Source organism: Glycine max, chromosome 2 (genome assembly GCF_000004515.6).
Source record: "Glycine max cultivar Williams 82 chromosome 2, Glycine_max_v4.0, whole genome shotgun sequence".
Taxonomy (NCBI): domain Eukaryota; kingdom Viridiplantae; phylum Streptophyta; class Magnoliopsida; order Fabales; family Fabaceae; genus Glycine; species Glycine max.
Genome location: NC_016089.4, coordinates 7,160,611 through 7,231,508, shown reverse-complemented (window position 1 = coordinate 7,231,508; position 70,898 = coordinate 7,160,611). Strand labels below are relative to the sequence as shown.

The 70,898-nt window shown below is 31.6% G+C and overlaps 8 protein-coding genes across 11 annotated transcripts; 1 reads left to right on the top strand and 7 right to left on the bottom strand.

The window, feature by feature from the left end:
- Positions 1-2,061: 2,061 nt before the first annotated feature.
- LOC102665310 (extensin) lies at positions 2,062-3,436 on the top strand. Its single transcript, XM_041011589.1, has 2 exons — positions 2,062-2,833; positions 3,172-3,436. The coding sequence occupies exon 1, from the start codon at positions 2,294-2,296 to the stop codon at positions 2,795-2,797; it is 504 nt and encodes a 167-aa protein (XP_040867523.1). The 5' UTR covers positions 2,062-2,293; the 3' UTR covers positions 2,798-2,833; positions 3,172-3,436.
- An 11,267-nt stretch (positions 3,437-14,703) lies between these two features.
- LOC100804297 (SKP1-interacting partner 15) lies at positions 14,704-18,702 on the bottom strand. Of its 3 annotated transcripts, none has more exons than XM_003518559.5 (2): positions 17,453-18,702; positions 14,704-15,275 (listed from the first exon to the last, which is right to left on the bottom strand). In XM_003518559.5, exon 1 carries the CDS (start codon positions 18,590-18,592, stop codon positions 17,489-17,491), a length of 1,104 nt encoding a protein of 367 aa, XP_003518607.1. In that variant the 5' UTR covers positions 18,593-18,702; the 3' UTR covers positions 14,704-15,275; positions 17,453-17,488. The 3 variants fall into 3 exon arrangements, with proteins under 3 accessions (XP_003518607.1, XP_040867518.1, XP_040867520.1); XM_041011584.1 differs by lacking the exon at positions 14,704-15,275 and adding an exon at positions 15,448-15,794; XM_041011586.1 differs by lacking the exon at positions 14,704-15,275 and adding an exon at positions 15,448-15,787.
- Positions 18,703-18,828: 126 nt separating this feature from the next.
- On the bottom strand, positions 18,829-21,148 carry LOC102664867 (receptor-like protein Cf-9). The gene is made up of 2 exons (XM_006574747.4): positions 20,494-21,148; positions 18,829-19,130 (listed from the first exon to the last, which is right to left on the bottom strand). The coding sequence occupies exons 1-2, from the start codon at positions 20,927-20,929 to the stop codon at positions 19,093-19,095; spliced, it is 474 nt and encodes a 157-aa protein (XP_006574810.1). The 5' UTR covers positions 20,930-21,148; the 3' UTR covers positions 18,829-19,092.
- Positions 21,149-21,569: 421 nt separating this feature from the next.
- On the bottom strand, positions 21,570-24,861 carry LOC100803766 (abscisic acid 8'-hydroxylase 3-like). Its single transcript, NM_001255689.3, has 9 exons — positions 24,520-24,861; positions 23,640-23,958; positions 23,395-23,547; positions 23,023-23,286; positions 22,848-22,934; positions 22,691-22,769; positions 22,473-22,579; positions 22,272-22,390; positions 21,570-21,922 (listed from the first exon to the last, which is right to left on the bottom strand). Exons 1-9 carry the CDS (start codon positions 24,726-24,728, stop codon positions 21,832-21,834), a joined length of 1,428 nt encoding a protein of 475 aa, NP_001242618.2. The 5' UTR covers positions 24,729-24,861; the 3' UTR covers positions 21,570-21,831.
- Positions 24,862-29,073: 4,212 nt separating this feature from the next.
- On the bottom strand, positions 29,074-33,224 carry LOC102664665 (transcription factor VIP1). Of its 2 annotated transcripts, XM_006574745.4 has the most exons (4): positions 33,129-33,224; positions 31,130-31,259; positions 29,739-29,823; positions 29,074-29,378 (listed from the first exon to the last, which is right to left on the bottom strand). In XM_006574745.4, the coding sequence occupies exons 2-4, from the start codon at positions 31,217-31,219 to the stop codon at positions 29,281-29,283; spliced, it is 273 nt and encodes a 90-aa protein (XP_006574808.1). In that variant the 5' UTR covers positions 31,220-31,259; positions 33,129-33,224; the 3' UTR covers positions 29,074-29,280. The 2 variants fall into 2 exon arrangements, with proteins under 2 accessions (XP_006574808.1, XP_040867516.1); XM_041011582.1 differs by lacking the exon at positions 33,129-33,224 and having other exon boundaries at positions 31,130-31,603.
- A 3,187-nt stretch (positions 33,225-36,411) lies between these two features.
- LOC100810187 (abscisic acid 8'-hydroxylase 3) lies at positions 36,412-38,963 on the bottom strand. The gene is made up of 8 exons (XM_014772923.2): positions 38,663-38,963; positions 38,414-38,566; positions 38,063-38,326; positions 37,887-37,973; positions 37,729-37,807; positions 37,518-37,624; positions 37,315-37,433; positions 36,412-36,955 (listed from the first exon to the last, which is right to left on the bottom strand). Exons 1-8 carry the CDS (start codon positions 38,930-38,932, stop codon positions 36,853-36,855), a joined length of 1,182 nt encoding a protein of 393 aa, XP_014628409.2. The 5' UTR covers positions 38,933-38,963; the 3' UTR covers positions 36,412-36,852.
- Positions 38,964-40,959: 1,996 nt separating this feature from the next.
- Positions 40,960-44,418, bottom strand: LOC102664538 (uncharacterized). Its single transcript, XM_006574743.4, has 4 exons — positions 44,110-44,418; positions 42,767-42,842; positions 41,568-41,652; positions 40,960-41,267 (listed from the first exon to the last, which is right to left on the bottom strand). The coding sequence occupies exons 1-4, from the start codon at positions 44,400-44,402 to the stop codon at positions 41,125-41,127; spliced, it is 597 nt and encodes a 198-aa protein (XP_006574806.1). The 5' UTR covers positions 44,403-44,418; the 3' UTR covers positions 40,960-41,124.
- An 8,651-nt stretch (positions 44,419-53,069) lies between these two features.
- LOC778142 (putative bZIP domain class transcription factor) lies at positions 53,070-58,584 on the bottom strand. Its single transcript, NM_001250265.2, has 4 exons — positions 57,856-58,584; positions 56,994-57,126; positions 53,936-54,020; positions 53,070-53,586 (listed from the first exon to the last, which is right to left on the bottom strand). The coding sequence occupies exons 1-4, from the start codon at positions 58,383-58,385 to the stop codon at positions 53,342-53,344; spliced, it is 993 nt and encodes a 330-aa protein (NP_001237194.2). The 5' UTR covers positions 58,386-58,584; the 3' UTR covers positions 53,070-53,341.
- Positions 58,585-70,898: the final 12,314 nt, after the last annotated feature.

Here is a 70,898-nt window from a genome sequence, read left to right as displayed (position 1 = left end):
ATATATATATATATATATATATATATAATTTGATATATAATATATTTTTTATTGATCCAATCATTGAGTTATATTTATGTATTATTAAGATTGTTTGTGTTAAATTTTATAAAAATTAAACAATAGGAAAAAAGTAATTAAATAATTAATATTTTAATATATTTTAAAATATTTATATTACACTAATTTTAATTTATATGAAAGAGGTTATAAATAATTTTAAATTATGTGAAAGGAACTTTTAATCCAGAGAAATATTATCCAATTGTAAGTAATAAAATAATATAATAATTGTTAAATTTTAAAGTTATATTTATGTAATTTGATTTTATATATATATATATATATATATATATATATATATATATATATATATATATATATATATATATATTCTAGTTACATTATACACTAGAAAGTAGTATCGAATTATTTACATGTTATGACAAATTAATTTTTCAGGATCTGAAGAACTTGTGCAAATAAAGGGAGAGGGAAGAAGCACCATACAGTTTATGCAGTGAAGAGTGTGTGGAACGCGTTTTGTGAAAGTAGTGTTTATTTGGTTTCACTTTATTATTTTTATTTGTACTTTGTACTTTATGTATTTAAAGTTTTAAGGCACTGTTTAGATCTGGTCCATGTGTTGTTACTCCAGTTATATTACTATATAATAAATAAATACCCTGATTTTTTTACTTTTGAAAATTCCATTTAAAATTTCTACAAATTTCGGTATACGTACCCACCAGGAGTTTGACATGCAAGAACCGCGAACGTGATGAAATGAAAATGACCTGCTCTCTCTCTCTCTCTATTAATGTATAAACTAAATGATGGTTGATTATTATCAACACATTATTCACTACTTATTTACACACTATTACAGCAGTATATAAAAAAAACTAAAGCGTATCTACATGAAAACAGCCGAGACTGTATCTAACAAAATTACTAATCCCACTGAGTGTTAAACTACAGTTTAGATCCTTACTGACTAATTCATTAACTGAAAAAAGAAATTAGTAGTAGTATATTGAGAGAAATACTGAGAAAGTGGAAAGCGAAGGATTAAAGACTTCATATATCATATATATATAAGCACATAAAAAAGTCGTCACCTCACGCCTAAGAAAGGAACACGCAATTATTGCAGTGATACAAAAAAGTGGAATGTGCAGAAGGACTTCACCAAACTGCATCAGATTGAGGAGAAATGCTGTAATTAACTTTAGCAGCCTTCAAATCGTGATGTAGATATAGCTATATTATTTTTCTGCCACAATTCGGTTTTAATTAAATTTAACCATTGTAAAAACTTTTTTGGGTCAGTTATAAACTTATAATTAAGTTGGGTGCTATTTTATCCCAAAATGGGCGGAGAGATAGGAAAATATTAATTAGGTATAAAATAAAAATGAAAAAGAAAATCAATATATCATGAATATTCATCCATGAAAACAAACTAGCATCAACTTCACTGCACTCAACTACAACATGGATTTGTAAAGATTCAACAATCATATACAAAAGATAGGAGTTTTAAACATGGAAGGACATGATGATAATTTGAGGATTAAAACTTTAATAAAAGTCGCGTGTCATGTAATCTAAAAATAAAGAGTTAACAACATGAAGGAAGTACAAGTATAATGGAATTATAAAAGTTAGGAATTTTGTATAGTATAAAAAAATTAGAAAAGATATATGTAAATAATACATACCTCATGAAAGGTTTATGGAATTTGCTCTAATTTTTAAGTATTTGATAATACAAACCTTTTTACTTTACATTAATAATGTATAAAATTTAAATTTATTTAGAGTTTTGAATAAGATAAATTTAAATATCCAATTAACATAACTCAATTGCTAACGCGTTAAATTCATAAGAAATCACTTATTTTTACTTTAAAAAAATAAGATAAATTTGAATACATCCACATTATTTTATTTAATTCTCCTTTCTGTGAGTGTCTATACCCATGATTGTCCGATGATTTTTCAATTTGATACATCCTCATTATTTTATTTAATTCTCCTTTCTGTGAGTGTCTATACCCATGATTGTCCGATGATTTTTCAATTTGAATAGATGAAAAGTGTCTATACTCTATACCCTTGACTTAGAGTGTCCGAGGCTGATTCTCCAATTTTGATTAGATCAAAATCACTGTACATCTTTAAAGATGATTAATTAATTAGTGGTGTTAACGAGGTGAAATAAACTATATAAAGGGGCACTGTCTTTCCTAACACCATAACCAAAACCCCTTCTGAAGTTTGAGAGAAAATGGGGTCCCTAATGGCCTATGCTACTCTTACTCTCGTATTGGCAATAATAGTCACTCTAAGCTTGCCATCTCAAACCTCAGCTGACAAGTACGACTATTCATCTCCTCCACCACCAGAGAAGCCCTACAAGTATAAGTCACCACCACCACCACCCTACAAGTACCCTTCTCCTCCACCACCACCTAAGAAGCCCTACAAATACCCATCTCCTCCACCTCCAATTTACAAGTACAAATCACCACCACCACCACCACCCTATAAGTACCCATCTCCCCCACCACCACCATATAAGTATCCATCTCCTCCACCCCCAGTTTACAAGTCACCTCCTCCACCGTATAAGTACCCTTCTCCTCCACCTCCACCATACAAGTATCCATCTCCACCACCCCCAGTTTACAAGTACAAGTCTCCACCACCACCATACAAGTACCCTTCCCCTCCACCACCACCTAAGAAACCATACAAGTATTCATCTCCACCTCCCCCTTACCACTACTAAGTATAGTGATTTACTATATATATATATCATCCCATGGTAAGATTCACATAAAATTAAAGAGCACGTTATTTTAGATTCGTCTCTGGACAATAAAATCGGTCTCAGTTTCCGTCTCTGTCAGAGACGGGCTATTTTCTGTCGTTATTTTAGATTTTTTGGTAGTGTTTTATAAGTAATGTCTAATGTTATGACTAGCTTGTGACAAACTATATAGTGATTTAATTAGTATAGCACGTTAAAATAAACAATCATTTCATAGGATGCATTCATGTGTAATGTGAAAACTTCCTCGTTACATTGCTAGATAGCGGGATCATTTAATTACATGTTATGACAACCTAATAAGTTTTACGTGGACACGTGTGGTTTTTCAGGATCTGAAGAATGTGTGCAAATAAAGAAGATTGATATGGAAGGAACAAGCAGTGAAGCACCATACATATATATCAGTTAATTTGGCTTGACTTTTTTTTTCTTTTTGTATTTTATAAAGTTTTAAGGCACTGTTCAGATCTGATCCATATGTACTCGTTGTCCTGCATGTGTTGTGGTATTGTAACTGCTGGGCATGCATGCAGGGGTTTGTTATGCCAAGTTATATTATATAATAAATAATAAATAAATACCCTGACTTTATCACTTTGAACTTTGCATTTAAAATTTGTATATATTTCGGTATGAGAAACAGAGAAAGGCTAGAGTTTGACATGCATGCAAGAAACGCGAACATGAAAGGAAGATGAAGTAACTTTTTTTTAACAAGTTAAAGATGTATATATATTATATTACTAACGAAATGGTTGTTATGATTGTCAACAAATTATTCACTACTCAATCAGATACTGTTCACCAATATAAAAAATTAAAAAAGAAAATAATGCAAGCATATTAATTCTACAGGAAAATTATCAACCGGAATTGGTTGTAACAAAAGGATTAGCCCCACAAAGTGTTAAAGTACAATTTAGATACTTGCTGGGAGAAGCTCAGACATATAGAGTGCATTTACTACGAGAAATAGTTAAGTTCTTATAACTTATTGGACTAGTTAATTTAAAAGTTTGATAAAAAAAAAAACCACTAACTTATAAATTATAATTCCTGTTAAAAACAACTTATAAATTATAATGTTTTATTGGAACACTCTGGTGTTTTAATATATTTACCAATTTCTAACTTATTATTCTTTTCTCACTTTTATCGTCCCTAACATTTTTATTATATGTTTAGAAACCTTAATACACTCTCTTTCACTCTCATCAAATTTCATTTCTTTGTGAAATAAAATCATCAAAATTATAATACATATATATTAATTTAATCAAAATTTTAAATAAGAATAAAATTAAAAAATATCGTAATTTTTAAGATGATGCATTATTTGAGATAAATTAAAATATGAAAACTAATTATATTTAAATTATATATAGTTACTAAATTTAGTTACGACAGGTAATAATGTCTTTCTATATTATTTAATACTTATCAGGTAGTTAAATAATTAATTTTACCAAATATTGTAAATACAAATAACTAATTTATCTACTTTCAACTAGCTATATATACTCAACTTTAGCCGTTTATTAAAAATATAAAATAAAAATACTTAACTTTCATCCAGCTACTAAATTTTCAGTTAACTTATTAGCTACTTTCCAAACACCCTCATCTCATAATGTGTCTTACCATGCCTTAGAGCAAAAGTTTCTCCTATGAAGATACCTAGGAAAAAACTTTACATGGAGATTAAAACTTTTAAAACTAAAACACCGGCCGATGTAATCAAAATATTTAACGGTTCCTTGGCGTATTTATATATTAAAATAAATAAAAGAACAAAATTTAACTTTGAGTTTAATTTGAATAGTATTGTGATATTTTAAAATTTTCAAGACTAATTTGATGGCAGGCTAAATTTGTAGTAATTAAAAGACCAATTCGATAAGAATATAAAATTTTAAAAATCTATTCTGATTACTATTTTTTAAAAATAATTAACTTGAAATAATCAAAATTTTCCTTGAATATGTAAAACTTAATATTTACAAAACATCTAGAATGATCGAATGATATAACTTATAAGCACTCGTTTTAAGTGCATGAATGGTATAAAGTATAGAGCAACACGACAGATTAATATAAACACTAGATGTAGATGAATACCCCCATTTTAGGTCATAGTCGATTTGTACTGATTTTGGTAGGCGGGAGGCGAAAATTAAGCCAAGCCGTGTTAATAATGGTTTAAATGACTCTAAATGGTAGTAGGTAATTTTGCATAAGAATAATTCGTGATTTTCAGACTTGGCTTTTTCAATGAATTAATCATATCTAGACTCAACTTCAATGAATATACAACTTTTGCGGCACTAGCTAGTCACGATATTTTCTTTGCTACGTTATTTTTAGAGAAATACTAGTCACATCTCTTCTCTTACACTTTCTTTCTATGGCTTTCTTAATAATTAGCTGAAATTTAATTATTACTTTTTTTAATATGTATAAAATCATAATTTTTTTTTTCAATTTGGAAGGACTAAAATAATTTTTTAAATTTTGGGCCACCAAAACTGAATTCACTTTAAATTTTAAGAATTAAAAAACAGAATTAATCCTATTTTTTTCTTTTTATCTAGTTACTTATCTTATTTTTCTCTTTTCGCTTCCTATCTCATAATTATAAAAAAAATGTCATACAAAATCATTTTTTCATAATAATGCCCTTAAAGAATTCATCTTTAATTTAAATTTAATGTAGTATTACAATCAAACATATAAGTGAAATAATTGAGAAATATGATAGATGAAAATAGGAAAGAGATAAACAAGTCAATGAAAATAGATGAAAAATATAGTGATTTTAAATAAGTGTTTGTTTTAAAAGAAATAGGAAAGAGAAAAATAAAAAAAATACTTATAATCTATTAAAATTCGTATTTTAATAGATTAAGAATTTTAATTTGTTAAATTTGCATTTCAATCGATTCTAGTTTTTTGTGTTTAAAAAACTGATTAAAATGTTTGCGACAAAAAAATATCACTAAATGCACAATTTTTGGTAGTTCAATTCTAACCACTAAAAAAATAATCATCAAGTATCAAAATAGTTGGTAAATAAATGTTTTGTCGCAATTTTAAACCACTAAATGTTTTGTATCGATAAATGTTTTGCAAGGGAATAAAAATGTGTGGGCCTGACATGATTTTCCTTTTCATCTCTCTTTGCATGACCAAACAATCCCTTCCTATTTTTTCCCACTATGTCTTCTTAATTTTCTCCATCATTTTTCACCTACCAAACATACCAAACGATTAAGATAAATTATTCCTGCATTCTCACAAAACATCTTAAGTAATTATCAAACTCTTTTAAAGGGAATTATTGTTCCGATTTGTGTCAATCCTTTCTCAAATCTTATAGTATAGTTAAAACTAAGTATTTTGAATTTCGAGTTCAAAGATAATATTTAATGCTAATTAACTAGATGCCATCAATTGTTAATGTGTCAGTTTTCTAATCAGTTTGGGGGTGGGGGAGTGTCAGTTTTCCTAACTGGTGTACAATTATAAGAAACATTATTGAGACATGGCAACTGCTTGACTCGTATTGGTAAGAAAGTTCAGGATAATGAGAAATATTTGCCATTTTATTTGATTATTTCTATCTTTCCTTTTCGTGGATCCCTCTTCTTTGACAAATGAAGGGGTAAGTTAATGATTAAATAATAGACATAAGGAAATTTTATAAATTTCTGTATGAATCATCTTCCCTTAATTACGAAAGGTTGTTTATGTCGTATTATTACAAAGAAGTATTTGGGAAGAAAAGACCTTTGAAATTCATCGTTAAGTGTATTATTATTCATCAATCACCATGGTCAATAGTAGCTATCAATATGACTGAAACCTAATTTTCTATGAATGAAACAATATGACTAACAAAGTCTAAGATTAATTATTTGATTTAACGAACCAAATTTCGTATCAATTATGGCCTAGTACACGTAAAGATGCTAATTCTCTCTTTATAAAAGTATTTAGGAGAGGAAATTAGGTGTACATTTTTCTTCTCGAAATTCAATTAAGAGTAATCAAACTATAGTTGAAACAAACGTGTCTAATATTGAAAAGTGAAATATTATTTATGTGTGTGAGAGAGTTCTGCCCTACATTGACAACAAGTGAGTATATCCTTGCCTGCTATAATAATTTATAATTAAAAAATATTTAATTTTAAATTATTAAAAATTTTGATATAAAAAATTGAAACGTTTATAAATTAATGTGAACTTAGATCTCCAAATAGATTCTTACACTGTAACTGATCTCACGTAGGTAGCAGAATTCAAAGATCCAAAGGCACTAGGTATGCATATGTTACTATACTTTATTGTAATTTTGTATTATTCTGTATGGCTTTACAGTTTTGGAAGTTCTTCAAGTCCAAGTTTCTCACACACATTATATATATATATATATATATATATATATATATATATATATATATATATATATATATATATATATATATATATATATATGCTGAGACAGAGATATCAGATTTTGATGTGTACAGTCTTGACTAAGCGAGAATATTATATGCGGAGAGATCGAGCTAATATTTATATGGGAAAGTTATACATTCTTAAATTTTGAGAAACTTACGGGATCAATGCAATGCAAATGCAGAAATACACTTTCTTCGTTAATTAAATTCATATTGTGTAAATGATGGTGCATAAGATTGAATCTAGCCACTCGTCAAGCATATTTGTCAATGTTATGCAAAAAAGATTGAAGTGCTCATACGGGCGATTGAACACATTTTTTCATCTTTTTTGTTTTATATATTAGTTCTGTTCCCATTTAAATTTAATTAAGACATAAATTAAAACAAGATATATATAAAGAGGAATCAATTGTCCATCAAAGTTTTTCTAGACCACCCAACAACATGAAGTTATTCCACTTTAGTTATGGTATTGAGTTTGAATCTTAGTATGTAACAATAAAATTAAAAAATTAAAAAAGATCAGAATTTTATGGTACGTAATAATCTTATTTAATTCAACTATAATTATTTTTAATTAATAAAAGATACATGTGGTCTTTTTGAAAAAAAAAACAAAAAGTTTTACTAGAAATTGCTTTTTTTTTTTTTACATTTCTTTTAATTGGAAAACAGCCAGAACTGTGAGGGATATGATATTATTATCTGTAAAAAAAAAACAAAAGATTGATGTTCATGAAAATATTTGAAGATATATAAAAATTTTGACAACAACAATTATCACATCATAGTCTCTCTCTATTTTTATGGCGGACGTGTATATGAGAAATACATTAAAAAATTTGAAAGAAATCCTTTCTATTTGCATTAAAAGAAATATTTTCCTCATGAATCATGATCGATCGTAGTCTTTCTTCTATTCTTATTTTTCATATAATTTTCTTTCCGCGTCCGACCAATATCATTATAGGAAATAACATTACTATAAGATCCCTGTCAAGCTTTGCGTTATGCAGCTACATATTAGGTGATCAATGATATTCCAATGCATATTGAAGGTTCCTAGCCATATCGTGTTTATGTCAAGGATTTCTTAATAATCAATTAAAGAAATGGATGTTATATATTGACCGGCACAGCTGGTAGAAAATAAGCGCCAGTTTCTATTAATTGGATCCAGAAATCTTTACAATAATAACCCATCATTGTAAGAGTGCAAGTTACCAAATAACTAGTTGTTATTTTTATTCTTCTCAATGAAAGGTACCTCCTCTAATATGAATATATATAATCATGATGACATTACTGTAATTAGTTCGAATCCCATTCTAGTTTCAGATTTTTTAATAAAGGTCTCAAGTTTAAATTTTGAGTATGAAAAATAATAATTAAAAGATAAAATTTTATTAAAAATAATCAATTAAATTTATCAATAAAGGTTATCATGATCAAAATCAATAGATATTTCACAGTGATATAAAAAGCACCACATCATGAAAGTACTCTTCATAATTTACTATTGAAATGGAATCATGAATATGCAGTTCATGTTAATTAGGCCAAAATTTGTGTTAGGCATTGACCGTTTTGTTAAAACATTAGTCTACAGATTATTTGTGTAGCATTTCACAGTTGATATATTCGTGGAAGTTGCTATTACACCATTAAACTGCGTAGTAGTGCATATGGCCATCTTAATTAAGTCTTCAATATCGATCTCATCTTTGTCAGCTCCAATAATTTAATGGGTACAAATTACATTTAGCCATTTCACACATATAGCTTAATCGATATATTTCAATAGTACCATAATCCTTTACTTTACCTAAGCATAAAATATTTTAATTTATATAATATATCAAAATTCAAATGACTGAGAATTACTTAAATTTAAGTAATAGTATTTGTATAGGATACAAAATATTAATAAAAATAATAAAATATTTTTAATTTAAATAACTTAGAATTACTTTAATTTAAGTAATAATGTTTATAGAGAATAAAAGCATAAATAAAATTAAAATTAAATATTTAATTTAAGAGAGATCATATAATTTAATAAAAAAAATACAATAATTCTTAAAAATATATACTACTAAGATGGGCTATTTAAATTTATGATATGAAGGAGATTAAAAAAAGAAAGAAAGATAATAAAAAAAAGGAGAGATCTCATTGATTGATTTTGGGGTGTTCAATGGTGACTCATTTCACCTCACTAATTTGACTCAACTCAAAAATAATTTGAAGAGTTTGAATTTTAGAAATTAGACTCCATATATTTTAAAGATAGATGCAAATTATATTCCAAGTTGTCCCAAACTAATCTAACATCATATATTCTTTCAAAAAATATATTTTTTAAATAATTATGCATTAATAATACAATTTATTGACTTTATATAATATTAATTTATATTAATATTATTTATCATAAAATATGTTTTCATTATAGTTGCATACTTTTTTTATAATTTAACTATACATAATATTAACATTAATACATTATATCAATAAATTAAGTTAACTTAGTCTTTGTTAGATATATTATTAGTTCTCAGTGACTTTTTTTTTCTCACAAAAAAAGTGATTTTTTAAAATTATATACTAAATTAGTGATTTTGAAAATTATTTACTAGAGATGAATAATTTTATGTTTTGATATCAATTGTAATTATAATCGAGATAGAAAATTGATTTTTTTTATATTAATTATGATTATAATCGATTTCAATAGTTAAAACCATTCCTCTTTAATAAATAATTTTTAAAATTACCTTTTTTTTAAGTCGTTCTTTTAGTCGAGTTAGATTCAAGTTGAAATAACTGACTGACCAAATTTCAGTTGAAGGACAAAAATTTCTTAATTGTTGATTGGCAATCTGACATGACGTCTTTTAGTGTGACGTGTTAATTTCAACTCATCCATTGTAAGCCAAGTAATTTTTGGAATTTTTTTTCAAGTGATCCACTGATCAATGGTTCTCGGGCCAAAGGCCCAAAAGAAGAGAAAACAAAGCTACCTAAGGTTGTTTCTTTCTGCACCCATGGAGATCCAAACGGACAAAAATTCCTCTCACCCTCTCAAATGAACCAGACACCTCCAACCCTAGCCTCCTCTTCCTTTTCTAAGTATGTGCCGCCCAAGCACCCCATTCTCCTCCTCTTCTTCAACCTCCCCCCTTTCTTGTTCCCTTCTTGCACCATTTGCCGAAATGTATTTTGAAATGTTTGTTCTGGAATAAGCATTTCATTAGGGAAAAATTATTTTTCATGTTACGGATTGTGTAATCCATGTGAACATAATTTTGGAAAAGCCTATTCGTAAGGGAAAAAGAAATTGAGTTATGGAAAAGCCTATCCATAAGAGCTTTGAAGCATGATGGATTATGGAAAGCTTTGAAGCATGATGTGTTATATCGAAAAGCCTATCCATAAGCCAATTGAAACCATCTAAAGGAGCCATGTACGTAACAATAAGTTTGAGATTTTTAAAATTACATTCCAGATAATTTTTTCGGAATGTAAAATTTGATTAAGATTTCAAAAGATTTTTAAAAAAATAAAAAAAAAATCTTGTGGTGTTCAATTAAGATTTTTAAATAATATAAATAAGTCTTGTGAGATTTAATTAAAACTTTTAGGATTTTATAAGGAATACAACAAAATTGAGTGATATTCAATTATGATTTTTATAACTTAAAAAAATCTTTTAGTATAAAAAAATATACAAATTTCGATTAATTGTTTTTTAAGATGAATTTGATTTGACTTTTTAGTATAATGATGGTGTGTTTGATACAATCCTACTTCCCACGGGTATTGGATAAAAGAATTCAAGAGCATTGGCTAGAGCTACTAAAGAAGGCCCTAGGATTCTCATGAATTTTAGGATAGATTTCTGAGCACATGGGTCAAGGTTGGGTCTACTCTTCTTTATAAATATTAGAAAATATTTTTTCCTTCTTTTGGGCCTTGTATTTTGACCATTCTAATAGTATAGAGTTTCAACCTTGTATTTCAGGACATTTTGAGTAGTCTTTGTGGTAGGTACTTTTCATGTATTTTGGCATAAGAGTGAGTTTAGCTACTACAGGGGGTGTGTAGCTAAGCTCTAACTTCTCATCTTAAAGAGGTGAACTTAGTTATTAGAGAGGTGTGTGTAGCTAAGCTCTAACTTCCCTAGGAATTTTCCCAAGGAAGCTTCTCAAGAAAGTTTCTCAAGGAAGCTTCTCAAGCAGGTGAGTTATTAGAGAGGTGTGTGTAGCTAAGCTCTAGCTTCTATAGGAATCTTCTCAGGGAAGTTTCTCAAGGAGGTGAATTATTAGAGAGGTGTGTAGCTAGCTCTAATTTCTCAAGGAAGTTTTCTCAAAGAAGCTTCTCAAAGAAGTTTTCTCAAGAAAGCTTCTCAAGGAAGCTACCTAGTTTATAAATAAAAGCATGTGTAACACTTTTTGTAACTTTGATGAATGAGAGTCTTGTGAGACACAACTCAAAATTCAACTTCTCTCCCCCTTTTCCTCCTTCAATTTCGTGCTCCTCTCTCTCTTTCCCTCTCTCTTTCTGAATGTGAAAATTTTTAATAACATGAAAAGTTGACTTATGTATAAGTAGATAAATATATAAATAAGATATGAAACAATTGTTAGATATGTTTTTTGTTTGGTGGGATCCTTATTGTGATAATGGTTACAAGTATCGATGTTACTGGTAGATATTGTGGTATATATTTTTTTATACAATTAACATTATTGATGATTGAAGGAGAATGAGTCTATTGTGCTTGTAAATATGCTAGGAGAAATTGATTGGTTGTAATAGGTTTAAGGTTCTTTGTATAAGATGAGTTTTATTTAAAATGTTAGGTGAAAAAAATTCATGAATATTTATAAAAAAATTCACAAAATCCTTTAAAATCTTAAAAATTCATATATTTTTTTTAAATCTTATGAATTCATATTTTGTAAATCCATTAAAATTTGAATTACAAAATCCTAATCATAAAAGTCTTTTAAAAAAAATTAAAAGTCATTACATTCTTACAAAGTCTTTTAAAATCCATAAATTTTATGCCAAAATAATCTTTTAAAATCCTAATTCAATACATCCCCCTTAATACATCTATCAAATAATCTTTACCAAAATCCTTGAGATTTTGTAAGACTCTTTTCTGTCTTTATATATTAGTTACTAGACTTTATTTTTTCTCATCATACATACCCTCTTTTCTCTTCAATACTAACACAAAAATGAGATCTACTCAATTGAAAAAAGTATCAAACAACGACAAAAAAATAATGTAATTCAAGATGTGTGTCATATATGTTTCTCCTATTCTTTTGGAACAAAAAAATATTAAATATATTCCTCCACTTTATACTTTTCTATTTGCTTTCTAAATTAAATTAATGTTTGTCTTATGTGTCAATGTTAATAATACTTTTCTTATATTGACTATGTTCATCACCTATTCGACACAATATTTTTATGATTATCACTCTTAATGTTGTCCTCCACATAGCTGAGTAATCCTCTACAAAATTTTTACCCTTATTATTGCACCCCATTTAACACATCATTGAATTTATCATGACATAATTCTAATAATTGAAAAAAAATCAAAAAATTATTGTATAATTTTAAATATATTGTTCAAATCCAAAAGTAAGAATGAAAAATGTTATTGTAAGAAGGGTTAATATAGGATAACCTAAAGCTAAAATCAATTTAGCTATTAAAAGATTAAAAAAAAATTATATTGATTTTATTTTTTTAATCAAAACCTCATCACTTCTAATTACCTTTTTCACTAACTCTTATAATTTTGAATATGTTTTTAAAAATTTATAGTCTTTTTAAATCTTATAAATCTATAAAATCCTTTAAATTCTTATGATATAAATCCATTAAAATTCAAATTATCACAAAAATTTTATAAAAAAAATCTAATAAGTTATAACATTCTTACATTATCTTTAAAATCTACAAGACTTTTTTTTATACTAAAATAAACTTTTAAAATCCTAATCCAATACACCCCTGTAATTTTACGTTATGAAATAGGTGTTTCGGAAGCTTAAAAAGGTGTAGGAAGCAATATTGAAATAGGTGTTTTTAAAAATTTATAGTCTTTTTAAATCTTATAAATCTATAAAATCCTTTAAATTCTTATGATATAAATCCATTAAAATTCAAATTATCACAAAAATTTTATAAAAAAAATCTAATAAGTTATAACATTCTTACATTATCTTTAAAATCTACAAGACTTTTTTTTATACTAAAATAAACTTTTAAAATCCTAATCCAATACACCCCTGTAATTTTACGTTATGAAATAGGTGTTTCGGAAGCTTAAAAAGGTGTAGGAAGCAATATTGGAGATGCAGGAAGCAATTGCCTGTATAAGTAAACCTAACAACCCAATATATTCCATTGAAGCCCAACACATATTCCAGATGGTCACAAGCATCATGATAAGAAAAAAAAGTTAAGTAACATCATTGTTCAAAGATGCTGTTTCTCTCTTTCTTTCCTTTTTGTCATCAAAGATTCTGTTTCTAAAATGCCAAATTTGACTGTCTAATGTACATGCTAACGTTCCCATCTCCACCAACCAATTACCTACCAACTGGTGTATAGCCAATTTCAGATAAACGTGATTGGAGCATACTAATGACAGAAAGGTTATCAACAGAAATTATTTTTATTCCGATAAACAAACGCAAAAGAATGTAGACTAGGGTCAAATGCTCAAAATATCGAATACAGTGATTGAAGCTTAGGGAAGATAAATATACACAACCTTATCGTAAAAGTAGGAAGGATAAGTGTACACAATCTTATCTCCACAGGCAAAGAAACTGTTTCTAAGATTCAAACCCTACCTCCAGGTTACAAAACAAAAACTTTATCATTCTCAAGATATGTAAAAAGTATAATATTTCAGTAAGAACTCGAGAGCTCCAGACTGAAAAGATGCCTTGGAGCATTTCTCATGGTTTATCATTCTCGTGGTTCACTAAAATTATATAATGAAATTCCTTGAATATTTTTTCGCAGTCTTCTGGTTAAAGCTACTGCATAACAATTAGCCCAACTTTTTCCAAACAGCTTAAATTTTACAGAAACTCCATATAAAGTTGTCCAAACATCAGTTTCCTTCACTGTATTTAGAAAAAAAAAGATGCCCTTTCATGGAGTTCTTTAGTTCAATTAGTCATAGACAGGCATCTTCATTCTCTCGCTTTTCCTTTGATGGAAAATATCATTATGATTATCCAGTACAACGAATACAGACCTAATGAACTTTAATTTCATTAGAAGAAAACATACAAATTCTATTAAAAATATAAGGGTATAAACCATCATATGCAAAATTTTCTTTATAAAATCCTTGATGAAGTGCTCTATCTATATTCATTATTCAATGTGTTTATAACAGTACATATCACTAATGTCACTAATGGTAGTGCAAAGAAAGATACATACTTTTAAATCTTTTAATCCTTGGTTGGATATACTTTGCTTACAAAAGTTGGAAAGATGAAAGGTACTAATCTGCATCCTAGAGGTGAAATAAATAGCAAATAAGACATCCAACCTTGGAGGCTAGATTTGTCAGGGAGGTGCTCCTGAGAAATACGAGTAGCTCTACCAGTAAGTAGTAACCTTTCACTTCCAGCTTATGTTCCTAACATTCTGCACCCTTGGCCTCCACCAGGAACAATAGCTGCACTAGTTTATGGGTAACTAGACATTTTACAGCTATGGTTCCAAGATGGTGACAGTGATCTAACTGGGAAAACTTGTTTGCTATCACAAAATCAGTGACCTCAACCAAAAGAAATCAGCTTGCTCCATATAAGTTAAAGTTCCCACCAGCAAGCTTAGTGAGACTGAGGTCAGATCTTCTAAAAATTCATAGGAAATCTTAGTTCAACCCCATAACTTTGGAGGTGCAGGACCCTACATAATTTAGCAACCATCAAGTTACTATACCACCTAACCACCTTAATTCTATATCATGGAATTATATTCCTTTGAGGTTGTAAGCATAGAAAAGTATATGATTTATATTTCCAGAGGCTGTAGCTCACTCAGATACTAATTTCCATGAATTTAAAAGTAAAACAGAATAAGAAACAAAAATTGAATGGAATATATTACATAGAAACAAACAGCTGTTTTCTTCTGTTTGCTCTAGACATATTTCTTGGTGATTCCTAAAGATAATAATGGAATAAAATACTAAATATCTATATCTCAAAGTCAAATCACACTTTATTAGTGCAAAATATAGAGGGAAACACAACAAAATAAATGATGACTTGACTTCTCTCTAATCAGATGCCGCTTGTTAGAGCAAGAATAGTCCAGCTCTTTCTTGAATGGGGGGCTGGGGAAAAAAGGGGAGAGGGAAGGAGATGCTCCAATTGTCTTCTCACTATGCCAGCCCCAGTGGCCCAATCTCTGGCTCCCTGCATCCTGGTAGGTGCATGGTTGTAAACTCCTAATCTATTTTCTTTTAATTTTTTAAAGAAAAAGAAGATATCTGTTCTTGAACATTTGATGGCATTTTGGCTTTTAGGTAGTAACTACATATTTTCCAGATATTCTTTCAGCCAAAGACACAGATAACAAACATGGGATTGTCACAATCATATCTAAATATTTAGATATGAATTTAAAGACAATTGCTTTGGTGTAGTACAATTTGATAGAATTTAGCATTTTTCATTTGTTCAGATGACTTCAGAGAAAGAGATAGTGATGCAGAGGGTTTTATGTCACAAGTTGCAACAGCAAGGTTATCAATATCGAAACAGAAATAAGGAAAGGGCCGCACAAGAAGAAACTTTGCATAACAGTAACACATTATAAGACATGTTCAAGACACAGTTCAAGGAACAATATCTTATGACCAGATGTTAAAGACTAACTGAAGTTGAAAATTTTCTGCTATTATGGCAGCTTATATCCAGATTCTAAAAGAGGCTAAACCAATTCATATCTCTACTTCTAGAAATGTTGTTCGCTCTTCATATTCAGCTTTGAAGTTTGAAGATGTAAACATGAAGAGAGACACATCATATTGAATAAAATTAGGAAACCTTGTTAACTTTTCTGCTCTTTTCCTCAATACATTTACATGATTATAACAGCTAATCTTGATCTCCATCATATCAGTAATTTCATACACATTATACATATGAAAACATGTAACCACAAAGACCAAATTGATCCCTACATCGTTTTTTCTATAAACCCATACCAAATTTCTAGTGTACAAGAGCTGAAAACTCTTGGTGTCCAATGCTAGAAAGAAAGATTGTTTGCGGCACATATCTAAATGAGCTATTACTGTGGGCAATCATTTTTCCTTTCATATTTGTATTTGTAAATGTGAAAAATTAAAGTGAGCCATAAAATTGCCTATAGTAATCATCCTTTCAATTAGGAAGAAGCTCCATAAACTAATTACATAGTAGGGCTAGCAAATAACTTCAATATGCAGTGCAAAACATGGGGTTGGAGAGGGTGATAGAAAGACTGATTGATCTTTTATTTCCATTATAGAGTCATTCTAAACTAGAATCAACCTATGTGATATGACTCACATCAAAGGTTATGCTATTCTGAACCCTAGATGAAACGATAAACAAATGAAATCTGTAGTTAAACTGCTAATTGAAATCAAGCTAAATTTTCACTCAATTACCACAGAAAATTGCTAACTTCCTAAAATCACAGAAAAATCCAATGTCCAAAGTGATAGATAGGAACTACAGACACCCCATATACATCAACCAGTCTTCACTCAATTATAGCATTCCTTTATTATCCCCACACTTGTCTTTACAAATTACAAGTAGTTTCACTAGATTGACTAGGTGTCAATTCTGTCCCATAGTTTCAACTTTCAACTTTCATTGCCAGTAATACATTATATATGTCAATGAAAGCAAAAATCTACGACGATTTAGTAACGAAACAACAAAAAACAAAAGAACAAAGCAAGATTCCACAAATCAGTTAAAAATTGCATTGTGTAGAAACTAATGGTACAATACAATTACAGCAACACATTTCATAATAATAATAATAAAAAAACCACAAGCAATATTAATCCAACACAGCATTACCAATTCCCAGCAAGCCATTAAACCCTAAATCCTCAGTCAGGGGACAGCATTGAGCCTCCCTTCGAACACAAACCCGCGGTAGAGGCCTTTGCCGTTCTCGGGGAGGTTATCGATCCACCTCCACTCGTGCCCCTCGGAGGCACGGCGGTCCCAGAGCGCCAATTTCCCGATCCTCTTGGCGGAGAAGCAGACCATGTCGCCGGCGCCGCCGAAGACCTTGAACTTGGTCGACTCACGGAAGGCGCGGAACATTTCAGGAGGCATGCGGGCGGCCTCGTCCCAGCGGAGGTTGTCGAGGTCGAGGCGGAGGACGAGGATGGTGGAGCAGGGGGCGTTGAGGGCGAAGGAGGACTTGAGGCCGCCGACCATGAGGATGAAATTGCCGTGGCCGCCACGGACGAGGCGGGGCCGATTGAGGACATCGAAGACGTCCCCCCACTCGTGGCGGTCGAGGGGGGACCAGACAGGGACGACTGAAGTAGTTGTGGATTTGATGGTGCAAGAGAAGAGCTTCCACCGGTTGCGCCAGGGGGAGCCGACATCACATAAGGCGAAGGCGGAGTCGTTGATGAGAAGAGATGAACGGGGTTTTGAGGGGAGGTTGGAGGAGAATTTGAGCCAGGTGGTGGTGTTGCGGTGGCAGTAGAGGGCGGCGAGCTCCGTGAGGACCATGACGCGGTCCTCGGAGTCGACGAGGACAGAGCCGTGGCGGGACCAGGCGGAGCCGAGGTGGGGGAGGACGCGGAAAGTGCGGGTGAGAGGGTTACAACAGATGAGGGACTTGGAGTTGGAGTTGGAGTTGTTGTGGGCCCAGAGGTAGAGGAGGCCGAGGGAGGAGGCGACGGGGAGAGGGGAGTGGAAGGGGAGGAAGTCGAGGGGGAAGTGGAGCCATGATTTGGTGGCGGGGTCGAAGAGGGGGAGAGAGGTGTGAGAAGGGGTGTGGTGGCGGTTGCGGAGGGCCAGGAGCTGGAGGGGTGGATGGGAGCTGGAGAGGACCTGGAGGAACGAAGGTGTTGAGAGCAGCTGCAGGAAGAATTTTGACACTGAGCGGCATATCATTATTTCCCTCAGTGGCAGCCTGCAGAATATCTGCCGGAGGCTGTCCTCCGCTAGACGGTAGATCCCTGCCTCTTCCTCCATTCTCTCTCCCTCACTTTCATTTCCTACTTTTAACCAACTCTCTATTTATTTCTTCGGTGAACCACTTAGTTCTATCTCCACTAAATATACAATCTCATTTAATTATTTCTATTAATGCGTCTTAAAATCGATACTAAAGTTTAGAACTCTTTAGATTTTATTCACCTTATAAAAAGAACCAGACCCATTTCGTTTTGCCAGTTATCCAGGCTAAGTTTGAAAACAAGAGAAAATTAAATTTTATTTTATTTTTTATAATTAAAATCTAAATTTTATTGCCACCCATAGAGGCTGCTGGTTGGCATGATTACCATCCCTTTCACAACACAATTCATTTCAGCTCAACCAAATTAACATGCAACTGCCATGGGTAGGCTTTAACTAACTGGGAGATGCATTTAGTAGTCCCAAAATTCAAAAGACCAAAATTCTTGGTAAGCTGTGAAAACTTGAAGTTACTTACAAACCATGTTATTCACTTCAACCATGTAAGGTCTATTTCACTCCTTCAGTTTGCAACAATTTGTTTGTGTTCCTCCTGCAAAAACATCACCATTCATGAAGCTACAGTTTACAATCTTCAACCATGTAAAGGATAAAGATTATAATAGTTGGATTTTCATCAAGAAATTTGATTTACACCAATAGATCATGAATAATCATAAAAGTAAACTTAATACAAAATCTTAAGACTTAGATTTATAAGTTTTTCTTTTATTTATACGATATTTAACCTTTCCATCCCTACAAAATTTAAAACTTCACCGAGAGTGACTTTTATTCGTCAACAGCTTTGGTGAAAAAAAAATAAGAATAGAGAAGTGAGATTGAGACCGATTCATCAAATCATCATTAATAATATTCTTTTTCAGCTATATTATTTCTTGTTACCTTTTATTGTTAACCATTCAACAATTAAAATTAAAATAATAATTGAACAAGTCAAACTTGTATTTAGTCATTTTTTCAACCTAAATTCCAAATACAAAATCATTTATTCTTTCATCAAATCTTTCATATTATTTATACTTTGAGTGTTAGCAAAAATATAATAATATTTTATCTTTTGAAATCAATTAATCACTTCATCATATTAAATTATCTAATTTAATTAATCATTAATTATTAAAATAATTTCTTGCCTTCGAGTTTTGTTTGCCAAGAAAACAGAATTGAAATTTGACAGGAAGGTGTATGGTTATCAAAATTGGGACTTTTGTTTGCCAAGAAAACAGAATTGAAATTGGGACTTTTCCTGATAATTTTGGAAATTCAGTTATACCGCAGAAGATAAGTCTAAACTCCTTAAACTGGGGAAACTATGTTTGACACTGGATTTGAAATTTAGTGATAACTGATCATTCTGTGAAAGGTAAAGGCTATCCAAATTTTGAAGCCTAGAGAAAAGTGGAAAGTTGACAGATCCACTTAAATTGTTTGATGATAGATCTAACAGAGTAAGGTTTAAAAAGCTGAAAATTGATTCTGATTTGTTGCCCTGCAGCTTGTTGTAGGACAAATGTAGACTCTGCAAGGAATGACATGAGTTTGCACTTATATGCTCTGGCAACTCACTTCTGGAAGCTGGCCTTGAAGGTCCCAATTTTCTGAAAGATATAGGTGTTGAAGATTTGGTAAACAAAGAATGTCATCTGTCAAGTTTCCTCTTGGCCAGTTCTCTCTTAATGTAAGAGTAACAAAACAGGAAGACATATTAAGTGTCCTGATTGAAATTGAAGACATATCTGTTTCAGCCAAATCAAGCTCCCTTAAAACTGTTGCATTTTGGAGCAGCCTTTTCCAAGTGTCTTCTTCCCACTTTAATGGATAAATACTATTAGTACTAGAGAAATCAAGTGAGGCTAATTTGGAAAGGTGAGAGATTTGGGAAGGAATTTCACCTTCAAAGTTAGAACCAGACAAGTTGAGATGTGTGAGGCTCAGAAACCCACCAAAGAGAGATGACAGTTGAGGTTGATTGAAATCATTGAAAGCAAGGTTGAGTGATTGAAGATGAGAAAGCTGGAAAAGCATACTGTTTGGATGGATTTTGCCGGTAAGCCCACTGCAGGTGAGGTCGAGCTCAGTCACGTGACCGGAGATATGGTGGCAGGTGACTCCAGGCCAAGAGCAACAATCTGTCCCATTTTCCCATGTTGTGGTCTTTGAATAACCAGGATGACAATAATAATTGTGATAACTAGTCTTAATAGTGAAGGAGTTCTTGAACTGAAGCAAGGCAAAGCTGTCATGGGGGTGGCATAAGGAATGAGAGGGTGAAAAGTAAAGGATCAGCAAATGCCAGCACAGAAGGAACCACCATATCCATGATTCCATTTTTTAACTAGTGTGCAACTCCAAAGTTTTTAGGTGGACTTAGTATAAAGGGAAAATATACATGAAAGGGTAATTAAGGAACCAAAGATGAATATTTATAGCCATCAAATTAAAAACACGATATGCAATTTGTGGCTAAATTAAGAGTTGATTGTGGTCCCAGCAGCTTCGAGACTTCAACAACCCATTTTCTAACCCTTTCATCACGCTATATGAAAGTTGTCGCCACTATATTGCAATTTAAATTGACTTGACGTGGAACTCATTTTCTGCAAACATGATTCATTTGATGATAAATTTAAAATCTATTCATTTGCATGAGTCTAATCTTCTTACTTGTTTGTGAGCTTCAATCACAAATTACAGACATTAAAAGTTTCAATATCAATTATCAAACAATGTAGGACTTAACTTTTGAAATAGCTAACAAGTATACAACAAGACCACCACAGAATCCTTGATGGTTGCAGTCGCGAAACAATGTGTATTGTATGTCTAAATGCAGATTGTCTATGCAACTTTCATTTTAATATACCAATTTTCAGAATTCTTATGCTTTTACAGTCTGTTAAACTATTTAACGATGACTAATATTGATGAGTAGATAACGAAGGGGGGGGGGGGGGGGGGGGAAACAGAATCAACAGGAATTTATCAATTTGAAAATGATCTTAATTATTTGTAGTTTCTTTCTGTACTAGCATTACCTACCTACTGAAAAAGGAAATGCAAATTATTTATTGAGGATTAGTTTCTTTCCTCACAAGTAATAAAGCATGATTTGGAACGTGAGTTCTCTCCATACAATAACAGAAAAGAGACAATGATTCTGTTCATATACAAGATTTCTGCATTGCCATATCGTCTTCTGTTGTTTGTTTGTAGTTTCAGAAGGAATCGTGTTATAGTGCCTCAACTATAATAGGATACTTGTTCTTTGGCATCCTTACAAGCGTCGGCTGGACAGAATTGTCTTTCTCCAGATGTCTCCACCTGTAGCAAAATAAATTGTTACATGCAATGGAATATGAGTAAATAGTTTAAGCACTGAAAGTGTAAAGAATTTTACAGTGTTATTCAATCACAAATTTTTCTGTATGATAATTTTGTTGACTTTTACAATAATTTACCTGTAAGGCATCCTTATTATGATTTCCAATTGGTTGACAAGTGCATAGAAATTTAACTCATGGAATGTTTAGTTTAAATATGGAAAATGAATATGGAAGAGAACAAAGCTAAAATAAACAGAAAAAATTGGAATAAATGTTGTTTTGGAAAATCTGTGTGATTGTCCATTTTCGAGGTGCAATGTGATTATCTACGTTATTCAGAATCTTACTTGTATCTGTTGACAAGGTGATGGATGAAGACACAAATTTCAAGCTTGGCAAGGTTCATTCCAGGACACATACGTGGTCCACTACCAAATCCAAGAAAACTGAAAGGCCTCAATGTTTCCTGCAATTGAATGAAAATATCAAATTTGAAGTCCTTAGAAATAGAAATGATTATTAAAGTCTCTTGTCAGGAAGGAACTTACATCAAATCTAGAGGGATCAAACTTTTCAGGATCTTGGAAAACTTCTGGGTCGTGGTGAATAGAAACAACATCTAGGTTGACAGACCAACCTTTCTTAATTTTATAACCTGCCAAATTTAACATCAACTTTGAGTGTCATTCAAAGAGTAACAGTTTCAACATACATACACACACAAACACATTATATAGCCATATTTGGCCATTCTGTATAGCCATACCATCAATTTCAAAATCCTGGGATGCCTTTCTTGAAAACCAAGGTAGTATCGTGGCTCTTCGAAGAGTTTCACTGATCACCTGAAATTTAAATGATCAATAATCCTTGTGAACTGTGAAAACTTGAAGTTACTTATGAATAAAATTATTGTTGCTTACTTTGGCTGTGTAAGGCATGTTATTAACTTCAGCCCAAGTAAGATCCGTTCCACTCTTTCTGTTGGCGACAATTTGTCTGTGTTCCTCCTGCAAAACATCACCATTAATTCATGAAGCTACATTTTAAAATCTTCAAACATCGAAAGGAGAAGACTATAGGGGCTTCAATACTTACTCTCAATTGTTCCAAAACAAGTGGATTTTCACCAAGAAATTTGATGAGCCATGTAAGAGCAGCAGTTGTGGTATCATGGCCGGCAACCAGCAGAGTTAATATATTATCCTTCAGTTGTTTATCTGTGAGTTTATTTTCATCTTCTTCTCCATCTTCTTTGCTGTGTTTCATAACTAAGGATCCTAAGAAATCCTGTTGAAATTCTTGGCCACTTCTCCTCCGCGAAATTGTAGAATCCAGCATCTCATACATCCTATCTCGAGCCTGCACACATTCATAGCATTGCATCAAAAGAAAGGAGGGTTCAGTGATCTTCAAAATTGAATCAGTGCACATATTTAGTGTGTGGCTAGTTATGCATGACATTGTTACCTTGATACCACGGTGGAATGCTGTCCCTGGAAGTTTGAATGGCAATGAAGCAAATGAGGAAGAAATAATCTTAAAATTTGACCTAAACTTCTCCTGTTCCTCCCCAGAAGGCTCTAAACTCATGATCATATGTCCAATCACTTTTAGAGTAAACTGTAACATTCAAAATTTCATGTACTTAGTACGGAATAAGATGTATAACCAAATAAGAAAGTTTCTTATATAACTTAGTGGCACTACTCAACTGTAGAAGCCTCCTCAAGAACCAGGACTTTCCTTCCATCCCATTGATCTAATGTTTCCATTGCCTGAGTATTGATAAAATGGAAATATTTTTTCAGGCCATCAATTGATAAAGGTTCACCAATCAGTCTTCTTAGCCTTTTGTGTGCCTCTCCAGTGGTTTGCAGCAAACTGGTGGGGCCCAGAACTTGCTGGCCAGTGTAAAACAGATTCAAACTCACAATCCCATCTTTTCCGGTTAACAAAATTTTGCTTGCTTCTCTCCCAGTCATGAAGACAGTGAACCTCCCCAGGACAAAGCTCTTGAAAACCTTTCCATATCTGTGAGAAAATAGAAGTTATCAAAGAAAAAGAAAATCCTAGGAATTCTTTAGCACCTAGCATGTAATTATAAATTTAATCGGAATGCATCAACAGTCGAAGGATTTTTTACAGTGTCATATCATGTAGTCATGGACTGTCATGTAATTGAAACTTGTTGACTTGTCAGTAATTATTTTGAAGGCTTTAGTTATATTTTTAGTTCCTCAAACTAAGTGTGTTTCTTTCTTGGTCCTCCAAATAAAAATTTGTATTTTTTAGTTTCTCAAATTCAAAAAATTGTTCCTTTTAGTCTCTCTGTCAAAGGCTAAAAGATGCAAATTATTATTTGAGAGGAAAGACTAAATTTCAAATTTCAAAGACTAAAAGTCTAAAACATACACAGACTAAAGCATACATGTTTTTATTTGAGGGACTGAAAAAAACAAATCTTCTAAGAGACTAAAAACATAATTAAACCTATTTTAAAAGTCATAATGATTCTAATTAGTTGACACTGACATTGTAAATTTGTTATACCGGCAGTGTATCAAAAGTAACCCAGTTCAATTAATTTGTTACCTCTTTTGCCTCTTGTTCATGAAGCTAAAGATTCCAGAGGGACTTGAAAAGTCAGAGAGGAATGAGAAACTCTCTCCCACAATAGGCCAACCAAGGCTTCCAGGGATGCCTTCCATTGCTTTAGGAGAACGAGTAACATACAACAACAAGATAACAGACAACACTAACAAGGAAAGGACCAACGAGAGCAGCAACATGATCAGCTCCATTCCCTCTTACCGCAAGCACCAAATAGCACTAGTAGTTAATTAATCAAAGAAATGTATCCTATATCTATAGTATAAGCTACAATTATTAATTGTATCTCTTTCTTTAGCACCTTGAGCTCAGGACATTTGTGATAGATTTAAGCCTGGACACAAACAAGATGTTTATATTTATATCATGTTGTTATAATAATATTATCAATTAAACCGCAGGCCAATATGTTACTTTGAAAAGGTGACGACATGTATTGTGAACATTTTGAAGCGATAAATACAACATTTTTCCTTGGTAGAATCTCAGGGGATTCTTTGTTCTTGTTGATGGTGTTATGAATTATGATGTTGATTGCTAGATTGAAACAATTAGTCCATTTAGACATTTAATATTTTGAAACAAACAAAATATTAATTTGCCGTCCTTCGACTACCCATTGTCTGGCTTGAAGTCCATAGCTATCTCATTTTTGCATTATAATTAGATTCCTCTGCCTAAAATTTCAGGATTCGTCGGTAAGAAGTATTTAAGCACTTTTTTTATATATAAATTCTCGAGAAGGGCTAACAACACACTCCTTGATATAAATATTATGTCCTGTGATCTAAATAATATAGTTAACTCTAATTTTTTATATTTTAAAATATTTGCTATCATTAAAATAAATTTATGCTGATTAAATTAATTTTACATAATATATTTTTTCATTGAGAGTAAGACAACTAATTTTAAATAAACTTAATTGTCTTTTAACTAAAAAGAAGCTTTACTACAATAGGTTGCGGCCTCCAAATTCTAAATAAAATAGTTCCAACTAAGGAAAACATGACCCATCCCTTGATGATGAGGAATCAGAAACTTTCGAATCACCTCGTGTCCTGTCTTGTAATTTCTGTTTTTTACCAAATTCAAGTGCTAGGATTCCACTTCCACAAAAAACTTGATCCCAAAGTTCTAGATGTTAATCTATGCTTAGTTGAAAAATTATATACAAGATTAAGATCAAGATGACCGTCGTGGATTCTATAATTGGTGATCTTTTCGAGAATCACAGGACATTAGGTGGCATATAATCCAACATATATATGATGAATACTCCAAGGACAAAACTTAACGTGTATATATATATATATATATATGCCAACTACAAGCTTGCATGTCAGCGGAAGATATGAACAATGTGTTAAAGAAAATGGTATATGATAATTTTGATTGATATGAGGCAATAAATAAATATATATTCTCTCTAAATACATATTCTCTCTATTATCTCTTTATGATTATTAAAGATAAAATATTAAAATAGAATTATAAATAAAAAAAGAAAAAAATATACAAGAATTTGGATCAATTACCATTCAAATTATAGTTAATTCCTATAATTAATGGATTTTAACACCCCTTTTCAGTTTGTGCATCAATATCACATATTTCCAACTTGACAAGAGAACTATCAAGTTGTTGTTCTGATTTTACAGGGAGCTGGTTATGAATATCACAATCTTTTTCCAATATTAAGATAATTGATCAACATCACATAGCTTTTGGAGATGTTTAATCATTTGGTTAGCCAACGACAAAAACATAAAGAAGAAGAGTAGTTGTGAGAATAATTCGATGGAACACATGTTTCAAGTAATTAATCTCCTCTCATCTTATAGGTATTTGATATAGTTTAATTTTTTTATAATAATACAAATAAATGCTATTTGAGAACTTTATTTAAATAATTTATTTGATATAGTTTAAATTATTATTTTTTATAATAATACAAATAAATGCTACTAGTGAACATACTTGAGGACCCATCCATCAAGTTACTGTGCAAGTGGTGCCCCTCCCTTCGCTCACTACTGCTTTTCCTAGTCACTCTTTTACGTCGTCTTCATCGGTAACCTTGAGACTTGCAACAAGGTTAAAAATCGAAACCTCTGTCACCATTCCTTATGGGTTTCCAATGAATTTTGGGTCCATTGAAAAACTAATTAAAAATAATATTTTTCCCTCTTCTGTGTTGTTGATGTTAAAGGAAAAGAGAAGTTGCTCGGGTTGTCGGTGATGGTCATGGTATGTTTGATTTTGTCAACAACTTTAATGCATTAAGTTTCATTACGTCATTGTTATCAAGTTTCTTTTTGTTTTTTACCGGACTCATCAAGTTCTTATTTAAAAGAAAATTTTATTTCCATGCATTATTATGCTTTTGTAATACTCCTAATATCAACCAATGGATTGGTGGTAGCTACTAACTAGCTCCCATTGTTATATACTTATTTAATCAAGGTTTTACAACTACGACGAAATCTTATTACCTCTCGGTGGTGGAACTAAAGTAATGTTTCAAGAAACCATTGTCAAGTTAGAAACTTCTGAGATATAGAGACAAAAAGACAAAGAAGAAAGAAGGTTAATAGGCATAGTTCGTGCATTCTATGACAGAAAAAAAGAAAAAAGGAAAGCATTTAGGAAAAAGATGGAGTGAAGTCTTTGATAAATTTAATTTCTCAATATCTTTTAAGTGATCTATCGAGGTAATGGGGTCCATTTAGTCATTTTGATTAAGTGAGTTTCTTTAATAATACGAAATAAACAATTACTACTTATTGGTTTTATTTTTTAGTTATAATAAACTATTTGACAGGATGAAAAGTATATGACTTTCAGTCCATCATCAAAAAATTGAAAATAAAGTAATTTGTTTTGTTTTAAATATTTTCTTTCTTTCTTTTTTCTTTTACGCGATGTTGAAGTTGAAGAGAGTGAGAGAATAAAGTTGTTCAGGTTGTCGATGACGGTGTGATTGATTTTGTCAACAACTTTAATATGGATTGAGTTTCATTACGTACGTCATTGTCATCAAGTCACTTTATATAAAAGAAAAATTTAATTTTCATATGTTATTTTGCCTTTGTAATTAAGCTACTATGTCTATTGCACAAGAAAACACATTTTTGAAATGGTTTTTTTTCTCAAAAAAATAACAAACAAAATATAGGGTGAAATTAGTGAAAATTTAGGTGGGAAGAACATAGCCCCATTTGAAATGGAGAGAATAAGTTGGAATAAAGTAAAATGAAATAGAAGACAAAAAAAAATGCATGGCGCTTAAGACTAATTAGGATTGTAAAAAGGAAATTGTTAAACATATACATATACCTGCCGTTTGTACTTTTTTTTTTTTTTTGTTTATTTCCTTCTTACCCTTATCTCCTCCACCTATTCGCACACCCCCTTCCACCAACATATTCTTCCTCCCTCTTCTTCTTTAGACTAGGAGAGAGCTCCATCAATCCAACGCAAGGTTGGTATGGAACAATCCTAGAGATGTTGAGGGTTATCCTCAACATAATATCACTTCTACTGTGTATTGATCAATCTTCATTCAAGTCTAGAGATGGCTACAACTAGTGATGGAGAGCCAATTATAAAATAATAACAATAGTACTCTTATCAACAACAAATCAACAAGTCAATCAGTCAGAAATATAAATCCTACCAATATAAATAAATAAAATCTTATCTAAATAATATATAATAACATAATCAGCAACAAATAAAAGATATTTCTAATTGATTGACTCGCTGATTTGCTGCTAATAACTAGTATTTTTTCCCATGTGAATTCAATTAGGGTAGCACATAAAACAATGAAATATTGCACAACTCTTTTCACTTAATTAAATCAACACAAATTTTATTTGCAAGACTTCGACCAATCTAGATTGAATAATTAGTATATGACACTAATATATCAAGCTATATTTTCTTATTAGAGAACATATTATCAACATTATTGTGCTTAGTTTTGTCATATAACCAATCAAATAAGCTTATCACCCACTAATAGAACATAAATAAAATGTACTTAAATCATGAAGACAGGGATGTTGAAATTCTCATCATTAAAGTAATTAAATAAGAAAATAATTAAATTACTTTAATGATAATCAATGTTGACACCCACTGATCTTATGCATTTTACATATTTTATTTTCCTGAACTACGGTTTTTAATGATAATCTTAAAAATCAATGTTTGACATTCTCATCATGCTAGCTAGATATGGTTAAAATACGAAAAGTTTTGAACTCATACTATTAGATACCAAGCCAAGGCATACTGAGAAGATGCTTTCCGTAGCTTGCTATTTAATTCCAGAAGCTAATTACTACAATATTATCAACTACTCTTTCAACATCTTATTATGTTACTTTTAAAGTCAACTATAAATCTAGATTTCAACCAACCACAAGATGGTGCTTGCGGCCTGCCCAGGTATTATTGTTGACCAATGTTCACGTTGGGTACCGATTATGTTAATTTAATTCATTTCTTAGAAAGATGTTACTTTCATTCATCCAAAAAGCTATAAAACATAAAACTTCAAAGGTTGTGCTTCCAATCTAGAAGTAGAGAAAATAAACAACACTGAACAGCATAATAATATACCCTTCACAAGTCTCACCACACACACATAATTTAATTACTGTTACTATTATGAGCTACTTCTGCTAATTGATGTTCATGGAGTTGAGGCAATTTTGTCCATTGAAAGGTTGTTCAGAGGGAGGAGCGCCTACCATAAGGAGGATAGTTCCCTGAAAGAATAGTTTTTTCCCTAAGGCGCTTTAATTCTTCCTGTTGTGCCTTGTGGACTTCTGCAATCACATAGTGTAGCCATGTTCATATTCACGGGTTAAATTTGAAACAAGCAAATGACAAATATGCAACTTTACAAATTTCAAGCAATAATTTCCTTGGACTTGGATATATATTTTTGTTTCCAAAAATGCGCATTAGGGTTCCTCCTCCATTCTTTCATGGCATGATTTAAGAAAGAGGTAAAGTTGACACACGATGATTCATGAGATTATGTTCATAAAACAAATTAACAAGAGTAATGATTGAACTTTTTTTTATTTATCCAATTTTATATGAATTGATGGATAAAAAAAGGGGACATCACATACATTCAATTTTTTAAGGCATAAATTAAACAAATATGCAATGATGCACACCGTCTTTAAATTGTGCTTCTTTCCTCAGAGCCGCTACAAGCATTCTCAGCTTCTTAATCCTTTCATCCGAAGCTATGCAGTCTCTCTGCATCGTATGAGACATTGATAAGTTAGTGAATTTTCTCTTCTTTTCCTTATTATGTATGTGTACAAAATTGAGTTTAATTACTAAAATACTAAGAGAGTAATGCTACATAGAATTGTTTGATAAACTTTGTTAATTAAGCCTCAAGGGCGGGTGTCAGAAAGGTTCAAGTGATGGGGACCACTCATCTTCCAAGAGTCACGTGAAAAAACACCAATTTAAGTTTTGAATATGTAATAAGGAAATGGATACAAGCCAACTTACTTCAATGATGTAAAATATAGTTATGGAAAAACTACATAGGGTAGGGTTTAGTCACAGTAGCAGATGTAAGATCCTTAGAGAATAATTTATTTTTAAAAAAATTAACATTATGAAAAAGGTAAAAATTAGGAACATGAGTCAAATATATAAAATTAGGAGGACAAAATCTACACACCTAATATATTTATGTAATTTTTGAAAAAAATTACGGGTGCATTTGCACCCTCATAAACATGTGGATCTACCACTAGGTTTAGGCATGCATTATGTTTCTGTGTAAAAATAATGAGATTATTGTACAGTGCACACCACATGTAAAAAATTTGGCAAAGAAAGAATGAAATTGTTAGAATACAAAACCAGTTTGGCTTGTTCAGAACAAAAAGAAGATATTCATTGATAGTACTGATGATAGACGATGCAACAAGGGAGTTTGATTATAAAATCACGCATAATCCATCCCAACCCACCTTCACCATTTGCACTAAAAGTATGACCGGATTTTTACACAGCTATTAACTAAAAGTAGAGACTGATCTTCAAGCGCTTGCAGTGATCCCAACTAGGTTGACCCCTACAAACACCCGACAAGGCAACCAACTCCCGAATACATTAAATCAAAAGAGAAGATAATAGGGGATCTCAATTGTAAATTGATATACAACCTACAAGAGTATTCTATGCATATATTTTTAAAGATTTTGATGCATGATATGTATGTTCTGTGGTTGATTTAGATCACGTACCATGTGATTCTTTTATTAGCCATGACTCTTTCCAGACATAAGGATAACAAACCCGCATAATTATCAGTCTTCTAGTCCTCAATTTTGTTTTTGGACCCAAATTCTTCTTTCTAAATGTTGTACATATATTTTAATGACCATTGTTATTCTTTTCCTAATTGCTATGCACAAGTAAATCTACACCACTTTTAAAGTGTTGCAGGGCAACATCAAACATTAGCAAGAACAAGTTACCAAATTCTTGTTTATTCGTCATCAATATGAAAAACGAAAAGGAAAGAAGATAGTCAACATACCCGAAGCATGGCTATACTTGCTGAGAGGTTAGCAGATTTAATCCTAAGCCTCTGCACCTTCTTCCACATGATTATGTAACGAATCTTCATCTCCTTTAATGGGGAAGCAAATTGCCTATTAGCAAGAATCCTACAAACACAATATTTCAAATCCAATCCAACATCAGCGCATAAAACCAATAATTATCCCACAATCCAAACACCCTGCCAATGGTGTAATACCTTAAGGGGTATTACCCTTAGCTTACATTTTAACCATCAAATCTGGATAATAAAAAATATATTATTCTCAAGTAACCTCATCATATGCATATTAAAGGGCATTTCCCAACATACGAATCCATATACCAAAAGAATATCCACATAACTAAGTATCCGAAAAGTAATAAGCCAAAGACATTAATTCACAAAACATAACATCTTCATGGCCTAGAGTTTTCATTCTCCATAACTTCCTCAATCTGAAACATGGAAACTAAACTAATGAGACAAGATCTAAGTGAGTGCTAAACATGACCCAATATACTTATGTAACTCATGGAAGCATCATAAATATATAGCAACGGGTGTTCACAAGATGGGTTGGACCCAATTTGGCCAAACCCCTGAATCAATCCAATCAATTTTTGAATAGGTTGGATTGGGTCAATGTTTAAATTTTTTTTTTTTTTTGTAATACCCAACCCAATTGTAAATGGATTAGTTTGAGTTGAATCAATGAGTTAGAGCAATTAAAGTTGTTTATTAGTCTAATAATAATACTAATATTAATAATAATATTATTATTATTATTTATTTTTATTTAAAAACATATATCATGTATTATATATATATATATATATATATATATATATATATAGTAATTTAATATTAAAAACATGTTCATGGGTTGGGTCAACGAGTCAAAGAATCAAAATCCCATGACCAAATCCAAAAGTCAAGTGTTTAAATGGGTTGGTTTGAGTTCGACCCAAACACATTAAATATCCAACGTATTTGGGTTAATTCAAGTTCGCGGATAACTCATACCTGCTCACCCACAAGCATCCCTACATATAGTTTCACTTCAACATTGGCAAAAGCATAAACATAAACTAAGACACCAACTTTTGCATGCTTAACATTATTTCTTTCTTTGTCTTTTCCGTCCTGTGACTAGTATTGAGCTTAAACTTCCAAGTAGTGTCCCCTTGTTCTTATGTCATGACCTGATATTTATTTTACCCTCTAACTCGATAAGCCTTTACCACATCTTTCGGGATGAGAAGTGATGGAATCCCGATCATCATCCAAACAAGGTATCTCAAATCTTATTGCATGCATCTTTCTTATTAAGACATTTGGGCAACAATTAATATCAGAGGGGGTGTTGTCCTTCTTCATTCAAAAGAAGCTCAATTAACATTCAATCATGAGAATTTAGTCCTTTAAGGAGAGAGATACAATTTAAAATAAAAATATACACAATTAAGGATGAAAAAGAGAAAATGTAGTGTTCCAAGGCTTTCAACTATAATGTTCTCATGCTTAGCCTGAAGCTTAGAATGCTCAAACCCTTTACTTCCTCTCTTATGCTTAGCTAGAGAAATTCTACACTTAGCTTGAACCCCTTACTAAGCTTGAGAGAAAATCTCCTGCTTAGCTATAAGTCCCTAGAGCTAAATCTTCAATCTATGCTTCTTAGGCTAAGCCTCACAAATTTGTGGCTTGGCGTAGAGCTCAATTTTTGGGCAAAATATAGGGAATTTCAATTTTGCTAGCTTCTTGGTCATTAATGACTTCTTAAACCAATTCTAAACATCATAAAAGATCCATGAAGGATCCATCAAGCATTAATACACCAAACCAACATCTAATAACTCATAAATCATGCAACCTAAATAAAATCCCCAAATTTACCAAGTTAGGGTTCAAACCCAAATTTCCCAAATCAAACAATATAATCCATGTTCAAAAAGAAAAATTAAAAAAGGGAAGGAGATGAATATGAAGTACTCACTCGATAATGTCAAGAGTGTGGGTGGGTGTAGGTCTCCCTTGATCTTTCTCCTTCTTCCTTCTTTTGTCCTCTTTTCCAATTGTGAGTTATAAGAAGAGTTAGGGGGGGGGGGGGGGGGGAGAAAAAGAATTTTAGTGCTTTAAGAGGGTCATGTGCCTTCTATTGGGCCTAATTGGTTTTTCTCTTTTAACCTATGATCTACCCCATTCTTTAACCCATATTGGGCTTAAGGGGGTTATGTCTCCCTTAAGAGTAAAACACATAATGCAAAGTAAAAAAACATAAATAAATAGCATCATATTAGGTAATAATAATAATAATAATACAATATTGTGATATTATCACTAGCGTCCTATTTTTGGAGTGCTACAAATGGTCTAAAAGAATATCATTAGTAGGATTTGAGACAACAATGCCCAATATCCATGTTACTAGAGTCAACACAATATTCATTTTGAAATTTATTGAAAATCATATATCATTTGGAGAATCTATTGAATAGATAGTTAAATTTTAAAAAATTTCTATTTTTTAATAAATTTTAATAAATAAAAAAAGTGTTTTCTTTATCTCACTTTGTTTGATACTTAAAGTCTCAACAAAAGAATATTATACTAATGCATCATCAATTAATGCTTTACCTAAAAGCTACAAACGGACATGCACAAAAATGACTGTTTTTCAACAATAACAAATTTTTAAAAACTAAATATCAATTACTAAAAAGATGTATACATAAAAATCAAATCAAGTTTATAACAAGATTAAGGTCACAAACACAAAATTATATAATTTATGACTTAATTTTATATTGTTATTTTTTTTTTTGAGGTCCGCCTAGGTGAGGACCCATTCGTCAAATTGATATGTCAATTGTGCCCTTCCTTCAACTTAGTGTCAATTTTCCCATTGTCTTTCATTGCCATCACCCGGTAAACTCAAGAGTATCAAATAGGTCAACATCAACTAGCTTCGAAGGTGGTCAACAAAGGGTGCTCCTACTATAACCTTGGTCACCTTCCAGACTTATTTGAATTGAGATCAAAACTATCAAAGAGGAGACAATTGTTGAAGTTTGCAGCGAAGTAGAAACAAAGAGTTTGGGTGAGAATGTTGATGATTGGCCCCATACTTTGATATCTACTCTATGTTCACTGTCACCGATGGGTTTTCAATGAGTCCATTGAAAAATTAAAAATAATGTTGGTGGTACAATTACGAGGAAATCCTATTATATTACCTCTCATTGGTGGATTGATAGTAATGTTTTAGAAAATTATTGTTAACATAGAAAATATGGAGAGACAGAGACAAAAAGACAGAAAGGAAAGAAGGTTAATAGGCATAGTTCATGTATTCAGTGGTGGAAAAAGAACAAGCATTAAGGGAAAAGTAGGGTGAAGTCTTTAATAAATTTGATTTTTCAGTATCTTTTAAGGGATCGAGTCAAGGTAATGCCATGGGACCCATTTGGACCTTTATTGTTTTAACTTTTATTTATAAGAAAATATTTAATAGTGGTAGATTCAACGGTGGACCATTATTTAAGTGTGTAACTATGGATCATATCCTTTAGTTAGATATATATTTTATTTGAGTTTTACAACTGTGAGAACTTTGGGCCACCGAAGAGATTCTTATGAACTTTGGATCCATTAGAGAGAAAAGAAGGCTAAAGGAATAGTTTATATATTTAGTGGCATATAAAAAAGGTAGCAATTTAGGAAAAATGGGGAGAGGGAGGAGGTCTTTAACGAATTATTTTTTCTCAATATCTGTCGAGGGATCAAAATAAAGTTCATCTGCTCCTTTGTGATTGTGAGAGAGGTGTTCACGGTCCGAATTGATATGTGATCTAAACCGCTCTAATTACATTAGATTGAGTTTTTAAAGTATTTTTTGTCAAATTCAATATGATCCCTTATAAATTCAATTATATCTGAACTGGACAACATGTTATGAATTTTCAACCCGTGATCCAACTGACCTAGTCATATAATAATAATAAAATATTAATATTATTAATAAAAATATAATAAAGGCTAAATTATATTTTTGTTGTCTTAATTTTCTAAATCAATGATTTTGATTCCCCTATTTTTTACTGTATTTTGGTTCTCCTAATTTTCCAAATCTATGGTCTCCTTGATTTATAATTATAACATTTGGTCCCCAATTTTATAAATTAGCGATTCTGCTTCCCTTGATAGATTATTAATAAATAATTTTGATTAACAAAGTTATTAAGTTAATCATAAATTAATTTTAAAATTTTAATAAAAAATTATTAACTCTAATTCTCCTAACATTATTTTCCATTTTTTTTTCCATAAACACTGTTTCTATCTCCACCACTGCACGCGAGTCAGCTGACAATAACACCATATTAGGATTCATAATCTTTTATTAAAGTTTTTGAATGATTAAATTTTCTTATAATTAGTTTAATAATTGTTTTAATTATAATTATTAGTTAATAATTTACTAGGGGACCAAAATTGTCAATTTATAAAATTAAGAGATCAAATGTAACAATTAAAAATTAAATAAACCAAAATTATGAATTTAAAAAATTAAAGGGAATAAAATTACAATTTAACTTATAATAAATTACAAAAATAAAAATAATAAAAATCTGAAATTTCTTTATGCAAAAAATTTACATATTTTATATAATTATATTGTACATTTTAAGAAAATTATTTTATGAAATATGTTCTAAAATATTTAATTTTTAAATTTCATGATTCGATCTAATCTAATTATGATTAGATTGAATTGGATTGAATTTAATAGCAAAGTCACTAAAATCCAATTCAACCTAATCCAACTCAAGATATTTTAATTGGATTGGTTGATGAATTTCAACAAATTCAACTCAATCCAATCCATATATACTCTAGATTGTGAGATGAATTTATAGAACATCCTAATAAGATTTCAACATGTGAGGTCATCATAATAACGAGACAAGCAAACCCCATTTAACAAAAGTTGAGTTCGACTAATCCTTGTAATAGTAATGATAATAATAATTTATAGATGAAATCATTTTCCCCTCTTTTTATTTATATTATTCAATTTGGTTTGTCTTGAATTCATTAATAAAGTATTACATATGGTCACGAAAAAAAACTTTGGAAATATTCAAGGCTAAGCAAGTAACAAAGTATAAAAAAAAATTGAAATCACAAAAAAAAAGTATAAAAAGTTGAATTGTGTAAATCTAACTTAGCCCTCTCTTTTTGTTTTTTTACTGAAACTGTAACTTAGCCGTCAGTAATGTAGCATTTGGTAATAATTAACTAGACTTGGTCCTTTGAAATATGACAATAATAGAATTACAAATAAGCGTTGGTTAATAGCTGATATAGGCTAATTTTTTTACAATACTTGTTTAAGCGAGCGCTGTCTAAGCGTCACAATTAAACAACAGTTGCTAACACAGACACTGTCTGAGGTACTCTTCAGTATGCTTAAGCACCATGTGCGAGGACCTATCCATTGATGAAACTCCTCTGATCGAATTGACTGTTATCAAAATACTCAAGACAGTGGGAGAGTCGAAGGGGGTTTGATATTATTATGTTCATATACAAGAGATTTCCTCAAGTTTTCTGAAACTGCATATAATCTCTTTATTTTAATGTTTTCAGCAACCTCGATCCCTTGTATATATATATAGAGCAAAGTTTAATGAATCCTCACGAGATGTCAATGTAATTTACTCATTGCTCTTTAGTGCCTCAACTATAATAGGATACTTGTTCTTTGGCATCCTTACAACTGTTGGTTGAACAGAATTTTCTTCCTCCAGAGTCCTCCACCTGTAACAAAAATATGAGTACTTTGACTACTCATTGTAACGAATTTTTCACAAATTGTTATATATGATATTTTTTATAATAATTATTTTAAAATTCATATCCATGATTATTCATTTATTCTAATTGGTTGACAACATAATTTTCTTTTACATGAGCTAAACTCATGGAATATTTAGCTTAAGCAAGAAAAAGAACACGGAAGAGAGAAAAGCTAGGCTGAAATAAATAGGAAAAAATGGAATAAATATTGCTTTGGGAAATCCAAAAAAATTGTTTTAAGTAAGCCATTGTGTGATTATCCTTTTTCTGGGTGCAGTTATGTTATTCTCTACATTATTAAGAATCTGTTCTCATCTTACGTGTATTTGTTGATAAGGTGATGGATGAAGACACTGATTTCAAGCTTGGCAAGGTTCATTCCAGGACACATACGTGGTCCACTACCAAATCCAAGAAAGCTGAAAGGCCTCAAGGGTTCCTGCAATTGAATGAAAATATCAATTTTGTGATCCTTAGAAACATAGATGATTATTTATTAGTCTCTTGTCAGGAAGTAACTTGCATCAAATCTAGAGGGATCAAACTTTTCAGGATCTGAGAAAACTTCTGGGTCATGGTGGATAGAAACAACATCTAGGTTGATGGACCAACCTTTTCTAACTTTATAACCTGCAAAGTTTAACAAATTTTTTTTAGTCTCTCATTCAAAGAACAATTTCAATAGGCACACATTATATAGCATAGTTGTCCATTTAATTTGTATTGTCATATACCATCAATTTCAAAATCCTGGGATGCCTTTCTTGAAAACCAAGGTAGTATTGTGGCTCTACGAAGAGTTTCACTAATCACCTGAAATTTAAATGACCAATAATCTTGGTGAGCTGTGAAAACTTAAAAGTTACTGACAAACTAAAACATTGATGCTCACTTTGGCTGTGTAAGACATGTTATTAACTTCAGACCATGTAAGATTTGTTCCACTCTTTCTGTTTTCAATAATTCGTCTGTGTTCCTCCTGCAAAACATCACCATTAATTCATGAAGTTACATTTTAAAATCTTCAAACATGGAAAGGAGAAAGATTATAGTGTCTTCAATACTTACTCTCAATTTTTCCAAAACAATTGGATTTTCATCCAGAAATTTGATGAGCCAAGTAAGAGCAGCAGTTGTGGTATCATGGCCTGCAACCAGTAGAGTTAGTATATTATCCTTCAATTGTTGATCTGTGAGTTTATTTTCATCTTCTTCTCCATCTTCTTTTCGGTGTTTCATAACTAAGGATCCTAAGAAATCCTGTTGAAATTCTTGGCCACTTCTCCTTCTCGAAATTGTAGAATCTAACATCTCATACATCCTATCCCGAGCCTGCACACATTTATAGCATTGCATCAGAGGAAAGGAGAGTTCAGTGATCTTCAAAGGTGTGTGGCTAGTTATGCATGACTTTGTTACCTTGATACCGTGATGGAAAGCTGTCCCCGGAAGTTTTAATGGAAATGAGGAAAATGATGAAGAAATAATCTTAAAATTTGACCTGAACTTTTCTTGTTCTTCCCCAGAAGGGTCTAAACTCATGATCATATGTCCAATCACTTTTAGAGTAAACTGTGACATTCAAAATTTCAAATACTTAGTATGGAATAAGATGTATAACCAAATATGGAAGTTTGCTTGTTTGATAACTTAGTGACACTACTCAACTGTGGAAGCCTCCTCAAGAACCAGGACTTTCCTTCGTTCCCATTGATCCAATGTTTCCATTGCCTGAGTATTGATAAAATGGAAATATTTTTTCAGGCCATCAATTGATAAAGGTTCACCAATCAGCCTTCTTAGCCTTTTGTGTGCCTCTCCAGTGGTTTGCAGCAAACTGGTGGGGCCCAGAACTTGCTGGCCAGTGTAAAACAGATTCAAAGTCACAATTCCATCCTTGCCAGTTAACAATATCTTACTTGCTTCTCTCCCAGTCATGAAGACAGTGAACCTCCCCAGTATAAATGTCTTGAAAACCTTTCCATATCTGTGAAAAGTTGAAAGTGATCAAAGAAAAAGAAAATTCTTGGAATTCTTTTGCACCTAGCATATAATTATAAATTTAATTGAAATATGCTGTCAGAGTAAAGATGTTTTTTATACTATATCATCCTATCATAGATCGTCACAATTGAAAATTATTTGACTCTATAATAATTACTTTAAAACTAGGATAATCTTTAGTTGGTTGAGAGTATAAATATCTTCATATATAGTTTATTAAAATTAAACTCTTTTCTAAAATTTGGTGTTAATTTATTGCCTTTTTTGCCTCTTGCTCATGAAGTTAGATATTCCAGAGGGACTAGAAAAGTCAGAGAAGAATGAGAAACTCTCTCCCACAATTGGCCAACCAAGGCTGCCAGGGATTCCTTCCAATGCTTTAGGAGAACGAGTTAGATACAACAACAAGAGAACTGATAACACTAACAAGGAAAGGATCAATGAGAACAGCAAGTTTATCAGCTCCATTCCACAGCACCAAATAGTAGTTAATCAAATAAATGCTTCCTAGTTCCTATATTGGTCTATGCTATAAGCTGCAATTATTAGTTGTATCTCTATCTTGAGAACCTTGAGCTTAGGACATCTGTGATAGATTAATTTCATAGTTGACACAAAACAAGATGTTTTTATAGATATGTACATTTATAATTAATTAAGAACTGCAGGCCAATGCAACTTTGAAAAGGTAACGACATGTATTGCGAACATTTTGAAGCAGTAAATCTAAAAAAAATTCTTTGGTATAATCTCAGGGCGTTCTTTGTTCTTGTGATGGTGTTATGATGTTGATTGCTGGGTTGACACAAACATAATATATATCAATTTGCTGTCTTTGGGCTATACCCATTGTCTGGCTTGTGAAGTGCATAGCCATTATTAGTCTTCTGTCCTCAAAATTTCAGCATTCGTTGGTAATAAGTATTTTAGCACTTTTTTATATACTTTAAAGCAAGGCTAACAACACACTCGTTGATGAATTCTTTCTAATACAATATTATTGACTGAATTTTAAATGAATCTCGCTAAAAGAACCGAACTAGCTTACTTTCTTTTTAGTGGGAATCTATCAAGATTCACTCAATACCACCAAGAGTGTATTCAATTTTAAGTGTGTCCAAAAATATATTTCTCTACCCTCCCCCAGTGTAACCTCTCAAATTTACAAATATAATTAATTTTAATAATATAAGTAAATATTATATATATATATATATATATATATATATTAAAGTCTTATTAATAATTAAAATATAAATTGAAAAAAATTTAAGTCCCGCATTAATTAAAAATAAAATCAAGTTAAAGTATATAAATGAGGAACAATCCTAATTTTTGAAATTGAGTTAGACCTAAACTCACATTAAGATTTATCTAAAGACCTTTATAAATTGACATAAATATACATATCTAATTTGTGTTTTTAATCATTACTTTAATAAAATAGTTCAAATTTTATTATATATTGAAAAAAAAACCTTATCGAGTGAGGTTATACCTACTCCAATCTTATATTTTGGCGCACCAAGATCACTTTTCCCCTTTTTATGTTTTATAAAGGAATCTTGCTGTTAAAAGCCTAGACCATTGATTTTTAAGAATTTTCTTTCATTCTATATTTTATATATTTATGTGCTCGTTGAAAAGGTTCAGAATTGCACTCAATTGTTGTATTATTGTGACATTTTCAAAATGAATACTACTGCGGCCCATAGGTCTCATTAACCTTCGTTTCCATTCAATTTGTAAACATCTACTTGATATTTTGGAGTGTTTCAGCAAATAATTAAATCAATTTTGGCATTTTATACATTTTATTTTCCTAACAATGGTGCTTTGTTAGAAAAATAGAACATATATTGAACTCTAAGAAAAATATGGTTAAACAAAACCACCAAATAGACATATACTAAGAACAGAGGAGCAAAATAGCTATGATGTATTTCAGATTTTCACACACACGCATCTGAATTGTTATAGCAAAAAGCAAATGTTTAAATACCAAAACTAACAAGTCCTTGATTGCGCAAAACAAACGGCAAAATATTTTTTTGAGAAGAAACAAACAGCAAATTATGACTAACTAAAAATAGGCATCATTAGCCCACAATTAGCTGCCGAATCATTCACTTCTGCAAATTATGGTTCTGTCCATGGAAAGGTTGTTCAGAGGGAGAAGGAGGCATGCCAAACTGGTCCAGTAACACATCCAAAAGAGGGTGACCGGGAGCAACAGTCTGCAAGACACTTATTTGTGCCCTAATGCTATCTGCAATCACATAGTGTAGCCATGTTGATCGATTAATATTCATGTGTTAAATTTGAAACAAGCAAATGAAAAATCTGCTACATGACAAATTTCAAGCAATTTGCTTTCCTCGACTTAAATAAGTTTTTCTGTTTTGAAAAATATGCATTAGGATTCCACAACTCTTTCATGCTTAATTTAGGAGAAGGGTAAATTTTACACATGAAATATTCATGAGGCACTGTTCATGCATCAAATAAGTGTAACTGAATTAACCTTATCTATTTATTTATCCAATCAAATATATGAAAAGACGCATACCATCAATAAGCCGACTCTTTTCCTTCAATGCCTCATAATCCATTGTGATCTCCTTAATCTCTTCATCGATACGTGCTTTCTTTCTCTGCATCATACGAGACATTGATAAGTTTGTTGCCTTTTTCTTCTTTTGCTGATTATGCAAGCATGCAAGAATTTAACTACATAGTCAGCACTCAGATTAATAGTTGGATTGAATTCAGCCAAACTTTGTTAAGCTTCATAGGTGGGTGTCAGATACATTCAAGTGGTAGGAATCACTCATCAACCAAGAGTCACATGCAATAGCACCAATTTAAGTTTTCAATCTATAATATCTTGCTCGTAAAACAGATAGGATACAAAAATAGTGGAGAGATCCAATGAAACCAAGGGAACCTAGAAGTGTTGGATACCTGGATAATGACTATTTCTATATTCTAGTCACTATTTTAGTATATTGTAAGTTACTTTCCTTTAGTGCTATGGTATTACTTAAGAACATCATTGTCTCGTAATTTCTATCAGAAGAAATTCATAAGAGACGAGGATAAGATATTCTATTACATAAAGAAAACAAAAAAACTCATCATTTCAGCAATGCATGCCAAACTCTCTCAATGCTCAATGGAAAAATCCCTCTAACATACACCCAAAGAAGATAAGAAAGCTACTATATATATCCCAACGTAGTGGTAATATATGAAAATATTCTTCCATACACATTTAAGAATATGTTGCATGCTTCCGTACTGTGTAGCATTTCCACGAATGCTATCAGGGTTGCTCTTTCCAACAAATAATTTCCCACCACTCTTTCCATACAAAACGATAACAGAATAGCATAATTATCATTTTTCCAGTCCCCAATTTTTCTTTCTTTCTAAATGCTATACATATGTGTTTTCATGACCAATTTCTTTAACACACACACACACAGATATATATCAAGCAAAATGCTACTGTAGATTTCATAAACAACCTCTATATTTTTAAATTTACCCAAACATCCCTTGAGATTATGAAAATTTACAAAAACACCCTCTTTGTTTCTTTCTAATGAAATCAATTGTTGGAGATAACACATGTACTAGTAATATGATCAAATTAATGTATATAAATAAGAAATAACTATCACCATACAAGTCACTTTTATAATATTAAGTTAGGCTCATAAGTTACATTGTAAGACCAATAAAAACGAAAAGGAAATGACATACCTGAAGCATGGTATGCAGTTCTGTAAGGTAAGTTACTTTAGTCTTAAGCATCTGGAACTCCCTCTCCAACTCGCTGCTGTAAGGAATTAATCATGCAAACACAACATGCAAAATAACAAACCAACGGTGTCAGGGTTTTAAACCGATAACTTTTTCTCCCGGCTTTCCCACAATGCAAACACCCCATAAGCAAAAGTTGAGGGAAGTAGTGTGTAGCCAATGGTCTAACAAAGAATGGAGCGTTTCGTTTGGTGGTAGCTCCTAACTAGGCCCCTTCGTAGTATAAATGTCTAATCAAGGTTTTATAACTAGGAGAAAATAATGTTACTTCTCGGTGGTTGACTGAAAGTACTGCCTAAAAATAACAATTGTTAAAGATGGAAAATTTGGAGAGTTAGGATCCGTTCGGTAAAATATAAATAGAAGTTTGAATTTTATTTCACTTTGTTTAGTCCTCTTTTACCGCAAACCAGCAAACGAACATACCTTTAAAAACAATAAGACAGCCAGGAAAGGTTAATATGAAAATGAATAATTCTTGTATTCTATGACGCAAAATCGGGCTTTTAATAACGGGTGGGGTCGGGCTTTTAATAAATTTAGTTTTCTCAGTATCTTTTAATGGAACGAATTAATGGTCCCATTTGGTCCTTTTTAATTGTAATATTCTGTCTTTTCATAACATCTAATTAATTAAAATTAATAAAATTAATTAAAGTAGTTAATAACATTAAAATTGTCTTGAATTCATATATTTATTTTCAAAATTACCCATAACATTATTTATACAAACTTTTATTTTTTTAAATTATTTTTTATTAGTATTAGATCTTTTAATAATCTTTATCATTAACATATATTCCTTCCATCCTTAGTTATAAGACTTTTTCAACTAATTTACTTGTCTTAAGAAAAGTAATTATCGCATTAAATTTGTCAATTACTTACGCTGATTTCAAAATTAATTATTTCTTCTCTCACTATCCACTTACTTTTTTCTCATTAATATTTGGAGAGAGAATAATTAAATAAGAGTATATAGGAAAAAAATAATTAATACATCTAAAAATTATAAAAGAGTCTTATAAAAAGAAATAAATAAATTTTTAAAAAAGATCTTATAATTAAAAACGAAAGAAGTATTGCTTTCATTTTTATTGGATATGCATGTGAATAATCAAAGTAAGCTCCCAAACGGCTTCTTACACGCGCAAAGAGTCTAAGACAATAATGTATTTTACTTATTTAATACTTATTGAACTAAAAAATATATGGAGATATTTTTGTGAAAAAATAATAAATGCAAGATATGTTCTAAATTGGTTTGTAAAAAAATAACCAACCAGGGCTTGTTGAACAAGTAAGAGTGCGCTGACAAGCTCCGGTGGTGTCTTGGGATTGGTGTTTCTATCGATCTTTTTTGTTCATCAAATTCGTCTGAATCCATGACCATCGGAACGACATCAAGAGTAATGAGAGATGGGAGCGATAGCAAAGAAGGGGGCTTGGAGATGTTGAAGTTTGCAAGGAAGCAAACAAAGGAGTCAGAGTGAGATCGTCGATGATGGGATCCACTCTCTGACATTTTCTTTAAGATCATCGTCGTAAAATGGTCTCCGATGAACTTTGGTTCCATCGTTGAAATGAAAAGAACTGAAAAGGAAAATGGTGCTTGTTAAGAAAGTGAAAAAGAACAACTCCTTATATTTTCCCTAAGCAGAGAGGGGAGGTTTTCTATATAATTTTAATATAAAAAATAAAATAAAACGTACTTTTAAAGAAACCATTATTAAGACAGAAAATATGGATAGATACAGACAAATGGACAGAGTGGCATTAACAAAAAAACGGATAGAGAATAAAGAAGGTTAATAGGTGTAAAGTTCCTAGCCAAAAAATAATGTACATTTAATGCATAGTGAGAATTGAATTTTTATCACTATGATTTAAATAGTTTAAATGTAAAGTGAAAGATTACATTTTACTAGATGAAGTCTATTTGAACGAATGTATTAAAAGTTGTTTTGTTTCAACTTTCAAGAGAACTTATTTATATAGTTGATAGCAATCGTCACTATAAATAGAAAAGAGAATTAGCAAAGATTATACACATGAAGAGACAATGTGTGTGAGAAGAGAGATTGTAAAGTAAAGCTATTTTGTTGAGAGAAAAGTGTATTTGTGTGAGATTTGTATAATTTCTTATAATTATTGAGTGGGGGTACTCGGATTTGTAGAGTGATGTGCAATTTAGGGTGAGATATAATCTTGTAATCATTTTGTGATAGTGAAATACTTTCATGGTCGTAGGTAAAACGTGTCAAACCACGCTAAATTCTTGTGCTCATTATTATTTTTCCTACGGTATAATATTTATTGTGTTCTCATGATTCTTTATGAGTGTGGGTAATTTTGTTTGAGGGAGTATTAATTACCCAACAGTGGTACCAGAGCTATGGTCGAGAGCACACAAAGGTTTGAGATACTATTGTTTGACGGAAAAATAAATTTTATGATTTGACAAAAAACTATTCAAAACTTTTTGATACATCAAGGTGTTGATTAGGCGTTAGAAGATGAAAGGTCAACTTCTATACATGAAACCGAGTGGACTAAGATCCAAATAAGGGTTGTGAGCATGATTCGATTAGCCTTTACTCCTGAGATAAAACACAACATGTTGAAGGAGACAACACCGAAGGCCTTATAGGAGAGACTCGAGAATATATATATATATATATATATATATATATATCATCAAAGTCACTAACCAATTGCCTTTGTTTGAAAATAGAGTTGTATCAACTCAAAATAGAGATGGGAGGAGATCTCCATGACCATATCTACAAATTCAATAAGCTAGCAAGTCAATTGTTGAATGCAGATGATAAGCTCTCTGGTGAGGAGCAGACATTGTTGTTGTTGGCCTCATTATCAATGTCTTTCAAAGCTTTGGTTCAAACATTGCTTGTGAGAATATCAACTTTGAAGTTGGATAAGGTGACCGCCGCTCTTAGAGAAAATGAGAAAATGATGAAAACTAAATTGTTGATGATGAACACCATGCACTAATTGTGGTGGAGTCTGAGTGAGGGAGGAATCATTCAAGGAGATGTGATGGATCAAGAGGAAGATCAAAATTGCAATCGTGTGTGCAATGAGATATGAGTAACATGCAATGTTACTATTGGGATGAGAATGATCATGTGCAAGCAAGGTGCAAACAAATGAAAGAAGACTTGAAGAAATTAAGAGATATGAACAAAGATGGTAAGAACTCCCAAGCTAGTGTAGTAAAAAGTGTTGAAGATAAAGATGATGTGTTTTTGACAACAAATGACAAGGTTGGTAAAACAAAATGGGTGATGAATTATGTTGCCTCAAAGCATATTTGTAGAGATCGAGAGATGTTTGACACTTTAAAAACCAATGGAGAATTCGATCATTTCAAGTTAGGGAATGGTGGAAAAATGAAAGTTGAAGGCATAGGGAGTGTGAGGATGAAGCTCCATGATGATGCTATTTGAATTTTCTCAAATGTGAGGTTTGAATCTTTTGTTGTTGTCAATATCATTTCTATGGGGGAGATGAAATCACAAAGGTATAAATATATTGGTTCAAAGTGGGGATGCAAGGTATACAAAGGGGGACACTTGGTGTTGTGAGGACAGAAAAATAAAAGTAACATTTACTATTTGGATGGACAAGTCTTGAAAAGGAACCATGATAGTAAAGTGAAGAAGAAAATAAAGTTTTCTAATGTTGTTGAAGTGTTGGGAGATACTTCCATTGGAGGGAGAGTTTGTTCACTTTCAAATTGATCGAATGATATTTCTCTTTTGGCTTGAGAGGGAGAATTGTAAAATTTCAAACCAAAAGATAAGGTACATTTGATGCATAGTGAGAATTGAATTTTTACTACTAAGGTTTAGATGGTTTAAATGCAAAGTGAAATATTATATTTTACTAGATAAAATTTATTTGAATGGATGCATTAAAAGTTGTTTTTGTTTCAACTTTCAAGAAAACTTATTTATTATAATTGGTGACACTCTTAACTATAAATAGAGAAAATAAATAGTAGAGATGATATACATGAAGAGAAAGTGTGTGAGAAAAGAGATTATGAAACAAAGTAACTTTATTGAGAGAAAATTGTCTTTATGTGAAGGTGGTATCATTTCATGTAACTATTGAGTGAAGTACTCGGGTTTATAGAGTGATACACAATTTAGGTTGGGTTACAATCTTGTAATCATTTTTTGATAGTAAAATATTTTTGAGATGATTTCGTGGGCGTATGCAAGTGGTGTCGAACCACGCTAAATTTTTGTGTTCATTATTAGTTGTCCTACAATATAATTTTTACTGTATTCTCGTGATCTTTTATCCGTATAGGTAATTTTGTTTGAGGAAACATTGACTATCCCACAATAGGAACTATACTTTCATGGTGGGATGGGACCATTAATAATTTAATTCAGTTTAAACAATATCTTTTAGGATAAATAATCGTTTTAGTTTCTGAATGTGAATTTAATCTATGAAAGATTGAAATTTCAAATTTAGGTTTTAAATGCGTAAAAAATATGACAATTTCATAAATTGTTCAAATGTAAGTGAATCTTGTGATTGCAATTGAAAATTCACTAAAAGAGAGAGAAAAAGGGAGGAAGGGTCATAGAAGAAAGGTGGGTAGAAGTCCTCAAAAGGAAAATATATATATATATATATATATATATATATACATGTATCAATCCATGAAAAATGGTCAATAATGTTTTTTCCATAGCCTAAAGTTGGCATAGCTAGATAGTAGATTAATCAAATAGAACCTTTTAAAAAAAACACTAATTGAAACTAAAGGAACCTAATGAAACGTATTAAATAAATTAAGTGATCAAGTTGAATCTTTTAAAAATAAAAAAACTAAATTAAAGCTAAAAAAATAAATTATAAAAAAAAACCATTTTATTCTAACAATGGTTTTTTATTAAAAAATGGAACAGAGATATTGTACGCTCATAATATATATTGGACTCGGTCACAAAAAGAATACTACTATAAAATAGAACCACCAAATAGAAATAATAGAATAGAGGAGCAAAATTAAATAGTTCTGATGTATCTCAGATTATCACCCATGTGAGATGCTATAGCAAGTGTTTACATTCAAAAACTATTTGATTGTGCAAAACAAACAGCAAATTATGACTATTTAAAAATAGTCATCATTAGCACACAACTAATTGTCCAGATCGTTCACTTTTGCAAATTATAGTTCTGTCCATTGAAAGATTGTTCATAGGGACGAGGATTCATGCAAACATGTCGTGCTTGTTGTTGAATAACACAACAAAAAGGAGCATGCATATAAGACTTCTTTGTACCCTAAGGAGCTGCACTTCTTCCTTCAATACCTCATTGAGATCTGCAATCACATAGTGTATAGCACGCCATGTTTATATTCATGAGCTAAATTTGAAACAAGCAAGTAAAAAAATCTGCAACTTGACAAATTTCAATTAATCAATATGATTTCCTGGACTTGAACACATATATATATATATATATATATATATATATATATATTGCTATTTTTGAAAAATATGCATTAGGATTCCACAATTGTTTCATGCATAATTTAGGAAAAAGGTAAAATCGACACGCGAAGATTCATGAGATAATGTCCATGCAACAAACAAGTGTAATGATTTTATCTGTCCAATCAAATATGAAACGATGCTTATATACCATCTCTAAGCTGTTTTTCATGCTCCAAAACCTCATAAAGCATTCTGAGCTCTATACATTTTTTTGTCCAATGTGTATTATGTCTCTGCATCATAAGACATTGATAAGTTTGCTGCCTTTTTCTTCTTTTGCTCATTATGAATGCATACAAAAAGTGATGGGAATCACTCTCATACAAGAGTCACATGCGTGCAAATAAAAGCACCAATTTAAGTTTTCAATTTTGTAATGTCTTGCTCAATGGATCTTGCCCATCGTAAAATAAATTAGCTAGGATAACAACAACACACACCAATAAGATCTTTGTCTCTCTCACACACATATCGATGGGAAACCGAGAAAGTTAAATATTGGAGAGATTTTTATCAATGGATCATGAGAAACCACATGAATCTTATACCATATTTCAATCAAAAATCTTAAAATTTAAGTTTATGAATTTTATCCTCACTTATATGTTGTTCAGTCTTTTCATTCTTATTTGATGTAAGATTTTACCTCACACTTATATTTTAATAATTTCTTTCAAATTTAAGTCTCTTTCACATGATGACCTTCTCTCAAACCGATGTCATTTCAATCTACCTCACTTTCATATATGGACTCAACCGTCATGAATACTTCCGATACAAGAGATTTTCAGATCCACCGCCAATTCCATTATACTCGTTTTAGTCGATCACCAAATCGAATAGCTCTGCTATTAATACTTGGAAAATGAAATTATAGATTTTCCAAAACAAATCCTTTATTTTTAAAATTTACATAAACATCCCTTAAGATTTATGAAAAATTACACAAACATCCTCTTTGTTTCTTTTTGTTTTCTTTATGATAGAATCAATAAAAACGATAAGGAAAATGACGTACCTGCTGAAGCATGATATCTTGTGCAGAGAGGTTAGTTACTTCAGTATTAAGCATTTGGAACTCCCTCTCCAACTCACTTGTGCAATGAATCATGCAAACACAACATTCAAAATCCAAACCAACTTTAATGCATCAAACAAGTCATTTTTTCCCATTTTCCCACAATGTAAAAGTTGAGGGAAGTGTGTTTAGCCAATGGTCTAATCAAACGATAGTTGCCCCCAACTAGGTCCCTACAAAGTATAAACATTTAATCAAGGTTTTATAACTAAGAGCAAATCTGATAGTGAACTGGAGAAGAAAGGATAAGGAATACGGAAGAAAAATTAAGATAAGTTCCAATCTGCCTTTTATTATTTCTATTACTCATATTTATACTACTTCAATTATCACAAGTCTAACTGAATACAAATATGGTTATAACTGATTTGATAATTTGTAATAACAGACTGAGTGGAATTGCCATAACAAACTAGCTGACTGTTGTGCTTTGCGGTTTCAAGTTTCACGCGAAGTCATTGAGATAAATGGGCTCCCTTATGACTCTCCTTGGCCTGTTATTGTTGTTACTAGCTTCTTCTTGTGTAATATTCCCATTGTTATCAATAGTGCCATTGCTATCAAAATCCTATTACTTCTCGTTGGTTGATTGATGAAAGTACTGCCTAAAATTTAACAGTGGTTAAGATGAAAAATTTGAAGAGATAAAGACAAGAAACAGAGAGGAAAGAATGTTAGTAGGAATAATTCTTGTATTCAGTGACACAAAATCGGGTAGCCGTTGAGAAAAATGGTGGGTTCAGGTTTTTAATAAATTTAATTTTCTCAATATCTTTTAAATAATTGAAGTAATGGGTCCTATTTGATCCTTTTAATACTAATTTCATTAAGAATTATTTTTGCTAAGAAATAAATGAGTAGTATTTAACTGATTTAACTTCAACTTTAACACACTAATGTGTCAAATCACTTGATTTTCTTAATTAGAACTTGATATTAAGTATAAATTTTTTTTTGACATTAAATGAAAGATATTTTGAAGATAATTTCCTTAAATAACAAAAAATTAGTTGAGGTTTGCTTTTATTCTAAGACAAAAAAATAAAATAAAAAAATTGTTGTTTATATTTTTTAGATAAGAGGGAATATATTACTTTAATTTTAATTATCTATGAATGTGAATAGTCAAAGTACGCTCCTAAAGGCCTTCATGCATTACTTTGGAAGAAAAAAAATTCATGAGTTAATTTTTGTTTACACTGACGTCTATGCCGAAGTGACATAAAAAGTCAAATTTTTTAAATGGATTGTTAACGAATTTTAAAAGTTATCTTTTGAAACAATGTTGGGTGAGGAATCTGAGGATGATGATCAGAAAGGCTTGGATTCTACTGAGTCAAATGACGACCAAGATGAAGAGGAAGAACTGATGCAGATAAAAGATGAAACAGAAACAAATCTTGTCAATCTTCGAAAAACAATATACTCAGCAATTTATGTGAGAAAGCTGGTCATAAGCTTCTGGAAATTAAGCTAGAGCCAGGCCAAGAGATGGAACTGTGCATCATGCTTTTGGAATGTTGCAGCCAATATAAAACCTATCTCCGATATTACGGTCTTCTCAGGCAGCGTTTCTGCATGATCAACAAATTACACCAAGAAAATCTCGAAAAGTGCTTGGTGCAGCAGTACTCAATGATTCACAGACTTGAAACAAATAAACTGCATAATGTGGCAAAAATTTTGGATCATTTACTTGGCCCGGATGCTATATATACCTTGGCATATTTTGTCATATATATGCTTGACCGAAGAGGATACAACTTGTTCTTCACGTATCATATTTCCGAAAAACACACGGTTCTGCATTAACTTCTTCACATCCATTGGTCTTGGTGGTCTTACCGAGCACCTACATGAGTATTTGAAGAATATGCCGCGTCTTATTATGCAACAACAGAAACATGAGTCAAGGAATTCTAATTCACCAGATTATCGAACAGCTAGTTCAGATTCAGAGCCAGACTTGGCATGTTCTGATGAAAGTGACAGAAGACGAAGAAAACGGAGGAGAAAGTGTAAAGCAATTTGATGCTATTGTCGAAGGCGCTTGCATCCACAAAACTGATTGAGTATCCATGGTTTCTTAATCTTTAAATCACTGAATTAACTTACCTCTTTTTTATGTAAATGTGAAATGGGATATGTCTCTGCTGGTTGAGATGTTGAGCTTGCTCTATGGATATTTGTTTTATTTTGTTCTCAAGATCATATTCTTTGAAAGGGTATACTATTTCATAAAGATATGCGTTTTGTTTTCTTTTTTGATTTCTCCGTATAAGTGAACTCCTTCATGAGTTGCTTTGTATAGCAAAAAAAAAAAAAAACTATCAAGAGTGGCTTTCTTTAAAAATAAAATTGTGTTATATGTTACTATGGGTGTATTTGATTTGCTAAAATATAAGAGATTGAACAGCATAAAAAAATTTGTCGCCGTCGCGATCGTTGTGACCCTATGACGGCCTCGTGCCATCAGGCCCTACGCCCGGTGGCATCAGGAGCCGCGCCTCCTCCATGGTGCTGCCCCCTTTTGTTGCGTTGTCAAGGTGCTGCTAATGCACCTAGGATTTTAGAGTAAAATTTATATTATTTTGTTCAATACATAAATACATCAAACGAGATACAATATTAAATTACTTGTATTGTGTATCGTTCACCAAACAGTGTACAGTACAAAAAATTATCCTATAACTTAACTACTTGTCCAATACTATTCTATTTGTCATGTCTTCTTAGCAAATCAAACGCACCCTATATCTTTATAAAATTCTTAATATAACATTCAACCATAGTAGTAGCTACGACATACATTATTTACTATGAGGAAATTCCTATTACCTATTTGATTGAATTCAATTTTTGAAGAAACTGTTGTTGGGATAGAAAACAAGGATACAGACAAAAAGACATAGAGGAAAAAAGGTTAATTGGCATGGTTCATGTATTCATTGACATAAGAAAGGGCAACGTTTAGGAAACAAGGTGGGTGGGATGTTTAAATATTTGGTTTTCTCAATATCTTTTAAGAGATCGACGTGATGGGGGTGTCCATTTAGTCCTTAACTTAGTTTCTTTAAATAATAATAAAAATATTTGAATAAATTATTTAGTTTTTAATATTTTAATTAATAATTTAATTTTGTGTTATATATATATATATATATATATATATATATAGAAAATAAAATAAATTTCCTTCATTATAATATTATGTATGTTTGGTGTGGTCGCTGAAAAGATAGAGAACTATATCCAATTTTAGTATTGTAAGATTTACTAAAATAAACACTACTACCCCATAGGCCATAGTACATAGGTCCCATTAGCCTGACATTTCGGTTCAGTGTACTTTTCTGTTGAAATAGCACCATTCAATTTGCAAAATAATTGATATTTTGGAGTGTTTCTTTCAGTAAGTAACTATATCAATTTATGCATTTTACATATTTTATTTCCTTAAACAGTGGTTTTTAATGAAAATCTTAAAAATCAATGTTGACATTCTCATCATGTTAGATGGTTAAAAAAACGAAAAGTTTTGATCTAATAATCCTAGAAAGCAAGGCATACCGAGAAGATGCTTTCTGCTTCAACTTCTATAATATATAACCAGCTATTTAATTCCAGAAGCTAATTAATAAACTTCATTCACCATCTATAGTATTATCAACAAGTCTTTCTACATATTTATGTTAACTTCATTCACCCAAGAGCTATAACACAACATTTCAGAGGCTGCGCTTCTAACCTAGAACTGCGTAAAGTACACATCCTAGAGCTGAAGATAAACAACACAGGACTAAAGACACTGAACTGCACAATATACCCTTCACAAGTCTCACCAGTTATACATTCATGTAATCAATCATTTACTGCTACTGCTATTATGAGTTACTTCTGCTGATTGAAGTCCATGAAGTTAGGGTGGTTCTGTCCAGAGGGAGGAGGAGGCATGCCAACCTGTGGCTGGTGTTGTGTCTGCTGATGGGGTGCAGAATTAGACAACTGTTGCATGGCTAATTGGGAAGCCAACTGGTTGAATATCCCACCAAAAGAAGGGTTACCACCAATAGCACCCAAACGAGTACTTTGTGCCCTAAGGCGCTGCAGTTCTTCCTTCAATGCCTCATTGAGATCTGCAATCACATATTGTAGCCATGTTGATTGATATTCATGTGTTTAAATTTGAAACAAGCAAATGAAAGATCTGCAACTTGACAAATTTCAAGCAATATTTTTTCCTGGACTTGAATGTATTTTGTTGTTTCGAAAAACATGCATTAGGATTCCCCAATTCTTTCATGCATAACTTTGGAAAGGGGAGAAATTGACACATGAAGATTCAGGAGATAATGTTCCATGCAACATACAAGTGTAATGACTGAACGACCTTATTTATTTGTCCAATTCAATATGAAATGGCTGATAAGGGGGACAGCACATGTCCATTTTTTAAGGAATAAACAAATATGAAATGATGCATACCTTCTCTAAGCTGTGCTTCCTGCTCCAAAGCCTCTAAACGCAGTTTGAGCTCCTTATTCTCTGTAGTCAAATCTGTAGTGTCTCTCTGCATCATATGAGATATTGCTAAATTTGCTGCGTTTTTCTTCAGTCCCTTATTATGCATGCATAAAAAATTGAATCTAACTAGAATACTAAGCGAGTAATGCTACGCAGTCAGAATAGTTTGATTGAATTCAGCCAAACTTTGCAAAAGCACCAATTTGAGTTTTGATTTTGCAATATATTACTCAACGAGTCTTGCTCTTGTGGATAGCGCTAATAACCAATGGAAACAAGGAAACCTAGCAATGTTGGATACCTGGATAATTACCATTTTTTTTTTTGCTCTGCAAAAATAATATTATATTACTGAGTACCAGTGGTACTAGAAGTACATATACCTGGATAATTACCATTTCTATATCCTAGTCACTATTTTAGTATATTGTAATTTACTTTCCTTTAATGCTACCGTATTAATCAAGAATAATCATCACCTCATTATATTTAGCAAAAGAAATTTATAAGAGACTAGGATAAGATATCCTATTACAGAGAGAAAAACAAAAAACACATCATTTCAGCAATGCATGCCAAGCTTTCAATATTCAATGAAAAAAAGTTAACAGTCACTAGCCAAAATCCTAATGTAGAGGTAACTCTGGAATTATCCTTGAAATATTTGATATTTTTCTCTACAGCCAAAGTAACCAAATCATAGCATATGTAGTACACCGTCAAAGAACCTTGTCATCTTTAGTCTTCACAAAACCAAATAAAATAAATAAATGGCATATGAGAAGTTTCTCTGGACTAAACTGAAAAATTCACTTTTGCCCAAATACACCAAAAATTCTGCAACAACCTCTTGCAGCAGTACACTATAAAGCCAGATGCACATAAATCCAAACTACATGATACTGGAATTAAATCATGTAGCAATCACATCATCCATCCATGCATGCCTTGAAAGATATGTCATTGGTAGCTTGCAATACAGTCAGGTATATAAATTTGATTATATTTTTTAAGACTTGGCACTCCGCACCTTGCCCTTAACCGTTAAATAATACGAGAACAGTGACACCAGATTAAGGAAATGAAAACAAACCAACCTACTTCAATGATGTAAATATTTTTGTAAAAACAATATAGCGTAGGATGCGGGCCTGGATGATATTTATATGTGAAAATAATGAGATTACTGTATCAAATTGCAGTACAAGTAGTTAGGAAACATCTAAACTACTATTCCCACAAACAGTAACTACAACAATGAAGTCTTATCCAACTGAGGTATGCTCAATGGAGCAGGTGATGCCTTTGGCCAGTATCAAATACCAATTTTCGTAACAACCTAGCACAGGCACAACGGCAAAGTTGAACCAAAGAAAAGGAGGTTAAGTTTGCCAACTTCCTAATAAAACCCTCTTCTTTTATCCTTGCTAATGTTTGGCAAAGACAGAACAAAATTGGCAGAGTACAAAACCAATTTACTTGTTCAGAACAAAAGCACTTCGGTCATGTAGAAAGAAGATAAGATATTTAATGATATTAGCAGATGACAAAACTAAAGATATAGGATGCGACAAGGTAGTTTGATTCTATAACCATGCATAACCCATCCCACCCTTACGACTTGCACAGTTCCACCAAAAAACCCCAGCAGATTTTTACACAGCTATTAACTGGTGAAAAATGTCCTCTCGTCTACTATCATAATATGATATAAGCCTACAACTACAAGGCTACAACAGTATTCTGTAAATATATTCTTCAAGATTTTGATACATGATATGTTCTCTATTTGATTCAGAACACTTGATTGATCCAGATGCCCTGTGATTCTATTATTAAATATTAGCATCCATACTTGCATAGACATGTTTTCATTACAATTCTTTTATCCTTTTTCTAATTGCAATGCATATGTTTGATTACCACATACCACCAAATTGTTCTTTACTTTCAACTTACCATGTTTGTCATGGAATTAGTTACATAAACACGTACAGACTATAGAGTATAGATAAATAAACAGGGCTAAAAGGCATCAAAGTATACCTGGTATTACATGACTAGTTAAACCTTTGAATACCATTCTCAGTTCAATTTACAAACCCAGCATTGAATTATCAGTTATTACTTCTCATGTGACTAGACCCTATGCATCCAGAGACATTTCATGCTTATCTTATCATAATCAAAATGAAGTCTGTAATGTGTTTGTGATATAGCAGCCACAGGTTCAATGGTTCACAAGTTCATCTTATAAATTTTTTGCCTAAAATATAAGATAAAAATGTGGCTTGTTTGAGATGATATATATATATATATATATATATATATATATATATATATATATATATATATATATATATATATATATATCAAGCAATGGCTATCCAATGTTGAGGTCTATTCTCTGATTATTTGGTCCTTTATCAGATAAGAGATTTGTGTAATAAGAGCAAAATGCAACAGTAAATTTCCGCAAACTGCCTCTCTGTTTTATAAATTTACACAAACATCCCTGGAGGAAGGAAGTTTATGAAAATTAAACAAACATCCTTCTTGTTTTCTTTGACATAAAACCAAAAAGAATATAAAAGTTCAGATGAAGATGGTATAACTTTCAAAGGGCCTTTACTGTAGGTTAGGGGAATCACAAGTAAATTTTCAAACTATAACTTTATAAGGGATATTTCTGTAAACAAAATGCAAGGGATGAGACAGAGAGTAATTTAATCTAATTTTAGCCAAACCAAGGACAACTCTATAGATATAATCATGTAACAGAAAATGTTGGCAAACATTTTGCATTTAAAGAAAGGGCCCTTGATAATGTGTGGGATCCATAAACTGTAGTGAGCCTGTGACCACACAACTCAAAATCAGCGAAAAGTAAACCTACATCATAGTTAGTGTGTTGGGGGGCTCCATCAAACACTGACAAGAACAAGTTACCAAATTCATGTTTACTCATCTTCATAAGCTAGGACTTATAAACACAAAAAACGAAAAGGAAAGGATGTACCTGAAGCATGGTAAGCTGTGCAGAAAGGTTAGTTGCTTCAGTCTGAAGAGTCTGCACCTTCCTCTCCAACTCACTTGTGTAACGAATCTTCCTCTCCTTGGATCTTGCAGCAGATTGCCTGTTAGCAAGAATCCTGCAAGCCCACAATATCCCAAATCCAAGCCAATATCAGTGCATCAGACCAATCATTTTCTTCCAGTTTTCCCACAATCCATATACCCATTAACACAACTTTTCTTATCAATATTATAGAAAAGGATAAAGAATCATGTAATTCCTAACCAGTAACCACCTTATTTTCAGCAGAGACAACCTATTTAAAATTAAAAATTACGAAATAAAAAAGCACACACAAAAACTAAATCTAGATCATTACAAGACCAATTCCAACCAACAAAAATCCTACAAGCACACAACATTCCAAACCAATATCAGTGCATCCAACCAAGATTTCTTTCCCAGTTTTCTCATAATCGAAACACCCCTTACTAATACTAATAATAACAATAAGTTCTTTGGCTATCTAGTGGGACCCCGAGATGTCGCTAAAAAAATTTGTCTTTTAAGCCAACTATGAGACTATTTCTCAGTCTAGAGTTTAGTCACTTAAACTCTTCGCCATCTCCAATAACAATAACTTAAAGCTTCTTCTTGTTTTTAATATGAATAACTTAAAGCTCAAAGCTTTATATAATTTGCAGCCATATTATTTTAAGCAGAAACAACTTATTTAAAACTATCAATTCTAAATATAAATAACATAAGATAAAAAATTAAATCAAGTTTATGACAAGATTAAGGTCACAAACTCAAAAATAACTTCAATTTATCACTATTAATTTCTTTTAAAAGGAAAAAGAACCTCTTAGCTCTCTTGGGATCCATAAGAGCAAGTTCAGCAAGTTTATCAGGAGCCATAGCTTTCTTCACACCGTCCATTATCATCGCCGAGTCCGCCTCAAACGACGTCGTCGACGACCCGTCCATCGAGTTGCTGTGCCGGTGGTGCCCCACCCTCCGCTCGCCGCCGCCTCCTTTCCCGGCGCCTCTCTCGTCGCCGCCGAACCCGAGCCCGTCGAAGAAGTCAGAATCCACCGACAGACTCCGCAGGTGCCCGCCGGCGGACGCCCCGGCCGGCCTCGGCTGTTTGCCGGACTCGTCGGAGTCGACGGACATCGGAACCAAGCCGGCGGAGACCGGAGATGGCAGAGGGAGCGGCGACGGGAGGCCGGAGATGTCGAAGTCGGAGGGGTCGAAGAGGAGAAGGTCGTCGAAGTTCGCGGCGAAGCGGAAGGAGGTGTCGGAGTGGGAACGCCGGTGGTGGGACCCACGCTCCGGCATCCGATCCAGGTCCACCGTCGCCGGCGGCTTTCCGATGAACTTCTGGTTCATCGAAAAAACAAAAAACTTTATTTCCTTTTCTTTCTTTTTTTATAAAAAAAAAAAGGTTTATTTGTTCTTTGTTCTTTTTCTTTTTTCTCTTGTGTGGTGATGAATGATTATGCTAAAGAGAGAGAGAGAAGAAGAAGAGGTTGTTGTTCAGTAGTTCAGGTGGGTTGGTTGGGTTGTGGTTGTGAGTTTGCTGAAGAACAAGTGGAAATAGACAAGAAAATTGACTTTATTAGTGAACAAAAACTTGAACCAATGGTCTAAAAACGCATCATTAGTGTTGGAATTAGAGAGATGTGACGGCAATAACCATTGGCTATCTATCTTACTAGACTTGACACCATATTCATTTTGGAGTTTAATGGAAAAATTATATATTATTAGAAGTGGAATCTATTGGATAGATAGGTAGATTAGCGTAATTTTTTATTATTATTAATAAAAAGTACTACTCTCTTTATCTCATTTTTATTTGGTTATTATTAAAGTTTTGTCAAAGGAGTCAAGAAATTATAATTATATTTTAGATGTTATAAAAAGATTATTAGAAGAAGAAAAAAGTGCTTGTTAAAAAGAATAATTCTTTATCTTTCTCTAAAGAATCTCAACTACTCAAGGAGTGGTTTTCCATTTAATTTTAATATATTAATTAATTAAATATAAAAATGAGAAATAATAAAACATATTTTTGTACTGTATTTTTTTTAATGTAAACAAACAAACTTAACGGCTGGTTTTTTTTAACGTAAATTTGGTTTTTTTAAAATAAATATGCTTAAAGGATTTGATTCCATTTTATCAATGTCATCAAGTAACTTTCTTCTTTTTTCTAAGAAAAAGTGTGATTGACATATATTTTTTTAAAGGAAGGAAAAAAAAACTGATACAACTAAAAAACGCACAGAAACACATTGAAGCAACAGCAATTGCTGACATATATTGCATCTACCTGCATCCAAAGGTGCCCAACAATCTTCATAGGCGTTTAGAAATTTTAAATGGTAAGAATTTTAAATATTTTAACATGAAATTCTTTTATTTTTAAAGTTTTGTATTTGGATAAAAAAATTGTGAAGATGAAAGAAAATGAATGCAAAGAGAAGAGAAGATATGGTTGGTATGCTTCCAAGGAGAAGAATATTGATGTGGCAAGGGGAGTCGCAGGTAAACCGAGACATGACGGCGTATATTACCATATCCGACCATAATATTCCGTCAACGGCACAAGACATAACTCAGGCCCTTCGTGTCGGTGAGCACCTCCATCGCGTGATAGGCAACGACGACCGCTCCCCTGATTGGCGGGTGCAGTTCTATGTGTTCCCCTACGCCTGCACCTGATCCACGTTCCGCGAACTCAAACAGTGTTACTTAAAGAAGAAGATCATTGACATGAGGGAAGAGTCGCGAGTTCCGACATTTCAGGAACTTTAAGGTGTAACAAAGGATGAAGGTTATAAAAAAAATACACAAACTTTTTAAAAGGTTCTTCTATCAAAAAGGGAATTTTAATTTCTCACATTTTAGAAGGAAATTAAAATTTCACATTTTTAGTGGTTTAAAATTATGTTTTAAAATTCCAAAAATTTAAATTCTTCATAAAAAAAAATCAAAATAATGAATTTTAAATTAAAAAAATTTAATTTTTTTTTATAAATTACCTTCCTCATTTAAAAATACTCTATCCAAACTCATTCTTATTTATATTTTGCCAAATGAAGTCCAATGCAACAGCAATTGCCACACGTTGTTATGTCTTTGTAATTAATATTCCTAATAAAGCATTTGTTAGTATTAGTAACACCATGGCTTGTTTGTGTCTTACTGTAACGGATTAAACCAATGGACTGTTTGGTGGTAGCTCCTAACTAGGTACTTTCATTGTATAAACTTCTTATCAAGGTTTTACAATTACGAGGAAATCCTATTATACTTCTCTATTATCGATTTGAAAATAATTAATTCGTGAGAAATAGTAAGTGTTTATGTGTTGTGGATGAGCTTGGTTGCTTCCCTCTTATGTTCTAGGCTTTACACTTGGGCTTTAGAAGATAAGTGAGAAGAGGAATGTTTTTAGAAAAAGACTTTGTGAGAGAATTTGAATAGTCACTCCTAAAACCCCTTAATGTGGAATGGGGTCGAATTGAAGTTCCTTATCCTAGAGCAAGTTTTCTTCCATCTTTTGTTGGATAGCTTCCTTAATGTGATGGTAAGTCCCTGTCTTTTTGTTCCATCTTTCTTTTCCCTCTTGAGGCAGCCCTATAATAGAGTGAAATAAAAAAAATTAAAAATTAAAAAAATTAAAAATTAAAAAAATTCAGATTCCCTCAGGACAAAGATATCCTATGCATAGCTACAGGGGACTCAAGTCCAAATATCATATCAAATGACTATAGGTAATTCCAAGATAGTCAAAATTTGTAATAAACTAGACAATTAGGTTCAATCAACAATTGAGAAAAATGTGTTCAAATACTTGCAAGAAAACAGAATTTAAAGAACATGCAGAAACAGATTGAGAGATAATCTAACAAGAAAGATAGGGTTATGATTTCAACCATACAAATAAATTCTCCAATTCTTTTTCTAATTGATTTTTTAATCAATTTCAATACTTGACTTCTCTAAAGATAGTTAGCAAGTCTTGATTAAACACTATTAACTTTCTCTCCCCTAATTTAATTCCTATTTGGTCAATTAGGGTTCAAATTGGAGGAAAACTTAAACATAGAGAGAAAGAATAAAAAGTAATTGATCGTTCAAAAAGTCACAAAACACTTTGATCAATCTTATTTCATGAACTTATTTGTTCTACAGCTCCATCTATTACACGAAGTTGGTCACAAATGTTATAATAAATTGATATAATAGAGTGATCGATTCCAAAGAAATTTAAAATAGTGGCACAAATCAATTGAATAAAAAAGAACAAAATTCAATTATTAAAAAATTGGGGTTTACAATAGATTACGTCATAACCATAAAGAGAGAGAGAGAGAGAAATTAGCCAGCTATGAACACTGACACGCAGCTAATCAATCTCAAATACATAGAAAAATCAAGAGAGTAAGACTATAGAATTTGGAACCCCCATGATACACTTCACAGTTCTTTCCTACCCCAAAGATGCTCTCTCAAATTCACCCCTTTCAAACAGATCAGTAAAATATATTAATTAAGTTGAGACTTCCCCTTTTCGATCTATTTATATTAAACAAATGTAATTGACTTCATGGAATTCAACACGCGTTTGTTTTGGGTGGGTCAATTCTTTAGATGTGGAGTAATGTTTAAAGAATTTAATAATGATATACTTGTATTTTCAATAGCATTCTTAGGAGGCACAAGTACAAAGGAGTTTCGAATTGGGGTTGAAATTAAATCATTTTAATGATGGTGTAGAACCTAACTGCAACGCGAGATTGGAGAAGATGAGAAAGTAAATTTTAAAAATATTGAAGAATTTGAAAGGAATAAAAAATTTAAAAATATTGTTTTTAAAATCAAGTGCAATTATGAATTACACTTTTATGGGTGCTTAACAAGCTTTGACACCAATTTTACGTCTCACAAAATGAAATTGTTACTTTGAGTAGTTTCATTTACGATTTCCAACATGACATGCCACATGTAATTTCACTCAATTTTTTTTTCTTCTTAAAGACAAAATGTTGATGGAGAATAAAGTCGCAAGTTAAATTTGACTTGGTGAATGTTCAAAACAGACTTATTCTAACAAATATTTTTGTCAATTTTGAAAAATAATTTATAAAAATAACCCAAATGGGTCAATCGACCTCGACAAAGTTTTGTTGTGTATTCAAAATAGCGTAGTCATCGAAAATAAATATTTGTGATGACCTTAATCTAATTTGCGACCTCAAAAAAATTTATTTTTGTAGAGAATAAAAAACACATGGATGCATGGTTGGAAAAGAAAAATGAAGGGAAAGCCATAATTTCCCCGCTTCCTCTGTTCCCGGTCAATTGTAATTTATAGAATTAAAATATCTGTTGTCAACAAATAAAAATAAATTAACAATTTAATCATATAGTGCTGACACTGTAAAAGTTGTTAATACTGTCATCAAATTGTTAATACCGTATTTTTTTTTAGCTGATGTTAATTAGTACCGTAGATAGTTGTGTATAATAAGTTTGATAATTTTGTATAATGATTATCTTAAAAAATAATTACTACTAATTTATTGATATTGTATAGATCTTTAATTACACTAACAATACATCACAATTAAACTCGTATAATAAAGTAATTACCCATTTCCAACCATTCGTTATTGTGAGGAACAAAGGTTTATTCAGTGATCTGTTGGTTAAGCTTGACTTATTTTTAATTGATTAATTTCGATTGCAATAATAACAAATTTAATTTCTGGTATATGTGTTTGTTTACGAAAAGAAAAGTCTACTTTTTGATATGCACATGTTCAGACTAATACTTAATTACTGTAGAAGCTCTAGACTGAAGATGGCGTATAGTCATATCTTAAAAATAACATAAAAGCACCGTTGATATATAAGTCAACCAATTCAAATATGAAAAATCTAAAAGGCCAATTTTAGGAAAATATAAAGATAATATAGAATTGCGTGTAACATGCGTGTGTTATATATGAAGAATATAATACGAATGGTAAAACTTGCTAATTTGCCAATATACTATTTGTTATACCATAAGTCTGCAATTAATTTATTATTTGTTATACCTACGGCGGCACACCCCTCTTTTTTAAATTACATTTCTTTTTGGGGTGCATGTGAGTTTTTGTATAAACTCGCGTTGAGTGGGAACAACTTTCCATGGGGTGTTCTTAATTATTCATATATACTTCTACGGGGATAAAACCTGTTTTGTATAAGATACTAGGTTATCAAAGATATTTTTTTAACATAAGAAGTATTTATCTTATAGTATTGTCAATCCGGATTCATTACAGGATTTAGAGTCCGTATGATTGTCAATTCGATAATAGATTCAGATTCTCAATCCGTTTATTGATAATTAATTTATTTTTATTTTTATTTTTATAATATGTAGATAATTTATTATTAATTTCTATCAAATATTTTAAATTAAGGAAGCAATACGAAAAGTATAAATTTTATAAGAACTAAAATAAAAAAAAATTAATATATTAAAATGACAATGACTAAAAATAAAATGTTTGTTTTACTTCGAACTTAATAAAATGAAAAAAAAATATATTAAAAACCCAAAGTAAGATTGACTAATTTATCGGTTAAAAAAATATATTTAAACAATTTTTTAACTAAATTATAACTATTGTCCTGTTGATAAATTTTTTTATCCCCATTCACATAGCAAACAGTTAAAATTAATACACAAAAAACAGAGTTAATATCCCCATTTATATATATCACCAACCCACATACTCTTCTCATGGCATTCTGAAATTGTCGTTGACTACGTCCCCACTCAACAAGTGATTTGAACGAAGTGCAGGAATACAATATGCTTCCATGATGACTTTGAAAGACTTCCGCAGCAAACAAAAACCACCTCAGAGACATAAAATTCGCATTATCCCTTCAAACACTCACCAGGATTCATGCACCACTGCACGTAAGAATAAGAAAATGATGCATCCATATTCTTAAGCCAAGACCACGAGTGAAAAAGAATTTTATGGATGATGCTCCGCTTCTCAAAAGTTTTCCCATTGAAGACAATATTGTTCCTATTATTTCAAAGGACACATGCTATATGCCACAGCAAATAAATCTCCACATTTCTTGTACTATATCTTGTTTTCATACAATAACACATGTTGCCAATAGTGCATTCTAATAGAGGCTGGCAATACCATTTTTGAGATTGACACGTGAATAGAAACTTTTCCATATATCCTCAGCTTTTGGGGAGCAAAAAAGTGTATGTATCAAGTCTCCTCATGATTTCTACAAAACGGGCAATTGAAATCAACTACTCCAGCTGCCACATTTTTTCTTGACAGATTATCTCCACTTGGAAACTTATTTCTAATAAGTCTCCAAAAAAAAAATATTAATCTTTTGAGGGACTTTAAATTTTAAGTTTGAGTCAAAATATCATCAATGAATGAGCCAAAATGACGATCACATTAAGCTACGTATGTAGCTCTAACCGTATAACTTTCAGATTGATCTTGCACTCACCTCCATGAGTCCATTTAGGGGTTCTCGGTACCCGAGCACAATTGCTTTAAAAGCAATATAATAATCAAAACTAGAACAATGTCTCGAGACATAATAACAAATGATACAGAAACACGAAATTTTACTATTCAATTATCTATAAATTGTGAAATTTTTGGTAATAAAATTTTTATAAATAAAGCAGATGTAGTAAACTTACGACCTGCTAGAGAAAAAATGATTTTAGGACTCGATTTTATCATTCATAATAATAGATCAGTTACTATTACAAAAGATTACCTAATAATCTCTACAAACTCACAAATGTCACCTATAATAGATGAACTCACATCAGAGTTACGAACAAAACGTCGTGAGGCCCCCACTAACTTAAATAAAAATAAACAATGTCCATGTCATATACCCGGTAACATTCAGAACAAAAAAGAAGAAAAACTAGAATGGTCTATAATTACAAAAGGCTTAACGATAACACCCACATAGATGGATACACTATTCCCTCTAAAGACCTGTTGATAAATAGGATACAGAAAGCTAAATGATTTTCAAAATTCGATTTAAAATCAGGATTTCACCAAGTAAAAATGCATCCTGATTCGATAAAATGGACTGTTTTTTCTTGTTCAGAATGATTATTTGAATGGAAAGTAATGTCGTTTGAACTAAAAAATGCACCACAAATTTTCCAAAGAAAAATGGATAATATTTCTGGAAATTATAAAGAATTCACTTGTACGTATATAGATGATGTACTTGTCTTTTCAAAAACTAAAGAAGAACATTATTTACATCTTAAACAAGTTCTTCATCTGTTTGAAAAATTTGGTTTGATTATTTCAAAATCAAAAATGGAAATTTGTAAAACCCATATTTCCTTTTTAGGAACAGAAATAGGAAACGGGAAAATAAAGCTACAGCCTCATATCTCCCAAAAAATCCTTGGTTTCCCATATAAAATGGAAGATATAAAAACTTTGAGGGCTTTTCTAGGCCTGCTTAACTATGCCAGAAACTTTATCAAAGACATGGGAAAATATATAGCCCCTCTTTACAACAAAACATCTTTGACTGGACAGAGAAAATTTAATACTGAAGATATAAAATTAGTCCAAAAGATTAAAGAAATGGTTAACAACTTGCCATATTTATCCTTACCATTAGATTCTGACTATCTAGTTATAGAATGTGATGATTGTGAACAAGGATGGGGAGCCATCCTAAAGAAAAAGAAAAATAAATATGAAAAGATTCATGATGAAGAAATTTGCATATATGCCTCTGGAAAATACCATACAAAACCATAGGTATACTCAACATCTACAGACTATGAATTAAATGTTGTAATAAATGCTTTAGAAGGATTTAAACTCTTCTTGATTAATAAAAGCGAAATTACCATAAGAACAGATTGTGAAGCAATAGTAGCTTATGGTAGCCAACAGATAAATACTGACAAAAAACCTCATAAATGATGACTTTTATTCCAGGAATATGTCTATCATAATGGAGTAAAAATAAATTTTGAACACATAAAAGGAATAAAAAATGTTGCTGCTGATATTCTTTCTCATTTTGTAGGGGTACAACAAAATGAAGCCTTGTAAGGTTTCCTACCAAAACATAAAGCACAAAATGAAGTTCGGCAATCAAGAATTGCCAGTACTTACAAATGAGTTTCACTACCCTGGTGGAGAAGCTGTTAATGACAAATTCAATTATCTAATTGACAATATTTGGAATATTCCAAAAAATACAAATAATAATGAACAGTTTGTCTGTTCAGTAAAAAAGGGCACAATTTGTGCTCTATACAATTTCTGCATAACAGATAACCAAGGAGTTTCTTTTCTTACAAAAGCCTCTCCTTCTAGAAAAGGCTATACAGCTTTTGTCCTATTATCAGGACCTCATAAAGGTGTTTATACCAACTTCAAAGACCTTTGTCTTGCAAAGGAGGAAATTCAAAACCCAATCTATAAAGGTTTCTATTCAAGAGAGGAAGTAGAAAAAGTCCTTGAATTGAATACCACATACATCAATAAGATAAAAATGTCTCTTGAACCAGAAAACCCAACAATAGTGATAAACACTGGCCAAACCAAGACTAGCCAAAAAACCTATAAAGACTCAGTTAGCCCAAATATCCCAGGCTCAATAAATGACCTAAACTTAGACAATTTTAAGAAAATACAGACCTTATTATTTAAGATACACAATAACCAAACCCAAATTCCGGGACTCTACATAGGCGTACATGCTTATTTTAACCAGAAGTTTGTCTGCATCAATAAAACTCCATACTGCCAAGACAAAACCAATTGCCATTGCAAAATAAAATTCCTCTCTAGAAAGGCCAGACTAGATATGGATCAGTTTAAGTCTTTCGGATATGAAGACTTAGCAATTTCTGCAAAGAGTCTATTGGACTATGGATGTTTGGAATCAATCCTGATTCCTCCATCTGATAGATTCGAGGGATTTAATTCCTCAATCAATGAGGCCATAAATTTAATCCAGGCAGAAATGATGGACTAAAAACCATCAAGATAACGACCTGCCCGAGCAATTTCACTGCCCAGAATTATCCTTGCCATGTTATGAAACTCTTACCAGAGGATCATAGATATTATCCCTGCCTATCTAATGATGAATACGAAAGTTGGGATGTACAAGGCAATACACAATACCAATATAGCCTTATGAGGGCACAAATTCAGGGTTATCAATGGTTCTTCTCATAAGAGGACAAACGTGAGTTTGATCTAATAAAAGAAACTCATGACACAAAGCTTTTCCTGCCCTTATACAATGGGAAATTTTTCATTCCCTTCCCGGTGGATCATAACAACAAACTGGTTCAGTTCTTTCAGAAAGAAAAAAAAAAGACAAGGAGATTTATGAAGCCAGCGGATGCCATGGACAACAAACTCCTACTTTCCCTTTTACTGATTTCTCAATGGAAGATTCATCTGGCATTTTCTGTCCTGGGAATATCCAAGACGAAGAAGATGTTATGATCACAAAGTCAACTAAGAGTTAAAGAAAAATGTGTTCTGCCTAAACATAGTTAAAATCCAAGGCAGGAATCATTACTATTGCATAGATTGGACATTGAGCTTATCTATAATAAATTTGTTTTGTAAAAGATAACCCTGTGACAAAGTAAATGAACAGTAATTTTACTGTTCTTGACTGAAGGGGTTTTGTCTTGTTATGTAAACTTTCTCTATATAAAGGGTGTTGAGGTTCAGTTGCTGAACAATATCATACCCAATAGTGAGAGAGAGAAACTGAGGAAAGAGAAGCTTGTAATAGTTGTATGTGCAATAATATCAAGTTATTTTGCCCAAAAATTTTCTCCGATAAACTGTAAGTATGAATCTCACTATGTCTGGCTAATCCTTTGAAGGCACTCTCAAGGGGCCTTAGTTATCTTTATTTGAAAAATGCGAATATGATTTAAAACCCAACAGTTGTAAACAATAATTCTTTTTTTTTTTTATCTTCCTTATCCACCTTTTTGCTTGTTTTTCAAAAACCTAGGATTGGTAAGCCTGCAAAGGTGTGCCCTTGATAGCTGTTTTTGAAAAACTATGAAAGTCCTTTTTGGTTAGGCTGGTGCTTGGAGGAAAATAAGATCTACATAAGATCCAAAAGTAAGTGTGGGCAGTTCGCGATCTTCAGTACTCAGCTTAATATCCAGAAAACCGATAAGGACGTTGTAAAAAAAATGGGTTCATCATATTTTATATTTTTCCAAATAAGATAACTTATAGTGTCCACTTGGAATTGCCTTCTATCCATCTAATTTGATCTTTTCCTTCCGCATACCGCTTACTCTTAACTGTTATTAATTTTAGCTTTCAAATATAATATAAATCTAACTAGGAGGCTTTGCCACCTTTGCTAATCTATATTATATTTTTGTACTTTTTACCTATTTTTATTTACTTTCTTTTACTTTTATTATATTTTTGTACTTTTTGCCTACTTTTGCCTACTTTTATTTACGTGCTTTTATTACTTTTGCCTACTTTTATTTCTTTTCTATTACCTTTTACATTTACGGGTTCTCGGTTCTGTATCATTTTTTCTAAGGGTGTTGAGGTTCAGTTGAAGATATATGCTGAACAATATCATACCCAATAATAAGAGAGAGAAACTGAGGAAAGAGAAACTTGTAATAGTTGTTTGTGCAATAATATCAAGTTCTTTTATGCATCTTTCCCACTCTTCCCCAAAAATTTTCTTCGATAAACTGTAAGTATGAATCTCACTATGTCTAGCTAATCCTTTGAAGGCACCCTCAAGGGCCTTAGTTATCTTTGTTTGGAAAATGCGAATATGATTTAGAACCCCGCTGTTGTGAACAGTAATTCTTTTTTTTTTTTTTTTTTTTATCTTTCTTATCCACCTTTTTTCTTGTTTTTCGAAAACCTGAGATTAGTAAGCCTGCAAAGGTGTGCCCTTGATAACTGTTTTTGAAAAACTATGAAAATCCTTTTTGATTAGGCTGGTGCTTAGAGGAAAATAAGATCTACATAAGACCCAAAAGTAAGTGTGGGCAGTTTGCGATCTTCAGTACTCAGCTTAATATTCAGAAAACTGATAAGGACGTTGTAATATATATATATATATATATATATATATATATATATATATATATATATATAAATCTTTTGAGGGACTTTAAATTTCAAGTTTGAGTCAAAATATCATCAATGAATGAGCCAAAATGACGATCACATAAAGCTACGTATGTAGCTCTAACTGTATAACTTTCAGATTGATCTAGCACTCACCTCCATGAGTCCAACTTATCTTTTTGCGGTGAAGAAACTCCCCTCAACTCCAATAAACCAATAAATACCTTTCTACAGCTTCCTCTTCCTATACAACTCACTACATAAATGTTAATTTGTTAAAAGAAAATTCAAACTCATAATTTTTTTTCTTTTATCACTAGACCAATCTTATATATCCAAAATATATGCAAATTTACATAAGTTTTTTTAGGGAACAAATCTACGTGAGTTAATATGCAAAATATGGAATAACTTGCAACACAAAAGTTTTGGGAAAGTTTGTTAAGGTTTTTTTTTTTTTTTGGTTGCGATGTGATTTTATGTTAATTGATACATTCTATGTAATTTTAGCTAACTTAATTATTTTCTCTCAATAAAAAAGCAAACTTAATTATTTCCTATTTTAATTAATTCAATATGCGACAGATTAATTCGATCATTTGTGGTTGCTTAATTTATATTTTTAAAACTTTTGAAAACTTATAGAATTATTATGTTCCGTGGCTAGCAAACACGTTGATCCAAACAAAAAAGCAAAAGGATGGCAAGATAATAACCAAAATAATATTGCAATATGCTTTGATGATGTTCATAAATCACGCCATATTGTGAGGTTGACCAGCATAAAATTAATATGATATTGAAGCATAAAAAATGCCTAAAGAAGAGCACTACACCTTCTATTTAACACACTTATCAATTAAAATTTATTAAAAACTTTAAAATTATGAATGAGAGTCATTAAATAAACAATGAGATAATAATAAAAAATTAAGAAATGAGATTCATATTTTTAATAAATTTTAATAAGTAATTAAAAATATTCAAATAAATGTATTAGAAAATGGGTTTTCAACAATAAATATAAATGGGTATTAATAATAAGAATTACACTATTCCTTTGAGAATGTTTGTTTCACAGATAAAAAAATTTACTCCCAAGAATACGAGAAGAAAAAAATTATCCCATCTTTGTTATAAAATAATAAAATAATTAATCCTAAATATATCTTATTTTTGGATAAGTCATAATTCCACATTTAAATAATATTTAATCTCGACGAAAAAGAGTAGAAAATATTTTATTCCGTTGGGACATAAGTTATTCAATCTTAGTGAGTAAAAATACACATATTTTCCTTATCACCCACTATCCTCAATTTTCCCTTCATGCATCTATAATTTTTTGCTTATATATATATATATATATATATATATATATATATATATATATATATATATGTAATCACCGGTAAAATAAGCATGGGACCATGATGAAATGTAGTGAGGTTTTTGGGCACTGTTGTTTGGACTTTGGTGTGGTTTATTACATTTGTATCTATTCTGAAAACATTTGTATATTTTTTTAACAAACTTTAATAATAAGGATATTTCAATAGTTATTATATATATTTTTAGAAAAAAAAATGTCACATAACATATGTTTTAATTATTCTTGGGCATATATAAACAATATTTTCAATAATTTTTAATAATTAATTAAATATATTTTTTATAATATACTTGGAAATAA

Coding starts and splice junctions, on each gene's coding strand:
- LOC100803766 (NM_001255689.3), bottom strand. CDS start 24,728: ATGGAGCTGATCATGTTGCTGCTCTCGTTGGTCCTTTCCTTGTTAGTG. Junction 23,959..24,519: donor ATGAACAAGAGGCAAAAGAG/GTAACAAATTAA, acceptor ATTTTCTCACAG/ATATGGAAAGGTTTTCAAGA. Junction 23,548..23,639: donor TTCTTGAGGAGGCTTCTACA/GTTGAGTAGTGC, acceptor TGAATGTTACAG/TTTACTCTAAAAGTGATTGG.
- LOC102664538 (XM_006574743.4), bottom strand. CDS start 44,402: ATGGAACCAAAGTTCATCGGAGACCATTTTACGACGATGATCTTAAAG. Junction 41,653..42,766: donor AACTGCATACCATGCTTCAG/GTATGTCATTTC, acceptor CGTATGATGCAG/AGAAAGAAAGCACGTATCGA. Junction 41,268..41,567: donor AAAGAGTCGGCTTATTGATG/GTATGCGTCTTT, acceptor ATGTGATTGCAG/ATAGCATTAGGGCACAAATA.
- LOC102664867 (XM_006574747.4), bottom strand. CDS start 20,929: ATGGAATCATGGATATGGTGGTTCCTTCTGTGCTGGCATTTGCTGATC. Junction 19,131..20,493: donor GTCTGGTTCTAACTTTGAAG/GTGAAATTCCTT, acceptor ATGTTTTTGCAG/GAGGAACACAAACAAATTGT.
- LOC778142 (NM_001250265.2), bottom strand. CDS start 58,385: ATGAACCAGAAGTTCATCGGAAAGCCGCCGGCGACGGTGGACCTGGAT. Junction 57,127..57,855: donor GATCCCAAGAGAGCTAAGAG/GTTCTTTTTCCT, acceptor GTGGGCTTGCAG/GATTCTTGCTAACAGGCAAT. Junction 53,587..53,935: donor GGAAGCACAGCTTAGAGAAG/GTATGCATCATT, acceptor ATGTGATTGCAG/ATCTCAATGAGGCATTGAAG.
- LOC100810187 (XM_014772923.2), bottom strand. CDS start 38,932: ATGACTGGGAGAGAAGCAAGTAAGATATTGTTAACTGGCAAGGATGGA. Junction 37,974..38,062: donor TTGTTTTGGAAAAATTGAGA/GTAAGTATTGAA, acceptor GATGTTTTGCAG/GAGGAACACAGACGAATTAT. Junction 37,434..37,517: donor TTGATCCCTCTAGATTTGAT/GCAAGTTACTTC, acceptor ATTCAATTGCAG/GAACCCTTGAGGCCTTTCAG.
- LOC102665310 (XM_041011589.1), top strand. CDS start 2,294: ATGGGGTCCCTAATGGCCTATGCTACTCTTACTCTCGTATTGGCAATA.
- LOC102664665 (XM_006574745.4), bottom strand. CDS start 31,219: ATGAAGATTCGTTACATAATCATGTGGAAGAAGGTGCAGAGGCTTAGG. Junction 29,824..31,129: donor CAAGTATAGCCATGCTTCGG/GTATGTTGACTA, acceptor CATACGATGCAG/AGAGACTGCATAGCTTCGGA. Junction 29,379..29,738: donor AGAAGCACAATTTAAAGACG/GTGTGCATCATT, acceptor ATGTGATTGCAG/AAGTCCACAAGGCACAACAG.
- LOC100804297 (XM_003518559.5), bottom strand. CDS start 18,592: ATGGAGGAAGAGGCAGGGATCTACCGTCTAGCGGAGGACAGCCTCCGG.